The 60479-nt window shown below is 49.8% G+C and overlaps 1 protein-coding gene across 1 annotated transcript; it reads right to left on the minus strand.

The window, feature by feature from the left end:
- Positions 1–11633: 11633 nt before the first annotated feature.
- Positions 11634–56823, minus strand: B4GALT1 (beta-1,4-galactosyltransferase 1). The gene is made up of 6 exons (XM_008141990.3): positions 56231–56823; positions 34121–34356; positions 20225–20412; positions 17191–17313; positions 14721–14825; positions 11634–14544 (listed from the first exon to the last, which is right to left on the minus strand). The coding sequence occupies exons 1-6, from the start codon at positions 56643–56645 to the stop codon at positions 14412–14414; spliced, it is 1200 nt and encodes a 399-aa protein (XP_008140212.2). The 5' UTR covers positions 56646–56823; the 3' UTR covers positions 11634–14411.
- Positions 56824–60479: the final 3656 nt, after the last annotated feature.

The following is a 60479-nucleotide window of genomic DNA, read 5'->3' on the forward strand; positions in this document are numbered from 1 at the left end:
GATGTGGGAGTGAGTAGAGGAGGAAATGGAAGTGACTATGGATGTGATAAGAAAGGCTGGCTATAACTGGACTTCATGAGTGACAGGGCCCATGGGCTTTGACTCATGCTAATTAAAGCACCACTGTGAGGCAAACATAGAAATCCCACTTGATAATTTACCTGTCATATGTGTATGAAATATACTTCTCATGAGGAGGACGTATAGACATCATCATAAGCATTCCCATCAGCATACAAACATGCTCTAATATCTCTCACCCTTAAAATTTGACCCATATCATCCCTCTTTATCTCTCACCTCATTTCTCTGCTTTCCTTCACAGCCAAATTCATACTGAGGATGTTTTCTGCTTACAATGCAGTTGAGCTAGAAAGCTAACAACAACAACAAGACCCTCAATAATGTGAAAATCCACATATAAGGCATTTAAAATATATATTTCTATTGTACTATTGGATGGAAGAAAAAAACCACAATTGAAATTAGAAAAAAATTTAAACTAGATAGTAATAAACATGACATAAAATTGCAAAATGCCATTAAATATGTGCTTAGAGGGAAATGTATAGCTTTAAATGAATATACCGAAATATATATCAAGAGCTAAGTTTTAATCTAAAAGCATTACAAGAAAAGCAAACTAAACCCAAATAAAGTAGAAGAAAATCTTAAAATTAGATAAAAAATTAATGAAGTGAAAATTAAATATAATAGGATCAAAATCAAAAGCAAGTGGGGTGGCCTTGTCCAGTAGCCCCAAAGCCCCTAGTAAGTCCCTCCCCTCTCTTATAAATTGCAGCTGACATCTGAGCACCAGGTATCCTTGAAAAGAATGGCCCTCTGGTTGGCTACCAGCAGGAGGACCACTGTTTGGGGCAGGACGCTAACATTCCAGCGCAGATGCTCAGTGAGAGCCCGATGTCTGATGTTCCCTTGGGGTCTGTGTCCAGCAGTATTTGGGAGAAAGCAGGAGCTAGGCCACCAGAGGCCCCTGGGACAAGTCTTACATTTCATTTTGTGAACTGAACTGTGTGTTTTTGCAGCTTCTGTCCAGATGGCGTGACAGACTGCAGAAGGAAGAGCCATAGGGCATTCCAGGAAGGCTTGCACTCTGGACCTTGCACTTGGGATAACTCAGGACTGCCGTGGCTGTCTTTCCTCCTCTCTTCCTGATTTCCTGGATTCACAAAGAAGACCTTTGTTTCTGGCCTTGAGTCCTGTCTTAAGCACACCAGTAGCAAACTCAAACAGGCGGAGGGGGCTGGAGGAATAAAACACCCCAGAAAGTTTTCCTGGAACCACAATCTGGCGTCCCTGAAGGGCCTTCACACCCTCCCCATCCAGTCTGGTTGCGAACCAGAGATGATGTGGCCTTGGTCACCCCATGAGTCAAGACTGGCCTCCCAGTTCAAGGCTCCCTATACCACCTGCATCCCCCACAGCAGCATGCTAGGATGTGGCCTCCCTGCAGGATTGGTGGAGAGCCAAGAGAAGACCTGGCAGGCCTTGTTTCCCATGAGAAAAGCCCTAGAACAGTCTTTCGGAGGGTGCGGGCAGTGAACCTGCAAGATGGGGCATGCCCCAAATGGAGAGAGTGCCCGGAGGCCCCGGGGAGCCAGGAGGACCATGCTCATCAGCTACCAAGCCCAGGGCCCGTGGGAGACAGAGCACCTGAGTCAGAGGCAGAACACACAGTGTGGCTGACAGGGCCCAGGCCGGCGTCTGGGGTGCATTATTGCCCAACAAACTGGTCATGGTGGAGATTCCTCTGCCCTCAGCAGCAGCGCTTCTCCCCTCATTCCGCGGGCTCATTGTGGCTAGGTCAGCTTCCCTCTAGAGCAAACCACATGAAACATAAGTCACTAAGGTCTGGAGTCTGACGAAGTTAAACCCAACTATGTGCTTTTTAGACCTTTTGGTTCAGCCTGTTTAGAATCATGAATCATCACACCAAGTCCCTGGCTTCCTGTAGAAAAATGCCATTGGCTAAGGAGGATTTGGAGTGGTGTGTCAGCTGCCCTCCTCTGGGGAGAGGGTGTACAGTGGGAGAGAAGCGGTGCCAAGAAGGAGAAGGGAGAGCTGAGAAGTTCAGGCCTCGGCAGAACTGCCTGTCTGTCCGCCCTCCCCCTTGGGTCCCCGCAGCCTTGAGACAAGACTGTGCTGAGCCTCCCTGGACACCAGGTGTCAGGCCAGGCCTAAGCAGGGGCTGGCTGTTGCCCAGAGCCAGGCTCCCAGAGGCAGAAAGCAGCTCCAGTTCGGCTTCAGGTCCACATCTGTCCTCGGCACCCAGGGGTCTCCCTTCCTCCCTGGATCCCACGCCCCAGGCCTCTTGCATCCTGGTGGATGAATTCAGTGTGAATCACTCCTAGGTGTTCCCCAGATGGGAGCTGCACTGATGGCCCATGAAGTATGCCAGGTTCCCAATCCTCTAAAACCAAAAGGGGGAAACAATACAAAATGAAAAACACACACACAAAAAAACAAAAACCACGCTCTTGGGTCCAGCCCTCAGTCTACACCGCACTTCTCTTGGCAGTTCTGCTGAGGTCAGGCTCAAAGGGAGGGCCATGTCTTCCCAGCTGGGGCAGAGCACCGCTCAGCGTCCAGCCTCCAGCTCCCGCGCTGTTTTGTGCAGGGATTGCTGCTGAGGCTGGATGAGAGAGTGGCTGGACTGGCACTCAGGAGACCTGGGTCAGACGCTAACTCTGTGTGTCCTCCCTAAGCCTGTTTCCACGATGGGAAAGTGCCGGTGTGTTCATCAGGGGAGAACCCGTGTGAGGGCAGCAGTTCACCAAGTCCGTCTGCACCCTCCCTCGCTTCCTCTCTCACTACAGACTGTGCCTTCGGCGAAATTGGCAACTACAGAGCGGGGGCCTTGGAGCTGGCCTACCTCCTGTGCTGCTGTCATCAGGGCAGACCAGAGTCACTGCAGCCACAGCACCAGGACACTTCCACAGAAAGGAAGTACTCTGAAGCCCCCACCGATGACCCAAGTTCCCGGCTGGATAACCGCCAGGGGCTCACCATGTCCCAGGCTCTCTGTGCAGGAAGCGCCAGCTGGCCAGGCCCCAGGGAGCTGAGCAGGATGGGGCAGGGCCGGGCACACACCTCTTGGCACCTCATCAGATAGAGATTCAAAGAAAGATAGAGGCGTGCACTCTTGCCGGTCATGGTACCCACACTGCCCCGGCACATGCCTCCCAGGCAGGGACACGGTCCAGAAGCTCAGGCCGATTGTCCGGCATTCACATCTGGCCCAGTAATGAGTCCATAATAGCTCCAGGCTCAGGTCTGTGTCAAAATCCAGATGTCAGGGCCTTCCTCAGCAACAGAGCTTCTGGATTCTAAAGCCCAAGATCCATGGGCAGCCAAAACTGGTTTGGCTCAGTGGATAGAGCGTCAGCCTGCGGACTGAAAGGTCCCAGGTTCGATTCCGGTCAAGGGCATGTACCTTGGTTGCGGGCACATCCCCAGTCGGGGGTGTGCAGGAGGCAGCTGATCGATGTTTCTCTCTCATCGATGTTTCTAGCTCTCTATCCCTCTACCTTCCTCTCTGTAAAAAATCAATAAAATATATTAAAGAAAAAAAAAAAGATCCATGGGCAGTGGGGATGCCCCTCACTTCCCTCTGGGCTCATGTTCAATTGCACTTAGGAAAGAGTGGCAAAATATCCTAACTGGATTTTTCTAAATCTGAGAGAATCCCTAGAAGCTCTCTCGCCTGAGCCCCTGTCCAGCCCCCACGGACATTCTCACAGCATGCCACGTCACACCCCGTGTGAACAGGCCACCGTCTTCACCATTTCCCCTGTGGGAGGAAGCCCCATCTCCCTTCCTAGCCTGGGCACTTTCAGAGAGCCCAGTCCCTCTGGGGGACAGCCCAGCTGTTCTCTCTGTGGGGCCAGCCCTGTTAAAGGCCTCAGCCCTCAGGCAAACCCGAAACACCAGATGTTGTTATTTTACCTCGGAGCAGCATGAGCCGTGCTGCACAGTCTGTGCGGAGAAGGGAAATCGTCTCTTCGTGTTTTTGCTGTGCATCTGCTCCCACAAACAATTACAGTCATTTCTGCACTAAATTATTCATACAGCTCCACCGCCAAATATGGAAATAGCATTCTGTAGTTTGCTTTTTTCCCCCTTAGACCTCTTTCCAATCGGAACCACTTCGTCACTCTCAGTGTCACGGCGTACCTAATTGTTTGGATGCACCTCGTTTTCCTTACTGAGCACAGTCCTCCATTGATGGTGGCTTCTAAGTTCTCAGTGTTAGGAGCCGCGGTAGGGCAAACACTGCTACACATCTTGGCGCATGGATGTGATTGTTTTAGGGTAAATGACTAAAAGCTGAACTGTAACGTCAAGGGATAGATCTATTTTTAAGATTTATTTACCTACAGTTCACTCCCACAAAGACTGTACTCTCAGCAGTGCTGGAGATCAGCAAGAGCATGTTCTGATCTCCCAGAAGGAAGATTTCAACATGGGAGAGAGAAAGAGACGGGGAACTGCAGCAAGAGGCAAAGCTTTATTCAAGCGAAAGTACATCCAAGGGACTCTCAAGACAGGCAACTCCAACGAGGTTCCAGTGCCCCAATGGGTCTAGCTTCTGGCTTTTGTCTTATTCTTGCCCCTCCCCACCCTTTGTCCTAATCTCCCTGCACCATTCGTCCTTTGAGCTGGTGGGCTCCCTAGAATTTCCTGGGTGGGTCTGCTTACCTGGTGGGCTTCTTGGAATGTTGTGGATCTGCTGGTATCTTGTAAGATTTTGTCCTTTTGGTGCTGGGAGTCATTTTTACTGCATTTCTTTTTCTCTGTTTTTGTCTAACTTGGATGGCTGTTTGAGTTTTCTAGTCTCCCGTTCCCTTGTTTATTTAAGCATGGGTTTGGGTCAGTTTGTCCTTTCTCTGCCCTGCTCCTATCTACCTACCCCCCGACTCTAACAGTGCCAGTGTAGCAGCATGGGGGTGGGGGTTCTCCCACCGTCACCAACACCGAGTCATGGGGACATCTCTCCCAAGTGTCCCCCCTGCCCTCCAAATCCAGAATGCAGGCTCGCCGTGCTGACACCTGGGCCCTTCCGCCCATCTAGACAGAACCTGTCTGGGTGATTGTTTTCATCTCCAGGTGGAATCTCGCCCCAGCTTGTCATTGCTTCCTTTAAAAAGCCTCCAGCTCAACTCCTATATTCTGCCAACAGTGAATGGCCAAATGGGCACTCTGGGAATCAGCACCTCCTGGCCTCCAGGCTTGAGACCCTGCCTGAGTCCAGGCCTCACTCTCTCCACCCAACTCCGCGCCCCCACCCCCCGCCCCCAGCTAAGGGATAGTTGTAGCTAAGAGATAATTGTCTAGTTTTGCCACATCAAGCTTCCTTAGGGAAGGATGTTTGTCTTGGGAAAAGGTAGCAACTGAAAAGCCAGCCATCTGGGGCCGAGCGCCACGCTGGATTCAGCAACCAAGCTCGGTGCCCACGACTTGTGCCTCCTTAGGTGGCATCCCCCACCGCCGGCTCACCTCATTCTCAAAATCTCCGGGTGGTGTGGACTCACACCACCGTACTCAGCCGCCTCTAGAGTAGGACGAGGTCAAGTGTGGCCACAGGGAGCCTCCTTTTTTAAAAATCATGATTAAATACACTATTTCGTCTTTTCAGGCTGCTGTCATAAAAGTACCCTAGACAGGATGGCTTATGAACAACAGGAATTTATTTCTCACAGTTCCGGAGGCTGGGAAGTCCAAGATCAAGCTGATGGAATGTTCGCTATCAGGTGAAGGGTCACCACTTGCACCTGCTCTCTCTCAGGTTAACGGCAGAAGGGACGAAGGAGCTCTCCGGAGTCACGTTTGTAAGGCTCTGCCTTCAGGACCTAATCACCTCCCGAAGGCCCCACCTCTAAATACCACCACACTGGGAATTGGGTTTCAGCATATGAATTTTGGGGGACCACGTTCAGTCTATATTCTATACGTAACATACAATCGATCATTTTAACCATTTTGAAAGTGTACAGTTCTTTGACACTTAGTACATTCATTTTGTTGTACAGCCGTCCCCACCATCCACCGCCAGAACTTCCGTCGTCTTCCCCAGCTAAAGCTCTGTGCTCACGGAACACCAACTCTCCCTCCTGCCTCGACGCCACTCTCCCCTCCAGCCCCTGGCAATCATCACTCTACTCTGTCTCCACGAGTCTGACTACTCTAGGTACCTCATATTGAGTAGAATTAGACAATATTTGTCTGTTTGTAACTGGCTTATTTCACTTAATGACTTTGAGGTTCAGCCATGTTGCAGTATGTGTCAGAATTTCCTTCCTTTTTAAGGCTGAATGATATTCTAAGTATATACCACATTTTATTTTTTCATTTATTCGTCAACAGACACTTGGGTCACTTCCACCTTTTGGCTATTGTGAATAATGCTGCTGTGATCATGGGTATACGACGATCTGTTCAAGCCCTTGCTTTCATTTCTTTTGGGTACACACCCGGAGGTGGAATTGCTGGATCATATGGTAGTTCTATGTTTAATTTTCTGAGGGATCACCACACCATCGTCCACAGGGGCTCCCACTTTATATTTCCACCAGCAGTGCGCAGGGGTCCCAGTGTTCCCACATCCTCAGCAACACTTTTATGTATTTTTGTTAATAGCCATCCTGATGGGTATGAAGTGGCATCTCAGTGTGGTTTTGAATTGCATTTCCACAGGGAGCCTTCTTAAGGGCAGGATATTCCAAGTCCGTTTGCTACAGGGAAGATGGTCACTGGAAAGGAACCTAGGTATGAAGCTGGCTCCTACACCACCTTCAATCCCACAGCTGAGCAGAGGCTCAGGCATCCTACCCCCCACTCCTGTGCTTCCCCCTCAGGTCCGGTGGGAAGATCAGGAAGCCTGAGTTTTGAAAACCTGAGAGAGAGCAGGAGAGAGCAGTCTGCCCTGCACCTGGAGAGGCCTCAGGCAGAAGAGGGAGATGGCATCAGAAACCACACGCTCCTCCCCTCCCCTCGCCCCAGCTAAAGCTTTTTTTTTTTTTAATATATATTTTATTGATTTTAGAGAGAAAGGGAGAGGGGGAGAGATAGAAACATCAATGATGAGAATCATTGATCAGCTTGCCTCCTGCACGCCCCCTACTGGGGACCGAGCCCGCAACCCAGGCATGTGCCCTTGGCTGGTATCGAACCGGGGACCCTTCAGTCTGCAGGCTGACGTTCTATAACCATTGAGCCAAACCAGCCAGGGCCCCAGCTAAAGCTTTAACAGTTTATCCTATGATGCTCAAGCAGCTCTGGGAGGGGAGAGTGCAGGCAGGGGAGATCTTGCTATTTTTACTAAGACCAGGGCACTTTCTACTAGGCAAAACTATGGGGAGACCAGGTATAGATTCTGAGAGCAAACCATAAAACAGAAGAGCAAACTGAGGCTCAGACTGCGGAATCGACTTGCCCAGCCAGACTCACGTGGCGCGTGGAAAGGCAGAAGAGCCAAAGTTATGATCACTGTATGGCTTTTTCCTGGCTGTCTTCCCGGGCCCCCTGCCTGGTGACCTGGCGCACTTCTTGCTCCAGTGCAGATGTCCTTGGAGTGCCACGTTCCTCTGTTTCTGGTCTATTGATCCTATAACTTCCCATGGCAACCATGCCCTGCAGGGTCCTCTGCCTCACAGCCTGGGTACGGGTCCCAGAGTCTAGACAAAAGCAGCAGCCACATCCCCTGCCTGGGGACTCTGCCAGGAGGAAATGAGGCTTGTCTGGCATGACTAGCTCGGCCAGACAAATTTCATTTCCTTTCTAATGGGGTAAGAAGTTCCAGTTCTAAGAAGAAATTGGTTCCAAGGAAAGTCTGTACTCGCACCTCCTGGAAGACACAAGAGAATGGATGCCTGGGAGCGTGGTGGGGACTTGATCATCTTCTCATTTCCTTGATCTCTCCCTCACCCTCCCCAGCTTCCCTGTCACCTGCCCGGGGTGAGTTTCACTCACATACCTCCATAGGCACACAGCCCTGCCTCCAAAGGACATCTGTGGGTCACTGATTTGGCATCCAGGTCACATGCTCACATGGAAAAGAGCTACTATATTGGGGGGGGGGGGGGGGCGGGCGCGGGACCTGATGCCCACCAAATCCATACTCACAACTCCTGGGCTCTGTCTGGCTCCTACTTGGTCTGGGTCCCGTGTAAAGTGGGAGACTAGCGACAGACCACTTCCCAAGGAAATGGCCAACCCCAGGAACCTGTCCTTGAACCTCCTCCTCCTACCTTCTTTTCCTGGCCCCTTGGAGCCCAGGGGGTGGGTGGGGGTGCAAGACCCCTCCCTCCCCAAGGCAGTCATTCCAAACACCTTTGCTTAGGTGAGGTAGGGAAGGGGTGGGGACACACCACTGGTAAGGTCCTGGGTGTCTCCAGAAGAGGAATGGTCACTTACCCTGAGGTTGACCTGCCCAACCACCACACAGTTAAGCCCTGGACATGTGCCCTAGAAGAGAAAGAGTAAAGAGCTCCACTCTATCTGACATATGTGTATGTTGGTAATGTGTGTTCAGCAGCCTATATGTATGTCAGCAGGTATGTTCACGTGCATTTAAGAAAGTAACCGACATTTGAAACACATAATGATTAGTATGAGTCGGGCATGTTCTAAGTGCTTTATAAGTATTAACTGGCTTGTTGTTTGCAATAACTTTAGGAAAGTAGGTATTGCTATACCCTTTACACAGATGAACAAACGGAGGCACAGAGAGGCGAAGTCATCTGCTCAAGGTCACAGAACTAGCAAGAGGCATTCTGGCCCCTCATAGGCACACCAGGCGTGTTACGCATGTTTGTGCATACGCTTCTGTGTGGACAGTGCATCTTAGGGGAGGGAGGTGTGCTCCACTGAGCCCAGACCGTACAGCTTGCAAAGCCCTGTGAGGCAGCACTTTGTCCAAAGGACCAGAGTCTCCTGCTCTGAGATCTGAGCCCCAGGCCACCTCTGCTCAGGCCTGGGGCCACAAGGATCCTTCCGGCAGGCACAGCCAGATGGCAGGACAGGGGAACCACCAGGGGCTGCCCTTTCTGTCCCCGTTTCCCACTGGTCCCTTTCGCAGCTCTGTCCTCACAGGGCCTGGAGCTACTTCAGCTCGGACAGCAGGGCCCATCGCGCCTGCACACGGCTTCCCTCTGGCCTATTCCTTCCAGATGCCAATTCCATCCAAGCAGCACATCAGAGGCTGCTGCTGGGTACTTACTGTCCCACATCCTTGGGTCACAACTAAGACCCTTTAGTTAAATTTCCTGGGGCTGACAAGAGCCTTATTTGGGGTCTTATTGATCAAATGACACTGCGAACACCTTGTTAAGTGGCTCTGACAACTATCTCAGAACTATTCTGGCATTTGTGGAAAATAGCAGGAATGTGGCCAGAGAAGTGCTATGGAAAATTCTACTTTGAAGTGGCGCTAGCTACTATGTGATGAGTACCTGTAAGGTGTTTGTCATGTGTGTGTTTTTTTAATTTTTAAAATATATATTTTTAGGGATTTAAGAGAGGAAGAGAGAAACATCAATGATGAGAATCATTGATTGGCTGCCTCCTGCACAACCCGCACTGGGATCGAGCCTGCAACTTGGGCATGTGCCAACCAGGAATCGAACTGTGACGTCCTGGTTCATAGGTGGATGCTCAACCACTGAGCCACACTGGCCAGGCTCCATTCACTTACTTGATTCTTTGAAAACGCCTGTACTCCTTCTTTCCTCCCATTAGACTTTAAACTCGAACCTCCTCTGCCATTGTATCCTAGCAGCTAGTAGGTGTTCAACAAAATTTGTAGGTGTCCATCTTTGTTTTAGATACTTCCTATCTTTTAAGCCTCAAAATGTATCTATGTGTTATTATTCCTATTATAAAGAAAATGAGGTTCAGATGAGGAAATGGCTATATTTAACTTCCATGATTGAAGTCTTTTTTAAAAAATAAGGTTTTATTATGAACAACATAAACTGATGAACAAAATCAGACCCGGAGACAGGGAAGCATCGATAAGACTGTCAAACCTCAGAGGGAAGGTAGGGGAGGGTGGGGAAAAGGGGGAGAGATCAACCAAAGGACTTGTATGCATGCATATAAGCCTAACCAGTGGTCACGGACAACAAGGGGTGGGGGCATACGTGGAGAGGGGTTTGGGATGGGAATGGGGGGATGAGGGCAAATATGTGATACCTTAATCAATAAAGAAATTTAAAAAAAAAGGTTTTATTGAGCCAAAAATGCTAACCAAAAGACTGGTCTTGGGGCATGGAGTCTAAACCACCAGCAGCATGGCCAGGTAGGAAAAGTGGTATGTCCGTCATCCCAGAGTTTTGCAACCGGTTTAATACATCGAGTCAGGGGAAAAGGAAGAAAGAAGTAGTCTGAAAGGATTTACATGAGTTACAGGCAAAGGGGTGGGAGAAAGTGAAGCAGGGCCAGCTCTGGGGCAGCAGAGTCGAATAAAGAAATGTCTGCACCAGTGGAGTGGCTGTGGGCAGAGGTCCAGAAAGCCCACACGCAAGCAAATGGGGACTCCTGGAGTTAGGTGTCTGGCTAAAATAATCTGTGGATCTAGCCACCTGGAAATTAATCCACAATTCCAACAGGCAAAACAGGAATGTGAGATGTCTTTTATTTATTTATTTACTAGAGACCTGGTGCAAACATTCGTGCACTGGGGAGGGGGTGGGGGGCCCCTCAGCCCTGCCTGTGCCCTCTCACAATATGGGACACCCCCCAGGGGATGTCCGACTGCCACCTTAGGCCAGCAGTCGGACATCCCCAAGGGGTCCTTAACGCTGCCAAGGAGGCGGGAGAGGCTCCCTCCACCGCCGCTGCACTCGCCAGCCTTGAGCCTGGCTTCTGGCTGAGTAGTGCTCCCCCTGTGGGAGCACACTGACCACCAGGTGGCAGCTCCTGCACTGAGCGTCTGCCCCCTGGTGGTCAGTGCACGTTATAGCGACTGGTCGTTTCGCCTATTTGTATTTTAGGGTTTTATTATATGCGCTTTTAAAAAAAAGATTGTGTTTATTTATTTATTTTTGTTAATCCTCACCCAAGCATATTTTTCCATTGATTTTTAGGGAGAGTGGAAGAGAGAGGGAAAGACCGAGAGAAACGTCAATGTGAGAGAAACACATCGATTGGTTGCCTCCTGCAAGAGCCCTGACCAGGGCCCAGGCTGGGGAGGAGCCTGCAACCAAGGTACATGCACTTGACTAGAATCAAACCCAGGACCCTTTGGTCCACAGGCCCACATTCTATCCACTGAGCCAAACCGGCTAGGGCTGAGATGTCCTTCATGAGCTGGCCTGCAGCCATTAACAGACTAACAGTTCCGTCTCTTTCTCTCCCTCTCAGGCCGCTGTAACTTAATTTAGAACATCTCGGAGTTTTTTTCTTATCAGCTGATTCCAGGGAGGTGTGTGTAACCCAGCTGTGTGCTTCCTGGGTAGTGTGTGGGGATGCTGCTACCCAAGCCCCCAGCCATGACACCCTGAACCAGGGAGGCACAGAAGGCAGACCTCAAATCCTCCCAGCAGGTAGCCCCACCATTGCCACCAGCTCTGGCAGAGTCCAAACCTTTCAATCAGAAGAGAAACCACCAGCAGTTACAAAGATAGGGACATTTATTCGTGTTATATTACTGGATTTTAAAGGCAAAAATACAGTTCTGTTTTGAACATCAAAGTCAGACATTCCCCCCTCCCACTCACAATAGTCAATACATACATTTGCACACATAGGAAATTAAAACACACAGCATAACAGGTCTCCAGGACAGGACAGCTCTGTCCTGGCTGTGTGGGGCACCCCATGGCCAGCCCTGAGGTCAGCGGAGACCCTGCCCAGGCTGAGAGCCAGACCGCATTTCCTTTACCCTCCCGGGCCACCTCTGCCCTCTGATCTTCTCCAAAAGCCACTTCACAGGGTCACCAGCAATGGGAAGGACAGAAACAAAGGCACAGAACATGACTACTTCATGGTGACAACTTCCAGGTAAAGGAAATGCCCCTGAACCCTCTTGCCCTGAACTCCCCAGGGAGGAAACAGGACCTACAGCATCTCATGAACCAGGCAGGCCTCCAGGCCTAACCTTGGGCTCAGGTGGCGCCCGTGAGAGCACCGGCAGGTCAGCGAAGGAGGAACAGATGACGCAGGATTTCCCTTGGTTCTGAGAATGAACCACATACTTGAATATTCCAATGTAACATGGAAGAAAATATTTTTTTAAAAAAAAGGAAAAAAAAAAAGACTTTTTTTTTTTTTAAAAAAGAGTACAGTAAGTAACAAAGAAGTTACTTCCCACGGTATTTGTCTCCTTTCTTTTAAGGCACTTTGGAAAAGTCAGGATCTGGGGTCAGAAAGAGAGGCCTTCATTCTTTGCATTTCCCCAAACTCCTTCTCAGTGCAGTTGTTCTGAATTTTATTAACATCTCTGTTAAGGAGCAGGGGGTTGGCAGAAGGAATACTCTTCGCATAGCCCCAAAGCTTGTGCAGTGGAACATAAATTTTAATCAAAGGCTTCTGGAAAAAGAACCAAGTTAGCATCTGAGATGCTCAAAGCAATAAAGGCACAGGTAAGGCTGGCGCCGGACACCAACTCAGCCTCCACACGGAGGGCTGGTTCCCAGGAGGTCTGAGCGGCCACCAGCTGAAAGGTCAAGCCTGGGATTAAACAGCCGAGTCTCAGGCCCTGAGCCCAGAGTTGAAACTGCCTCGTGCATCTCACCCCAGGCATCGAAGCCTCTCCCAGCAGAGGCGGGTTTGGAGAAGACAGCCCTGTGGGTCAGCCTCCCAGGAGTGGGGAGCACCTGCTAGAGACCCGAGGGGGGAAAGGGAGGCTTTAGGCACCAGAGTGGTCGTGGGGGAGTGTGAGTGGGTTCAGCTGAATTTCTATGTTTCTAATTAAAAGGCACATTCATGCTGGAGAATGAATAGTGAATTTGACCCTGAGTGCCACAGGCAAGTTATAGAGAACAGGCAAAAAGCAAAGGAACAGGCAAAAAGCAAAGGAACAAAAAAGGGGAGGGAGGCAGGGGGGAGGGAGAAGGAGAACCGGTCCTGCAAGGTGGGACAGGCAGTGTGGGGCCAAACCTGAGGGAGGCAGCCTCTGGGTCCAAGGGGGCCAGAACCGAGGTTCCCTCCACCTCCCCAGGCTAAGGGCCAGTAAACAGTTCTGACTGCTGTCATTTACAACCCCACAGCCGAGGGCCCTGGTGGGAGGTGCTGGGTGTCAGTCCAAGGAGGTGGTAGAGATTCCCTCTGCCCTGCCCACCTGGGGAGGGTAAAGAGATGGGGAGCACTGCCTGGCAGGCCAAGGATTCTGCCTTCCTGCAGAGGTCCAGGGGGGGCCTTGCCTCCTCAAAGGACCCAAAGGTGATTTTGCTCTTCACGACACCTGGCCAGCCAGCTAAATCAGAGGCCTGCTCATGGCCACTACAGCATATAGCATCGCCCCCTGCCCCGCCCCTAAAAAAATGCTCAGTCCCTTCCTCACATGTAAAACACCACATTAAAATACATAGGAAATTCAAGTTTACATAGCATACTCAGAAAAATCAATCGCCATGTTTGGACACTCAACAGCCATGAAAACCTGGATCAACACAAAATCAAGCTAGATCAGTAATCAGAATTTGATTTGGTCTTTAAAATGCTACAAACTGCAATCTGCTCTTTTTAAAAAGTTTTACATTCAGAAATCAGGCAATGTGGAGAAAGGCCACTGAATGTGAGAACACCCAAGGATTTTGCTCTGGTGGCTAAAGTTGCCTTGGAATTCACACGTTAGCAGGGCAAAAGGTCTGAGGCTCACGTTTAAAAACTCTTTTGCTAAGAAGAGATACACACAGTGATTGGAACAGTTGTATAGCACTAAAAGGGGGGCGGGGGGCATAAAATGAGAATATGGCTGTTAACAGTTTTTCTGCTTAAAATATGACAACCAAAAAATATCACACCAATCCAATTTCAGCAGCACTCTCCAATTTTGCATAAAGTAATAAGAATACACGATTTAAAACAAAATTCTTACCTATTTCACAACAAATTTGCAGTTTACCACTGGGAACGAGTCCCACAGTCACCAAACTTGGGGCTGTATACACTCTGATTCTTTGGGGTGACACTGTGAACATGCTGAGAACCCCCCGAGGCTGCCAGTTTCTATACATACAAACACCTCGTAGAGCTAAGAAGTCACATGCCGCGTCAAGCTGGGGGCCAAATATCCCACTTGTTCTGGTCAGCCGGAATGGCATGTAAATGATGAGCGGAGGGGGCTATCACGCGGATTGGTAAGAAGGAGGGACCAGCCCAGCACGCTGGCAGGGACACAGCAGAGGTCCCCGGCCATTTTCAGGTCTCTTTATCAGGGTAGCGAAATGCTAGCTCGGTGTCCCGACGTCCACTGTGATTTTGGTATATAGCGGGTTTCTCTCTATGTCCAACACCTTATAAGTCAGTGTGTTCAAACCATCAGACAGCATTGTCTCCTTCGTGTGTGCAATTCGGTCAAACCTACAAGGACAAAAAAAGAGCAAGAGGTTGGTGTCAAAACAAAAATCTTAAGAAAAAAAAAGCATTAAACGTTTGCATTTTGTTGCTTTCCCCCTTTGGACTGAGCCCTCCCCAGAGCCTCATTTCTGCCCCATCCTAGAGAGGGAGGAAGGAATATAAACAAACATAGAACACACCTCTGAGGATTGGGTTCATTTTTCTTGTCTCGCGAGTGGCGAATCATCCGACACTTGCCAACCACAGCGTTCGGACGAGATATAGACATACCTTTAAAAACTAATCTGCAAAGAGCAAAGGGACAAATCATCATCATCGAGCAACAGCGGGCAGAGCCAAGTCGTGAAGATGAATGGCATCGGCCAGAGCCGTTTGGGCGGCCAGGAAAGCACAGGCAAAGGCAGGCAGGGAGAGCAAACACGGGCCCCTCAGGAGCAACACAAGCCTCGGGGACTGTGAAAGGATCTGGGGTTGGAAGTGGCTGGGGATGAGGCTGGAAAGATGGGCAAAGGCTAAATCATGGCGGCCTTCTCAAAGCTTCAAGCAACCCAGTGAACCGGGCCAGTGTCAGAAAAGGATGTAATACGCAGTGTTTCCCAAAGGTTTTTAGCCAAGGAGACATCTCTCTGATAAGCAGCATAAAAACGGGGAGTCGGGAATAAGACTATGGGGCAGCCAGAACCGAGTGGAAGGTTCTGTGTGTAGGTCTAGGGCCGTGGTCGGCAAACTGCGGCTCGCGAGCCACATGCGGCTCTTTGGCCCCTTGAGTGTGGCTCTTCCACAAAATACCACGGCCTGGGCGAGTCTATTTTGAAGAAGTGGAGTTAGGAGAAGTTTAAAAAATTTGGCTCTCAAAAGAAATTTCAATCGTTGTACTGTTGATATTTGGCTCTGTTGAACTAATGAGTTTGCCGACCACGGGTCTAGGGGAAAGGAATGAGGACCAAAACCAAAGCAGGAATAGAGAAGTTAAGAGGCAGTGCTCCTGGATGACTTGAAAGGTTGCTGGCCTTTGCCCCCAGGACCTGGCACACAGTGAGTAGGTGTATAGGAAGAGTTAGGTCCTTTACTTCCCAAGAAAGCTGCTCCACAAACCACTCACCCTTCTAGTCCCTCCAGCCTAGGATGCTGGTACTGTGTGCTCCGGGCCCCACGTCCCCCAACCGTTTTGACCACTCAGGTCTCTGTTGTCACATCAGCCCAGTGTCTGCTCAGCTGTGGTACTGTGGGAGCAAGTTTGTTTCTGTCTGGACTCCATGTCCATGAATTCAGTGTCTTCCCGATTGGGCCCACCTGGCGCAGTGCTCGCATGCAGCGGACATTTCTAGCTGCATACTTGAAAACTCAAGTGTTCTTCAAGGCCTGTATTAAAGACTCGGGCCTACGCCAAGTTCTCACAGAAAGTTAACCTTGAATGACTTGGGTGGTGCTCTGAGAGACACCTTCGGTTAACTGATCAAATTAGTGTTCTGCAATCCAGGAAGGCACCAGGGTGTATTCTGACATCAAACTCAGAGACAAGTTCAGACTGGCTCCCAGGGGGAGTAGGTGCTTTTAATCCACAGCTGGCAGGGTTGAAGCCTCCACCGCCGGGGAGAACTGGGCAGAATGTGGTTTCAAATGCTACTGGCAGGTGATTTTATACCATCTGCAATGACAAGCTACATGATAAAGGTTTACCAACTCCCAGGGAGCCCAAGGTGTGGGTGCTGGGGGTTGGCTGTGAAATGATGGTTGCTGGGGCCAGCGGGTACACAGCAGCCATCACACCACTCTGTCCTCTTTTGTGTATGTTAAAAATAGCCCAAAAAGTTAAATAAATAAAACGGTACCAAGATTCTGTGAAGAACGTGGGATCCTGTCCAAAGAAACTTGTTTCATACTCAAACATGACCACAATGAGATGCTGAATTTTTACAAAGGACACTTGTTTTTGTTTGTTTTTTAATACATTTTTATTGATTTCAGAGAGGAAGGGGAAGGGAGAGAGAGAAACATCAGTGATGAGAGAATCATTGATCAATTGCCTCCTGCATGCCCCCTAATGGGGATTGAGCTTGCAACCTGGGCATGTGCCCTTGACGGGAACCGAACCTGGGACCCTTCAGTCCACAGTCCATGCTCTATCCACTGAGCCAAACCAGCTAGGGCTGAAGGACCCATGTTTACTCCTTCAGGACAAAATGGCACGTGGTATGCATCAAAGTACACTCCTTCACTTGGTTCTCATTTTACATTTTCCAAGGCTAATGCAAAAATCACAGAAGCTGCCCTGGCTGGGTAACCCAGCTGGTTAGAGTATCATCCCTATGCGCCAAGGTTGTGGGCTTGATCCCCAGTCAGGGCACATACAAGAAACAACCAATGAATGTATAAATAAGTGGAACAATAAATCAATGTTTCTCTCTTCCCCTCTCTCTCTAAAAATCAATAAACTTAAAAATTTTTGCTTTAAATAGCAGTAGCTAATTTTCCTAAAGACATCTTCAGCATGTACAGTGTCTATAGCTGGGCACACGTAAGACCCTGGGCTGAGTGGGGACTGCATTCTGCCTGAGGGTCAAAGCCTTGTAGAATAATCAAGCATTGATTGAAAAACTAGAAGTGAAGGGAGACAGAGAAGAAGGAGATCTAAGTTGTGACCATTACCTGTTGAAAATGTCGTCATCTTCACCTCCCCAGCCCCAGTAATTATTAGGAAATCCATTGATGGTAAGAAACTGTTGTTTACTTAGGGCAGACACACCTCCAAAAAACTGAACATAAGGTAAGCTGGGGGGAAAAAAAAGAAAACACAACACACACACACACACAGAGGACCAGTGGTTAGTAAGTTTTGACTTTCTCGAAATAAAACTTGCTCAAAACAAACACTCCTAAAGTTATTGCTATTCTCTGGAACTTTATAACTGGAGACTTACGAGGGCTTTCTTTGTTTTGTTTTTATAGTAGACTCAGATTATCTTAGAGAAGACACAGGTGTCAAAAAATAGAATCTTCTTTCTAAAAATATTGTGTGGCTTCTGTGGTGATGTAGAAAATCAGTCGGTTACATAAGCATAAGCCCAGTTCTGCACCGACAGGAATCTGCTCCTGCACGGGAAGTCCTCATCCAGGAAGTCCTGGAATCTGAGGTTGTTCTAGGGTCTCCCTGTGCCCACGCTGTAACGTGCCCATCCCATCTACCAGACCAGCTTTCATTCTTCCAAAGGTTTACTGGCTTGGAAACTGACTGATTCCAATAGTCAAGATAGCATTTGTGGTCCTGGCCGGCGTGCTCAGTGGGTTGAGCATCATCCCACGCACCAAAGTGTCGCGGGTTCAATTCTGGTCAGGGTACATATCTGGGTTGTGGGTTCGATCCCCAGTAAGGGGCATGAAGGAGGCAGCTCATCGATGTTTCTCGCTCTCTCCCTCTAAAAAAATCTTAAAAAAAAAAAAAAAATAGCATTTCTGCCATCCACCATCCCCCAGGATAGGAGCTAAGTTTGACTGCCCTCAGTCAGGCAAGTGCAGTGATGTGTGTTTTAGTCATCATTATTATGCAAACACCCACTGGTCAGGATGGTTTGTTTTCAGTTAGGAAATAAAAATTGCTTCTCACTGACAGGAATGGCTCAAGCCTGCTTCCTATTTTGATTTTGTTTTTAACTGATGAATGGTGCAGCATTCATCATCAGAATAGTTGCTAAACTTATTTAATGTGTGGTTTTGATTCGGCTTGAAGAAATAATCTCACTACATGTAGCAGTACATTATATGTACAGTATATATAATGTTAGTATTTCCAGTTTGATTCCTTGATATTGCAATGAAATTCCAACTTTATTAAATGTACTTTATATGCTAGTTATTGTGTGTGGTTTAAACTTTTTCTGCTTTCTCCCTTTTCTGGTTGTGCACTTCCTTTTACAACAAGCCTCTAGAAACAGTTTCTGAGAATGCCTGTTTATAATGCAGATGTACTTAGGGAGTATGTAAAATAATCATTTTCACAAAATAAATAGATATTTAAAATTTACCAATAACGTCGGGTGGGGGGGCGGGGGAGGGTTCATTGTGTAAAACATAGTTTATCTTTGGACTCTATGCTTGTCTTTGGTTTTACAAAGTAGCTTGTATTTTCAGTATTTTCTACATAACAGGGTAAAATATAGAGCGATTGTGACGCATCAATAAAACGGGTAAATTTTCTGATAAAAAAAAAAAAAAAAAGATAGCATTCCTGAAAATTTTCTTGGAAATTTCTACCATATCCTGACTGAGCAGTATGTATAATGGTGAATCTATTTTGACACATTTTCAAGCAGCAGGGCATCTGGGCTCTCATCCCTCCAAACCTTTTTGTACTTCAATGTTTCAATGGTTATGAATTGTGGCCTCCTGAGGAATACAGAGGAAGCACGGATGAGAAATGTTAAGAATCAGAATGAGGACATGTCCAGAGGCCATGCAAAGGCCTTCTGGGGGTCCTTTAAAGGCTGTGAGGTTTTTTTCTCAGCCCTGTGTGCAGTTCCAAACCACACTCAGGCTCTTACTGGAATCTAGAGAAACCAAAACTTATCACACAAATTAAGAAAAAACGCTAACTCAGATTTCAAGAGAAAAGTCAGCCAAACCATATAGAACCCAAGAAAAACAAAACCTAAAAAAAAAAAAAAAAAGGCAATTATCATTTTCAAATCCATTTAGGAATTCTGAATTCTGACCACAAGTATCCACAAGCAAGCTCCCTGGGGACCTGCTTCAATGAATCGAAGGTCATCTGTGTGTAATAAGCTACCATCACTGAGGTGCCAAGTCAGCCAGACACCTTTTGCTTTCCTCAGTACAGTCTGCACTTGCAATGTAAGGGTTTGAACCCGAGGTGGCCACGCCAATAATGTTTTTTGATAATGAGTGTTTTTATAGAGATGGATTCTTAGCCACTTCTAGGGGAAGTACCAGCTGAGCTGACAAGATCTAGTTTTGCTGTCTCTGCTGCTTTCTCTTACCTTCTGTCCCATCCCCCAAGCCTAAGAGGTTCTGGGAAAATAGACATGGTGCTATGGAAAAGAACTAGGTGATCCCCACCATGCTTCAAGGGCGGAATTAAAGAGGGGTCAGGGTATAAGCCCGTGTATATAAAAAAGACGACACACGCTGAAACCGGTTTGGCTCAGTGGATAGAGCGTCGGCCTGCGGACTGAAAGGTCCCGGGTTCGATTCCGGTCAAGGGCATGTACCTTGGTTGCGGGTACATCCCCAGTGGGGGGTGTGCAGGAGGCAGCTGATTGATGTTTCTCTCTCATCGATGTTTCTAACTCTCTATTCCTCTCCCTTCCTCTCTGTAAAAAATCAATAAAATATATATTAAAAAAAAAAAAAAAAAAGACGACACACAAACAGGGAGGGTGGGAGGGAAGGTGGGGGGCAGAGAGTGACTTTTACAGCTAAATCCCTCCCCCCAAGACAGCAAGTTCAGGGCCTGAATACCTTTGATCTGGGGGAAGGACTTTACAACAACCCTATATTTATCTCACAGACCTCATGCCCTCAGCAAGGGAGGATGGAAAGAATTATTACACAGCGGAGGCACTCTTCCCCAGAGCATAGAGGCTCTCCTGGCTGCAGAAACTGCATCTCCTAGTTGTCATATCAGAGAGGAACATGTTTCCTATAGACTCTGGTGAACAGCTCTTACCTAAATCCAAACTTATCCATTGCCACAGAAATGTGCCGTGGCTGGGAAAAACACCTGTAGGTGTTCCGGTCATCCATTGGGATGAGGTCCACGTCGCTGAACACGAAGCAGTTGTAGTCATAGTCCTTCAAGGCCTCTTGAAAGCCAACGTTGAGGAGCTTAGCACGATTGAACGTGGATTCTCCAGCCTAGGGCAGAAACAAAAGGAGTGATATTAGATGCCGTAAGGACTTTGACAAATGTGCAAATGACATATGAACATTATTCCCCATGGAGTGTTCATCACAGCAAAAGATTGCAAACAGCCCTAGCTGGATTGGCTCAGTGGATAGAGTGTTAGCCTGCAGACTGAAGGGTCCTTGGGTTGGATTCTGGTCAAGGGCACATGCCCAGGTTTCGGGCTCAATCCCTAGTAGGGGGTGTGCAGGAGGCAGCTGATCAATGATTCTCTCTCATCATTGATGTTTCTATCTCTCTCTCTCCCCTCTCCCTTCCTCTCTGAAATCAATAAAAATATTTTTTTTTTAAAAAAGATTGCAAACAATAACATAAGCATCACTAGGGAACTGGTCAAATAAATGATGGTACATCCATTTAATGGGATAGAGTTATTTTTAAAAATATGAACTCTCTAAAAGGAAATGATCTTCAAAACAGTATTGTTAAGTGAAGAGGCATTTAAACATACGTCACTTATTTATATACTATATGTAGATTAATTCCAGCAAAGACATTCAGGAAATGGGTACCTGTGGGACTTTTTACTTCTACCCTCTTTATATGGTTGACTGTGATTGATAACCACATTGCGTGCCTACCAGGTGTCTGTCCCTAAACTAGGCACAGAGAAATATGGCAAACCCAACCCAATCTCTGCCCTCATGGTGCTCAGAATGTCTGCTGGGAAGCAGTGTGGTACACACAACAGAAACAGGGCATATGAGAGAGAAGACAACACCTGCTTCAGACAACACCTGCCAACCACTGGGTCTCAAAGCACCAAGTCTGTTCGTGAAAAGGTACTTCGTATTTTATTTATTTATCTTGTTTATTTCACCCCCCCCCCCCCCACCACACACACACACACTCGAAAGCATGCTCAGTGAAGGCTGGAACTGTTTACTATTTATTCACCCAGTGCCTTGAACACTGCTTGGCATATATAATAAGAGCTCAATAAATAACTGCTGGCTGGCTGGATGGATGATAGGTGGGTGGGTGGATGAATGGATGAATGGGTGAGTAGACCGATGGGTGGGTTTCAACATACAATGTCAGGGCATTCCTTGCTGGGAAGCTCCAACCAAAGGGCCCCCTTAGAGTCACCAGCATGAGTCTCTGCTCTTACCAACGCCCATGGCCCAGGGTTAGTAAGGACAGTAACAAGCATCGACACTGCCACCCTTACATTTAGCAGTTCACAAGCCCTCCAGGCACACGTGCTCATCCTGACCGGAACCCTCCCCATCACACCTTGAAGAAACTAAGGCCACACAAATGACACCCCTGGGGCTAGAGCCGAAAACCCTGGAACCCTCACTTTATGCTCTTTCCCTATCTCTCGGGATAAACAAGATCAGGGCCTCTGCTTTGGGGAAAAATGTACCCCAGAAGGGCCTGCAGAGGGTACCCAGTCTCAGAAGTAGGATGCTCACACCTCTCTCCAGGCTCCCAAGAGGACTTGGAAATGTGTGCCAGGAGGCGACCTGTGAGCGCAGAGCGGGCAGACCTCACCACAGCCGCCCAGCCTCAGGGAAACCAACCACTTACGAAAAGTAAGTACCAGGAAGTCAGACAAAGCACCCACGAGAACACTATCTCCATTAAGGAAACATCTTCCACAAGAGCTCCTTTCTTCAGCCCATGACAAAGCTTTCTAACCACACTCGGTGAAAAGAGAAAGCTGTGACCCATGAAAGGCACACACTGTTTCTCCGACTGTCCCACCACCTGAGTCATGCCTTCCGTTAATTCTGTGTACGCCATGAGGCAGAAAGAAGTTCGGAGTTGAGAACTTGCATGGGAAAACTACGAAGCTGTTGTAATAATTACTACTAGAACAATACATTGCTAACATTCATGGAGGGGGGAGGGCGGGGCGGATATGGTATACCAGGCAAAGGGTAAGTGTTTTACCTGCATGCCCTGTCACTTAATCATCTCGACAATCTTGTAACCACTTTCATTCTGACCCAGATCTACCGCATTCCTCCCACACCTTCTACCTTCTGGTGATGGGGAGAGAGGCCCATACCTGGTGCTTTCCATCTTGCTCCTCTGGCTCCATGAAGACCCTAAAAGAGTTCACTCAATATTTTCAAACACAATTCATCCCCATTGAGCACTTTTCCCAACCAGGGAAAGGGCAGTGTTTCAACAAAGCCTTTTCACACCTGTGCAGCTGACCCACAGGGGGGCTGCATTACTCCTGGTGGTCATGTCTGAACCACAGGATCTGGCCTCCTGGTCACTACTGTCTGATCTAAGCAGATGCTTCAATGAGACGACACTAAGGATTTTTCCTCTCCCAGAAACTGGTAATTTGGAGCAACAAACAGGCCCCCCTGGAGCCAAGTTCCCAGCATAATGGAGAAGAACCCTAACGAGAAGACCCGGTTCTGCCCCTGGCCAACGCGTGATGCAATAGTTCCTTCCCCTGAGTAAGGCGCTCCAGTGTGTGGTCCACACTGAAAACTACTCAGGCAGTTTTCCAAAATAACCTGAACTACACGTCGCTTCTCCCGTCCTTCTTCCCAGCCGGGCCTCACCTGCGTGATCCTGGGGGAGGGGGAATAGCAGGGTATTTTTTGCAAGTGTGAGCCCTGGGAACACCAGAGCAGCAGAGGGACAGAGGAGGCAAGCATGTGTCTTCCTCCTCCGCCCCGGGGATTACAGCAATGTCCGTTCCAGGCCTCTTCGGGTGGAATGCTGTAATAACATGGGTAACTTTCTTGTTAAGAAAGACAGGCCCTGGCAAGTCTACCAACCCCCACCACTAACTGCAGGTGCCCATTCCGCTGCAGGAGGTAGGAAGGCACCCTGCCTTCATTCCTGCCCCTCCTCACAGGGCACATTTACTCAGTGCACCGGCTACGTCACTCACTCAAGTAAACATTTATCGGTTTGGCCAAGTCAAGATGTTGTGACAGACAATGCATTTTTACCCCAGGAATGCCATCTTCTTCGCTTATTAGCTATGGGCATCTGGGCCTCGATTTCCTCACTTGGTCATGGAGATGACAACAGGTGGGATGTATTCAATGAGACAATACATTAAAGGCCTTTGCACAGTGCCTGGCAACAAATGTCGGATACTATCATTATTACAGCAGAGGTTTTCCCATTCACCTTGAATAGTCAGACCTTTCAAAATGTTGCCCTAGCTGGTTTGGCTCAGCGAACAGAGCTTCGGCCTGGGGACTAAAGGGTTCCGGGTTAGATTCCAGTCAAGGGCACACCCTGGGGTTTCGGGCTCAATCCCCAGTAGGGGGCGTGGAGGAGGCAGACAATCAATGATTCTCTCTCATCACTGATGTTTCTATCTCTCCCTCCCTTCCTCTCTGAAATCAATAAAAAATATATGTATATCTAAAAATGTCTCCCAGCCTAAACCAGTTTGGCTCAGTGGATAGAGCGTCGGCCTTCGAACTGAAAGGTCCCAGGTTCAATTCTGGTCAAGGGCATGTACCTTGGTTGCGGGCACATCCCCAGTGAGGGGGTGTGCAGGAGGCAGCTGATCGATATTTCTCTCTCATCGATGTTTCTAACTATCTCTCCCTCTGCCTCTCTGTAAAAAATCAATAAATAAATAAATTGATTAAAAATGTCTCCCAGAGACTGGAGACAACTCCTCTCATGTTTGTGTGTGTCCTTCCCAATCAACTTTCAGTTCCTCCCAAATCCTGCTTCTCTGGAGGGGTAATTTCTTCAAAGGAGTAAGCCTCAAGTGAGTTGACCTGTGACTCACAGGATTCGAGTGTTTGTAGCAGCAGAGGAAAGAGAGGCCTTTAGAGACTGAAGTGCCCGGAAGCCCCCTCGGTGAAGAGGAGCGGGTGCACTGGGTGCAGGTGTCCTTCTGAAAGACGGGGCTTTTAGAAGTGCAGGCTGCTTCTTCTTCTTCAAAAATACTTTTTTATTCTTTTTTTTTTTTTAGAGGGAGGGATAGGGAGACAGAAACATCAATGATGACAGAGAATCATAATTGACTGGGGATCAAACCCACAACCCAGGCATGTGCCCTGACTGGACATCAAACCAAGTGACCTCTTGGTTCATGGGTCAACGCTCAACCACTGAGCAACACCAGCCGGGCTAATGTGCAGGCTTCTTTACATTGGTAGATAAGAGTTATAGTTATCGCCCTAACTGGTTTGGCTCAGTGGATAGAGTGTCGGCCTGTGAACTGAAGGGTCCCAGGTTCGATTCTGGTCAAGGGCATGTACCTTGGTGCGGGCACATCCCCAGTTGGGGGTGTGCAGGAGGCAGCTGATCGATGTTTCTGGCTCTCTGTCCCTCTCCCTTCCTCTCTGTAGAAATTAATAAAATATATTTAAAAAAAAGAGTTATAGTTATCCTTAATACTATCAACAGTAACATTTTTTTTAAAAAAGAGCTATACTTATCCCTTCCTTCTAGGGCAACCAGCTCCTCTTAACAGAGGGAGAGGACAAGAGGAAAGAAGAAAGGTCAAAAACTATATGGCATTTCCACAGCTGGACAGGACGGCAGTCCCCCCGTCCTAAGTTCACAGAGAAGCCTTTTATCACTGGGCATACAATCCTGATAGTGGGTGGAAGAGTTGGTCAAGCAGAACCAACAACGGCCAGAACAGAGAGAACAGGAGCCTGAGCTTGGTCAGGCATGCTGGCCTGGGCGAGAGTGAGGAGACCTGAGGTGGGAGGCCTGGCACAGGCCTAAAGGCCAGGCTCCTGAGAGGAGAGGAAAGAAGAAAGAAGCCACCTTCAGACACATCATGTGGAAACCCAGTGCCCCTTCTGGCAGATCTGGGTGGCAGGGAGGAATGTCTTAAGAAGTATCAGATAGCTCTCCAGGGCTATTAAAACCTTTTTCTAGAGCCTTCATTTACACTAAAGATAAGAAAGAGCAAATAGTGTGTCCACTGAAAATGGAATCCTCCTACACTGCTGGTAGGAATGTAAAATGGTGCAGCCGCTGTGGAAAGCAGTCTGGCAGTTCCTCAATTAGATAAACTAAGAAATACCATGTGATCTAGCAATCCCACTCCTAGGCACAGACCCAGAGAAATGAAAACATATGTCCACAGTGTTCATAGCAGCATTACTCACAATCGCTAAAAAGTGCGATACAAATGCCCATCACCAGATGAATGGATAAACAGAAGTGGTACATCCATACAATGGAATGTTATTCAGCCATAAAAAGGAATGAACTACAGATACATGCTACAACATGGATGAACCTTAAAAACATACCAGGTGAAAGAAGTCAGTCACAAAGGATCACATGTTTATTATGATTCCATTTATACGAAACATCCAGAACAGGCAAATCCACAGACACAGAAAGATGAGTGGTTGCCTAGGGCGGTGGGGAATGGAGGGATTTGTAGCTAAGAGGTGTTTCTTTTTGGCTCAATAAAAATACTCTAAACTTGATTTTATGGTTTAGATAAATATGCTAAAAGCTACTGAGTTATCGACTTTAAATAAGTGAATGTTATGGTATGTGATTACATCTCAATAAAGCAGTTACCAAGAAAAGGAAAGAGCAAGCGAGGGCCAGAGGGTCCTGTGTTTCGTGTTTGATATATTCATTCCTGCCATTCATTGAGTTTCTACCTCATGTTTAACAGCAGGGACACAAAAAAAGGAAAATAAACAGGCCCCGCTTTTGAGGTGTTGCAAGTTAAACAGGCAATTGCCATGGGTGCTGAGCGATGAGCGCTTTGTGGTGCACAGCTACCGGGGAAGGGGAGAGGCGGGAGGGAAGGCGAGTCACAGAGCCAAGCACAGATGGGATGGAGGTGACAACACTAACCTAGTCCTAGGGGACTGGAGAAGGCTTCAAAGAAGGTAGCCACGTTTAGTAGTCCTAGGAGAGAGAGCAGCATTTGTAAAGGCTGTGGGGAAAAGAGAGCATTTAAGGAACTGCAAGAAGTACACAATGTGGAAGCCAGAATAAGATATGAAGGTGGAGGTGGACAAATGATGAGATGGAGGGGGAAGCTGGGTACTCTGCTAAAATACTCAGGCGTTATCTTTGATTTAGGCCACAGGAAGCCTTTGAATGGTTTTAAACAAGGGCCACGTTTTGCAAGTCAAGGAAGGATTTGTGCCCCAACCCCCCAGTTGAAAGTGGCGATTCTTGGTGAGGTGGACCCAGAGAATTTTTAAACCCCAGCTCCGCAGGAGCCACTGCAGGATGCCCGTCTCTCTCCCTGGGCCTGCGGCACGGACTTTCTGCAGAAAAACACTTTAGAAAATAAAGGCTTCTCTCAGAAAACAATTTGGCCATTTATCGTAAGAACTATAAAAAGTGTAAGCTGCTTTTGAACCCATAATTCTGTATCTGAAAACGTAGCCTAGAGAAACCGAAATGTAGACACAAACTCAGAGTAAGCTTTCGACCCAAAGATGTCCATTACAGCATTACTCACACTAGTGAGAAGGTGGGGATGGTCTAAATGCTGCTAACAGAGAAGAGTGGCTAAGGGAATGATGGCAGGACTGCACGCTTCCACTACTGCGAAGGCACGGGAAGTGATGATTATGCAGACTATGAAATAACATGGGAAGATGTGATGACATGGAATTAAGAGAAAGCAGGATACAGAAGTATATACATACAGAGTAGGAGCCCAACGGTGGCTTAATTTCAGGAAGGCAAAGTCTCCTAGACCTCTGCACAACAGGCTGGCATTTCCAAGCAAGGCGCCAGAGCCCCCGGCCTTGCCCGGGAGCCCACAGGGCCCGGGGCCGGCACACGGCGGGTCACACAGCTTCCCCCTGACTGTAGGGCCTGGGCTCTGGGCTTGACTTGGGGCGTGTGCACGTTACCAGGGTGGGGTGGCGGCGGCGGTGGCGGCGGCAGCGGCAGCAGTCACAGCAGTGGTTGGGTCGGCGCTCCTCTCTCTGGGAGGTGGAGGGAGCAGAAGAGGAGGCAGGTGGAGAGTAAGCAGCAGACCCCAGAAGAAGCTCCTCCATCAGCGGGCGTGGCTACAAACAGGGTTAACAAGGAAAGGGAAAAGGCCCCCACTAGAAGGAAAGAAAGAGAAAAGGTGGAAGCAAGGGAGAGAAGGAAGGAAGAAAGGCAAATGGCACGGCTGCAAAGGGAAAGGAGCCCATTCTGACCACCCTTGTACCAGGGCAAAGGCAAGTCACTAACGAGTGGCCACTCCTGGCCCTGAAGTTAAGGGTCAGCAGAGAAAATGGCATTTCCCAGGGTAATGTCCCAGGAGACAATTCACCAGCCGTGTGAGTACCTGTGAGTGCTGTGACACATTCCCCAGGAGGAACGGAGTGAACTGTGGACAGAGAGGGGGAAACACACAGCAGAGGAGACGCCTGCACACGGGGCAGAGCACAGGGAGTGGTGAGACACAGACACCCCCAGTCCTCCCACAGCCCTCCCGCCCCGTCAGGAAGCTCAAAGCAGGGGTGCTGCAGGACGGGATCAGCCCCGCCCCTCCTGAGCCCCGTCCCCACCCACACCAATCTGGAGGCTGACCACTTGGGCAGGGAATGGAAGGCCGGGATGGTGGATGGTAAAAGATGGTCAAGATAGAAAACCAAACCAGTGGGGCCACAGGCCCAGGCAGCCATCCTCAGTAATGGGGCAGGCTCATGCGTTTGCTTCACCCCAATTCACCTGGGTCTCATTTAGGAACCCACTGCCTGGCCCAGGGACAGAGATAAGCTGCTGAGGAATGGTGACAGATACTTTCACTCATTGAGGGTACAACGGGCTCTCTCCAAACCTGCCCACACTGGGTCCCAGACCAGCAGCCTGGAACCGTCTCACAACAATGCACCGATGGAAAAACTTCAAAGCCTGAAAAAGCTGGGCCACCTCTCCCACCTTCCCCACCGCCCCCCACGCCCCAGCCTTTCCGGCCAGGATTTACCTGTGAGCAGGATCATGGGCAAGCCTCACAGAGGGTTCTGAGGCTGTTGCTCCCAAGGCAAGGCCCACCCCCCATGACCTGCGGGATTCACAGCATCACCAAGTGGGAGTGGAGCTGTTCCCCAGGGAGGGCAAGAGAGACATTCCTTAGGCTTCATGCGATCTCTGTCCAACCCCAGCTCCACCACCCAGCCATCAGGGACCCAAGCAAGCTACTTACCTTCCCAGCCTTCCCTCAGCAGAAACAATGAGGGTCGTTAGAGTAAAAATCCAAAGTGAGACCGTGAAAGATGGTCAGTCCAAAGGACCATAAAGTTTTATGACCATCAACAACCACAGGGTTAAAATGGATTCTCTCCATTTTCCCCAAGGGCTGTGTCCTAGGCCTGCTCTGGTCAGCAAGGAGCAGAGAACTCTGGGGAAAGGCCTGGGAGGGGCTGTGCAGGCTCCCAAGGATCATGCCCTGGCCTGACTGAGAAAGGAGGCTTCCCTTCCAGGCACAGTCCTCACAGGAGAACAGGGAGCAAGGGGTCCTGAGCGTGGGTGGAAGTGCAGGGCTGGAGTCACAGGGAGGAACGGCTCCGTGCTCCCAACCCTGACCGAGCACACGGAGCCGGGTGGTCAGGGAGCAGAGGCGGTCAGAACTGGGGGCTGGGCGTCCAGGAGCCGCCAGCTGGGTGAGCGTGCACACAGCAATCACCCCTCATCCCTCGCTAGGATGTGCTAAGTGGCCTGGGAGCAGCAGGGAGGGAGAGGTCAGCCCCACCTGGGGCTTCACAGAGCTAATAAGTTGGGGGGGAGGGGGGAGGGCAGGAGGGACCTCAAATGGTGGCCAGAAAGAGAGCAGGTAGGGGAGGGAAGGCAGGTGAGCAGAGCAGGCGGGAAAGCATAAGCAAAGGCACCCGTGGGAGCAGTGTCTAGGTCAGTGATGGCGAACCTATGACACGCGTGTCAGCACTGACACACGTAGCCATTTCTGAGGACACGCGGCCGCATGCCGAGGATGAAACATTTGCTGCTCCTGAGGACGAAACATTTGCGAAATAATGTTTTTTCTCAAAGTGACACACTACCCGAGTTATGCTCAGTTTTTTGGCGAAGTTTGACACACCAAGCTCAAAAGGTTGCCCATCACTGGTCTAGGTGAAGATGGAGAATCCAGGATGGCTGTGACACAAAGGTGTGAATGGAGCCTGAGGAGGAGGTGGCTGAGGCAGGTTAAGGCTGGACTGCAGAGGGTCCTGGATGCTGACCTCAGGGCTTCAGACCCTGCAGACCCTTGCCTGTGGGCAGTAGGGACACACTGAAGGGCTTAAAGAAAGGGCGGGGCATGGTAGAACCAGAAAGATCTTGGGCAGCTGAGCGAGATCTGAGGTGCCAGGGGATATACAAACGGAAGTGGAGAGACCAGTCCTGGGTGCTGGCTCCAGGGCAGAGGGCTGCCACGGTGATTACAAATCCACCTGGCCAGGTGGGCCTGCATTCCTCACCTGTGGTAACTTACTCCTGTGCCGGGTAATCCCACACACATCCTGTATTTATTCAGGGCTGGGGTTGCCAGGTGGCAACCTGTCTTCCCTTTACCTTGGGTGGTTTTAGTTTCCTTAAAGTATGAGGAAGTGCAGTATGCACCCCGCCCCCCACCCACTATGACACCTGATGTCCCCTCTGCACCACGGTTCCAGTGCTGGACCTCGGGGAGGACTTCTGTGCCTCCGAGCAGCACCCTTAGTTCCAACAGGCTGGCCGTGCCAGAACCCTAAGGCGAGTCTCAGACACTGGTGTGCTCGGGCAGAAGACCCGAGAGCAAACAGCAATGCTTGTTCTCCGTGTCGACTGGTAAGCCCCCCACCCCTTATTGTGAGATGTACGGTAAGTTCCCATGGTGCCTGGAAGGGCCCAAACCAAAACAGGGTGCTTAATAGCTTAATGTGGACAGGGGTAGGAGCCACAAAAGCCTGTGAAAGCTCGCTCACCCCTGTGTGTGGAACTTGAGACACAACCCTGTTCTGAAGGAGCTGGTAGGCTGACGTGGTCCCTACATCCCCAGAGGTTCTCTTATCTGATGGTTCTCGGCTTTATGTCCTTATCTGCTCTCCTCTGACTCCTTGGAAGCCACACAAATGAGAGGGAGAGTCCCAAGGCTGGTCCTGAGTGACTGAGGGGGGTGAAGCAGGAAGAGGGAGAGCAGTGAAGCGTTTATCACCTCGGCACTGATTAGAGACAACAGGCAGGAAGAAGGGGGGTGAGGAGGAGAAACTCCAGTCATTGCAGTAATGACCAGTGTTACTGAGGGTTCACCAGGTGTCAGGTGCTTCACAGCCCTGTGTGGGAAGTACTAAAACCCTGCCCTCCCACCGACGAGGAAACAAGAGGAACTCAGCTGAGCTCAAATGGAAGAACTCACCCTAGCCGGGTTGGCTCAGTGGATAGAGCATTGGCCTGCGGACTGAAGTGTCCAGGGTTTGATTCCTTCCGGTCAAGGGCGTATGCCCGGGTTGTGGGCTCGAACCCCAGTAGGGGCATGCAGGAGGCAGCCAGTCAGTGATTCTCTCTCATCATTGATGTTTCTATCTCTCCCTCCCTCTCCCTTCCTCTCTGAAATCTATAAAAATGTTTAAAAAAAATTTCTGAAGAACTCACGCCGAAGGGCACTAGCTGATTAGTGGCAGCAGAGCCAGAACCCAGGCAATCTGAGCTCACCCCAGCCCTGGAGACCAGCTTTGAGAAGAAACTCTTTAGGGAGGGACTGAATGGCCCTGAGGAGAGAGTTGCTGCCCGTGCAGTGAGAGGGCATCAGGAATCGGGGACAGGGCCTTGAGCTGCAGCTTATGTGACTTATGTGACTTTCTCCTTCCCTTCTCTGAGCCTCAGTTGCTTCACCTGTGAAACAGAGCAGACATTGTCACACTATCTGGCCTCAGAGGTTCAGGCAAATCCCAGCAAAGACTGAAGGGGAAGTTAGGGGGTGAAGGTTCTAGTCTTTTTATTTTTTCATTTTTTGAGGTTCTATTCTTAAAAACTTAAGAACCACTGGACTAGATGTCTCAGAGCCCCCTCCTATGTTAAGCCTTCTTTCTCTCTAATCTTTTGGGTATTTTTTTTTCTTTATCTTTTTTCTAAAATTTTTTCTTTTTTTCTTTCTCTCTAATCTTAATTGGGGTTGGGGATAAATGGTCAAAATGACAGTGGGGCGTCTGAGACAGGAAGACACTGAGAGGCTCAAACGATGCCTATTTGCTCAACAGTACATGAAGGTCGAGGCCTGATGCTACAAATGCCCTTCTGAACTCCCTTTCTTCCTCTGAAACAACTATCAAACAGAGAACACAAGAAGTTGCTAAGTTAAATTGGGGGGAGAGGGGGCATGATGCAGTGTTTCTCCTTGGCCTCTTTCTTTCAAAAGGCTTAGGTTTCTCCCGACTGGTGTGGTTCAGTTCTTTGTAGTGTCATCCAGTACACCAAAAGGTTGCAGGTTAGATTCCCAGTTAAGGTGCGTATGGGAGGCAACCGAAGATTCTATTCTATGTCTGTCTGTCTGTCTGTCTGTCTGTCTGTCTCTACTAGGAAGATAGGGCAAAACTAAGTTTCTCCTTAGACTTGGTTATCTCAAAATCAGATTGTATTTTTCCAAAGAAATAACCAGGGTGGAGTTGGAGCAGAAGAAAACAATTAGGGAGAGGGAGAGGGAGAGGGAGACAGAGAGGAAAATTAACCCTTGAAAGAGAAGGAAAAGATGTAGAGGCTTCTCTGGTCAGTGTGGCTCAGTTGGTTGAGCATCTTCCTGTGCACCGAAAGGTTGCTGGTTCGATTCCCGGTCAGCGCATATGCCCAGGTTGAGGGTTCAATCCCCGGTAGGGAGGGGTGCAGGAGGCAGCTGATTGACGTTTCTCTCACATTTGTTTCTTAAACAAATACTTGTTGGATTGAAGTGGCCTGGCATTTACTTCCTTTTTTTTTTTGGCCTGGCATTTACTTGCTCTCTCTTATATTCTCCAACATTCTTCTAAGTAAGTGACCCACAGCTATCTCACTGACACATTTTCTCAGGGCCCTGGTCCATGCCTCACTTGGCCAAAGGACTCAAAGAGCCCCAAGGGATTTGCCCACAATCTGCTCTCCCAACCTTGAGCTTCAGTTCCCTTGAAAAGCAGGTATCTGCTATTTCCTGTCTGACAGACTCAGCTCCAACATCGGGGCCCTGGAGCCTCTGCTGCCTTCCTACACAGTGGTCATCTCGCTCTCCAGGAACATGCAAGGCTGCTTTCTCCCTTAAAGTCCCCATTCCCTGGCCCCAGCTAAGATGACCATGTCTCCCTCCAGCCTTTAGAACCCAGTTTTTATCCTGGTTCTTCCCGGCCACTGCTCTCCTTCCTGAGCTTCCAGAGCATTTGGGGGCCACCATCCAATCACGTGCTATTTGGGATTGTTAACAGATTGTTTTCTGGAAGGGTCCACTTGCCAGAAGGGGGAATAAGAGCTTTGGGACAGGTAGAACTGGGGCCTTACACTTCTTTAGAATCTCTCTGCAGCAACTGGTGCAGGACTATGCACAGTGGGCCTCAGAAAGGCTTGATGGACACACTGCTGTTTTCAGCTTCCCTTTTGGTCCAAGGGGAGCCACACAAAGTCCCTCCACTTTGATAGAAGCTGTCAACTACCAACAACCTTACTACCTCAAGCAGATTCAGAATTTATCTGGAAATGGACATTCGGCCTTTTAGAAATGGGCATACTCTGTCTCTTCAGATGAATGTCAATGAAATTTGGTATACAGATAAGTTAGATGTATTATTGCACCTAGAAGGTTATAGTCTAAAGAGGTGAATATAAGTATTCAAAATAAACTTGGTATACCAAAGTTATACTTCTATACTTCCTTCTTCCTTTAACATGTCAATGTTCTTGCTCAGCCGGTGTGGCTCAGTGGTTGAGCGTTGACCTATGAACCAGGAGGTCACGGTTCGATTCCCAGTAAGGCAAATGCCCAGATGACGGGCTCACTCCCCAGTGTGGGGTGTGCAGGAGGCAGCCGGTCCATGATTCGTTCTCATCATTGATGTTTCTCTCTCTCTCCCTTTCTGAAATCAATAAAAATAATTTTAAAAAGAAAAGAAAAAAAAATAATGCCTCGCAGATCAATCTGATTTCTCCAGGTCATGGTGCTGAAGGCTGACATGCCGCCAACAGCTTCTTTAACCCAAATTACACACATGGATCAGAGACGCAGAGAGAAGATCTCTTTTCTCAGACTCAGTTCAGGCCACATGATCTTCAGGGGCCCACAAATAAAACTTCCCCAAACTTTTGCTGGGGCCTGGCATTCAGGCCTGAACTAAGAGCACTGTCTCCTGTGAGTACCTCAGAAACAGCAGTTAAACCGGGTAAATGTGACGTTAACTAAAAGTCTGACTCCAAATGGGTATTTCTATTTTTTTTAAAAGGAAAACACCCAGCTACCCAGAGACAGAAAATAGTCATTGCTTTATTTGGAGAGAATAAGAGTTGTTATTTTTCTCTCCATTTTGTTGGAAGGGTACTTCCAAAAAAAACAAAACACACAAACAAAGCATTCCAGAAATTTTCCTTGCCTAAAGAGTTACAGCAACAAGCAAGCACACTGTATGGCGTTTCGCCTATTTACACTAATTAAAATAAAGAGGGTGATAGTGATCAAGTTGTAAAATTCAGATATCAAGGAAATTACTTCCTTTCCTTGCCCATCTCTTTACTCTCATATTTACAGTGCACACACACATACTTCCTCCCTGGCTCCACCTTCCCAGACCTCACCTGATTGATAACATAGATGCCGTAGTCCAACTGCTGACGCTGCAGGATTGGGTGCAAGTAATACAGCCAGTACTTGAGGTGTTCCTGCCGGTTGCGGAATGGAATGATGATGGCCACCTTGTGAGGAGAGATGCAGTCCTTGGGGGCGTAGCGACCACCCACCTTCACCTCGGGGTTCTGTTTCGCCAGAAGCGTCAGGTCCACAGGTACGTTGAACTCGATCAGCATGGGGCCGACTAAAGGGGTGGAGGAAGGAGAAGTCAGCAGGCTGTGGGACTCGCTGCTTCACAGGGGGTGCCCGGTGGCCAGGCCGCAGGAGACAGCTCTTCCAGAGAGGCAGTGCGGCCATGGAAAAGGCCTTCGTGCCCAGCACTAGGTACCATGTCCAGCACAAGAGTGACCAACCATCCCAGGAAACTCGTTGTACCGGGCAAACCTGGATGGCGGGTCACCCTGAGAAGCACTCGCCTATGCAGGCCACACTCCCTTCAGACACCATGTTTCTCAACTGTAAAGTGGAAATGGGGCAATTTCTGCTCTGACTTCCTGGCAGGCTGCTGCAAGGATCAGAGGGCACGGAGGAGAAGGCACTTTCTCAGAAATCCTGAGGTTCAGACATAGCTCTGCCACCTCCCAGTTAGTGTGGCTTTGGACAGGTTCTCTCCGAACTTAGCCTAGTTGAGGAAACGTGTGTGTGTGTGTGTGTGTGTGTGTGTGTGTGTGTGTGTGTGTGTGTTGGAGAGGTCAGTGTTGAGGAAAGCAGAAGGTAGCAAGGAGTGGCATGAGTAACCCATGTCTCATGGGTTGATGCACAGATGAAACAAACTTGACGGGAAGAACTGGAGGAAATGAGACCCCAGAGGAGACTGAGGGGGCAAGGAGAAGAAAACAGTTGGAAAGAACCTCAAAGAAGAACGCTTAGTAGAGGTAAGAGATGGATGAAGAAGGGAGGGAATCCAGTCAGGGATGACCACAAAGGTTCTGGCTTAGAAGAACGTGGCTCCAGATGAGAGAAGTTAGTTAGTAGGAGAGCTCTTAGGCTTAGATGAAAAAACTGATGAGATATGGATGGATGGTGGGTTTTTAGTTAGTGGCAAGTTAGGAGCAGAGGGAAAGGCCAAGGCCAAGACCCAGATGCAGACATGGAAGTTCTTGTCTCCTAAACAGAAACAGGTGGCGCTACGAGAGGGCTCCTGGGGACTGTCCCTCATGCAGCACAGATGGTGAGGGCAGGAGAAAGGTGACTGGCCCAGGGGCACACAGGGAATTGGGGACTGAGTCCTGACTTGAACCCAGGCCCCCAGTATTCTCTGTAGGACAAACTTTCTCAAAGAGGGTTCCAAGAAACACTAATCCTAGCAGGATGCTTAAGAGAACATGTCCCCTGGTCAAATGAGGGCAGGAACCCTGCCTACTAAATCCTGCTTCTGGAAAGCCAGGACGCACACCAAAGGCTCTGAGAAGTTGTGCAATCAAAAAACCTTCTTCACTTTAACTCACCATCTCCCAAATTTACTGGGCCACAGAATCATTTTATCAGGGGACGCGGTTTGAGAACAGATAGTGGAACCAGCTTCCCCTGTGAAGCAAACTAGTCATAAGCACAAAGGAACAGAGGTGAGAACGCTGACCGCAAACTCAGAGCAAGTTCACCTGAAACATGCCAGTGAGAAGCAGTGTGCACACTCTGTCACCTTGTTTATCAATAGTACGTGGCTCTCGGAGCACCCTGTCTCCAGAGATCACTCACCCTCCTGAAATGAGACAGCCGGAGAGAAGGAAGCTGTGACTCTTGCTCCTCCTCCCTGTCCACAGGTGCGAACTCGCCATCTCCTCTCCTTCTCCCCTCCCCTGCACCTCCAGTACACCACTCCCGTTCCCTCCCTCCAGGGCTGACCCAGCTCCATCACCACCGGACCCGGGACCTGTTCCCATTCATTTTCCTGAGACACAGCTCTGATCATTACCTTCCCACTAAAAACTTCCCTTGGCTCCAAGGCTGTGTCGCCTTGGACAAGGCAAGGCCAAACCTCTTAGCTTGGCAACAAGGCCCTTCAGTCTCAGTTCTACCTCCCTCCCTCCCCATTCTTATAAACCAGGCCTATGACTGCACTTTTCTCTTTGCCAGAAATGCCCTTCCCTCTTTCCTCTAATGGAAAACGTTGCATGGAGAGACAGGCCAGAATCTTAAGAGCAGAGTCCCAATCTTGCCTTGTCCTTTCCCTTTCTTCATTACCACAGATCCCCTAGGGTAAGGAAGGGGACACTCAGGATTCCAAAGCCCTGTTGACCCCTGGGCCATGCACCTCCCTCTCTGGAGGGGCAGGGGCCTCACAGATCAGTCCCTCACTGGGCTGCTGGCTGACCAGCTTCCATAACCTATGGGGCCCTCAGGTGAGTATTGGCTTTATACTCTAGGGCTAAGTTTTTTCCAAACCTATCATCAGAATCACCTGAGGCAATCTGTAAACAATATGGACTCTCAGGCCCTTCCCTTGGAGAGCCTGAACTGGGCAGATCTTGGGAAGGACTTAGGTGGGTAATTAACAAGGAGCCTAGGTGATTCCGGTCCTGTTTTTGTTGTTGTTAATCCTCACCCAAGGATACTTTTCCATTGCTTTTTAGAGAGAATGGAAGGAGGGGAAGAGACCTAGAGAGAGAGAGACACTGATGTGACAGAGACACATCGACTGGTTGCCTCCCACACCCCAGGTTCATGTCCCTAACCGGAAACGAACCTGGGACTCTTCAGTCTGCAGGCCAATGGTCTATCCACTGAGCCAAACCAGCTAGGGCAGAGCCTAGGTGACTCTGTCTGGTCAAGTTGGGCAATGGGGAGAGGAACCTCCCATCTTCACAAGTCTTGGGGCTTGCAGGTAAGGAGGGTCCTCAGAGTCTCCTACAATTCACGGGTCATAGAGGCAGCCCTTCCCAACGGGGTCCAGCAGGCCTCAACTGCTTGACTGCCCGGCGCTGGGCAAAGTCTTCTGGGAGGCCCTGCTGCCCAGTGCACTTGTGAAAAACACGAGAAAGATCTGTCACTGGGCTCTTCTCACTTCAGAGGGCCCCACAACATCTGCAAAGCCCCAGCCCTGCTGTACCTTTGCTTCTCAAGATGCTTCTAAACATAACCCCATTTTCAGGAACCCAAGAGGCATCTGGACGGTCACCGTACCAACTTACTCATACTTTCGGAAACCAGCCCAGAAAACAGGAATCCGCACTTGGTCTGCCCAGCCTCCTGAAGCAGACACCTGCAGGCGGGTCTTAGTTTTGCCCCTTCAGGAGTTCCAGAAAGGGGGTCCTGAGGTTTCCTGGAGAGGAGCGAGGATGCCTGGGCCCTGGTTTAGCTCCATCAGTGACTTTGCTGGATGATCTATCTTTGGGCAAGTAGCGTCTGCACTCAGGATACTGGTTTCCCCTTCGTAAATTGCAGGGACCAGAACTCCACCTGCTCCAGAAGAACTCCACCCCCACTGGCTCCTCCAAGGGCTCATGCAGAGCTTTATCACTGAACAGCCTCTTCTCACTCTCCCACTCCTCTTTGCACCCTTCTCACAACCCCCATCTTGTCTCCAACACATTGAAGGCACAGTGACCCCCAGACCCTGCCTTCCCTGCCCAATCTGGCAATTCTTTCCCCACCTTCTCTCTGTGAAGCCTGCACCGCTCTGAGAATCCTGCAGATCTCACCTGGGAGTGGACAGCACTTGGCAGTCAGTGGCAGCCCCAGACCTTGGGTCCAGCACCAGCCAGGAGGCCTCCGGGAGTGTCCGGCACATCTCCTGCCACCCACAGGAGCTGTCCTCTCCTGCACCCCCGGCTCTGTCCCAGTGAGAAAATCACAGAGCGCAGACTCCAGGAGGGCAGTGACCAGCTCTGCCCAGAGCCTTGCAGACCTGGGGCCAGGTTTCAGAGCCTCGGCTGGAGGCCTCAGGGAGAGGCGAGGGGAAGAAACCAAGGGCTGAAAGCTTCGTGACAGTCCTCATGCTAAGCCAAGGCTCCCTTGCTGTGAGGCGCATGGCGTGTGCTACCACAGGCCCTCGGCCCCGCTGGGCTGGCTTGTGTGTTTTCTTGGCTCTGGGAGCTGGGAAGCAGGGTTATGTAAGCAGATGAGCAGATGTGAGCCTGTCCTCGGCTCCCCCAGCTAAAGCCCTGCCACGTGGGCTTCTCAGTTGGGAGTCCAGGTCACGGCCTTGCGTGTAAGTCACTCAATAACTTCAATGTGTGAGCTCAACTCAGACAAATTCCACTGCTCCCTTGCTCGGCACAGCAAGCCCTGCTAATCTAGAGCCAACCCAGCGTCGACTCCTTGTCTCCCTTTCACATTTGCTAAACCACTAGAGTTCCTCAAGCTCCTCAGGCCAATCAGTCCCTGCTCCAGATGCCCAAAATACCCTTGACACAACATTGAGCCCTGCAGGATGAGAGCACCCTGCTTGCTCCCTCATCTCTGTGAGGGCAGGGGTTATATGCCATGCCGTTCCTTTTTACCAGTATACTTGGGACAGTTACTGGCAGCGCAGCATGCACAAACTTGTGTTTATCCACACAGCACAAGTTCAACTACAAGTTAAGAAGCAGGGCTAACAGAGCAGGGAACCATCTTGCCTTTAATGTCTGAGAATCTAGACTGTCTTAATACACATGTACAACCAAGGCAACCAAGGGCAAAAACACTCCCCGTTCTGTGTTCTTAAGATGCCTTTGGTTCCAGGCACAGCACCTGATCTGTGATTGATGGGCCCACTCCCCACCCTCAATCCTATATAATAAAAGCCTAATATGCAAATCAACGGAACGGCAGAACGACCGGTTGCTATGATGCACACTGATCACCAGGGGCAGACGCTCAATGCAGGAACTTCTGCCTGGTGGTCAGCGCACTCCCACAGGGGGAGCACCGCTCAGCCTGGCGAGCACAGCAGCAGTGGCGGGAGAGTCTCCCGCCTCCGAGGCAGCGCTAAGGAGCAGTAGGCCAAACTGGTAAGGAGCAGCGAGCAGGCGGGTGGTAAGGAGTGAGGGGTCCGGGACTGCGAGAAGGTGCAGGCTGGGATGAGGGACCCCCCCCCTCACCCCAGTGCACGAATTTCGTGCACCAGGCCTCTAGTGTTAAAGTAAGTTTCCTGCAGGTTCTAGGCCTATAATTCAAAACTTTGTGGCAGTGGACAGCCTAATGAAAACGTTGCATTTCCTTAGCTAAACCTCACACTGCCACATCAAACGGGCACTTCACTAAATACCACTTGTTCCTTAAGAAAATAATCCCAAAATTCAAAGTCTGGTGTGGATTGTGAGATCATCAGAAAAACCTTTTGTGGTCACTCAGTCCAGGATCCTGCCACCAATGGTATCAAGGCCTAACCTAAGGGAGCAAAGCCATGGTCAGGTTCCATCACTTTCAAGGGTCTGGACCAGGGGTCCTCAAACTTTTTAAACAGGGGGCCAGTTCACTGTCCCTCAGACTGTTGGAGGGCCGGACTATATTTAAAAAAAAAAAACTATGAACAAATTCCTATGCACACTGCACATATCTTATTTTGAAGTAAAAAAACAAAATGGCAAAAACACCCGCATGTGGCCCGTGGGCCGTAGTTTGAGGACGCCTGGTCTGGACCCTCTTTGAACTAAACATGGAAGAATCCTGGCAGACCAGGGCTGGAAGGACTTTGAGAATTATGTTTCAGCCCCATGTTACACATGAGAGTTTGAAACTGAAGGCCAGAGATTGACAGATTTCCTCAAGAACATTCTTGGATTCCCCCCACCCCCACCCCAACAACAACAAAAGCCACCCTTATCTTCCTTCTCCTTATTAATCCTTTAGAGTTCTCGTATTTGTGGATGCATCTACAGAGTGGACAGCAAATCGAGGTACACATGCCCCTCTACTCTCCCTACACTGTGCCCATGGGATTCTGTCTCACAATCCTTCTCAACCTAGGGCTCCAGGAGCTACCAACTGATCCCAGGTGGCATATAAGTGAATCTTATTTGGCATCACTGACCTAACCATCCTCAAGCACATTTCTGTACACACAAGGTCACGAATTCCTGACTTCTAAAGCAGAAGAATCAAGGAGAGAATGCTGAGAAGCCTCTGGAGATCCCAGAACTAGGGGCATGACAGTACACTTCTGTCCTGGGGTGACCCAAAAAGGCTTTCTTTTTAAAAATTGTTATTGAATTTATTGGAGTGACATTGGTTAATATTATTATACTAGAGGCCCAGTACACGAATTCATGCACGGGTGGGGTCCCTCAGCCTGGCCGGTGATCGGGGCCATCTTGCCCAGTTTCAATCAGGGCCAACTGGGGTCGGCAGACAGGTTTCAAGTGTACAATTCTATAATACATCATTTTTATACTGTATTATGTGTTCACCATCCAAAGTCAAGTCTCTTTCCATCGTCATTTATCCCTTTACCCTCTTCTACCTCCCCCCAAAAAGGTTTTCACCTGAAGTGCAACCACAGAGATAGCTAGAAGGCCCCGAGGTCAAGAAACAGTGTTGAGGATCATGGGCTTTCAAAGCCCAGTAAACAGGCCTCCCAGTGTTTGTCCACTGGGGAAAATTGTCCCAGGAGGAATTTCTGCTTTGCTTGGTCCTGGCCCAAAAATAGATTTCCTCCTCACCCAGCCCTTCTCCCTCCCTCCACCTCCCTGCTGGAATGTGTGGAAACTGCGTGCCTGCCCTCTTATCACTACCAGGAAAGGCTCAGGAGGCCACTGCCTGGAAATTCTGTGAGCCCAGGAAGACCTTGCTGCACCCCTCTCCTCTTAGAACTAGAGCACTTCTGGGAGGAATGATTTGAACTTCTCAGAAAGGATTAGAATAACAGTCTGGTATTTTTAAAAATATATTTTTATTGATTTCAGAGAGGAAGGGAGAAGGAGTGAGAGAGATAGAAACACCAATGATGAGAGAGAACCATTGATCGGCTGCTTCCTACACACTCCACACTGGGGATCGAGCTCACAACCCAGGTATGTGCCCTGACCAGGAATCGAACCATGACCTCCTGGTTCATAGGTCAACACTCAACCACTGAGCCATGCCGACTGGGCAACAATCTGGTATTTTTTATTTTAAGAATTCCCCCTCCATACTGCGGCAGTCCCCCCATCCCGCCTCCTCTGAGGCCTCCACGCTCGGCCTGGAGACAGTCACCAACAGGTAGCCCAGGGCCTGCCACTTGAGAACTCCAGGCAGAGGATGGCAGAAGCCACGTTTACCTCCGTTCCTCTTCTGATTACTTTCCCCTCCTCAGGATGCTGGGGGAGAACACTTCGATCTGCACTTTCTTAGCTTATTTGTTAGAAAAGATGTAGAAATTCAACACACAGTTCTACAGGAAGCAAATGCCATTTGCATGGGCAGCAGCATGGTAGGAAAAGGTCACAGGCCAGGGTTCAAATCCCTGTGCCACTGCTTGCCCTGGCTGTTCCTTACAGAGGTATTTGTGAATTGGTGGGGGAGTCTGTCATGAAGGAAGGGAGAAAGAAACCTGGGATGAACACCATGGACACTGGGGCCACACACAGCGATGTGAATGGACCTCAAAAACAAGGGTGTGCATCTGGAGCCCAGTTCTTGGTTTCTAAAGACCGTTCTCTACCAAAAACTAGGAACTGAGCGAGAGGAACCTGGCCAGTGTGACTCAGTTGGTTGGAACATCGTTCTGTGCACCAGAAGGTCGCGGGTTCGATCGCTTGGGGTGTGTAAGGGAGGCAACTGAGCATGCTCTTTCACAACGATGGTTCCCTCTTCCTCCCTTCCTCCCTCTCTTAAAAAAAAAAATTAATTAAAAATCTTTTTAAACAGCTGAGTGAAATAAATTAGAATCAGAATGAGCTACAAAAGAATACTCTTTACATAAGTTAAAAATACATGTACGTATACTGTATGACCTGTTTATATGACATTCTCAAAAAGACAAGATAGTACTGGAGAACAGATCAGGAGTCGCCAGGGGTGAAGGGCTGGAGAAGAATGGGACTAGATGGGGGATTTTTGCAGTGACAGCGAAGTTCTGTATCCTGATTGTGGTGGTGGCCATACAAATATATACTTGTGTTATATAGACCTATACACCAAAAAATAATTTTACTATATGCTCATCTAAAAAATAAAATTATAAAATGAATATAGCCTGGCCGGCGTGGATCAGTGGTTGAGCTTCAACCTATGAACCAGGAGGTCACGGTTCGATTCCCGGTCAGGGCATATGCCCGGGTGGCAGGCTCGATCCCCAGTAGGGGACAATGCAGGAGGCAGCTGATCAATGATTCTCTCTCATCGTTGATGTTTCTATCTCTCTCCCTCTCCCTTCCTCTCTGAAATCAATAAAAATGTGTTAAAAAATGAATACAGTATATGTAAAACAGCAGCTCCCATTTGGCAAGAACAAAAACAGTCACACATTAAACGCATTAGAATGGTTGCCGGAGGTGGGGTGGAGAAATGGAAGTGGGAATGAGGATAAAAGGAAGTCCATGATAATAACGGGCATGAAACAGTTTGATGGCTGCACGGAGAGAAAGGAAAGCAGGAAGAAAGCAGCGAAGGAAATAAACAGGGGAGCGGTGGAGGATGGGGCTGGATGCATCCTTCCGCACTGTACAGGGAGACAGGAGCCCTGGCCTCTAGACAAACCAAGGTCCCTGAGCAGGTTTGCAATCCTGTGGGGTCAGATCCATCAGCCTGACACCACCCCCCATTAAAGGACTCACTTCCCTGCTCTGACTTCTGACTCCCTGGCTGTGGACTAACTGCCTTCCCTCCCAGAGAACTCTAAGGCACTTGACAACAGTTCTAATCTTCCCAGTAAATCAGAAGTTTAGCGTCCCAGCAGGTAAATAAGCCTCCTGGGAGTTTTATTACTAAGTTGCTCCTCCGATATCCTGGAGGCCAGACTGGATTTCTGGACCAGAAATGCTGGTGACAAGTACATCCTCTTCTCTCTACATCTAGAACCAGGCTTTGGGCTGCGGAGAGCCTGCTGCTCGATGGGCCATCTGGGCAGTTTGCCAACCGTGCACTCCCGGCAATACCTCTGGAGTATCAGGACCACGTTAAATGTAGCCAGCTCCCTCCAAGTTCCTTCTCTAAGGAGTAGGTATAAAACAACATGTCCTTTTCAGGTGGTAAATGAGATAACACATAACATATTTATCACAGTACTTGACACTATTAGATATCAATAAATATTACTTTGCCTTCTCACTGACTCCCTAGAACCGTGGTCGGCAAACTGCGGCTCGCAAGCCACATGCGGCTCTTTGGCCCCTTGAGTGTGGCTCTTCCACAAAATACCACGGCCTGGGCGAGTCTATTTTGAAGAAGTGGCGTTAAGTGAAGTTTAAGTTTAAAAAATTTGGCTCTCAAAAGAAATTTCAATCGTTGTACTGTTGATATTTGGCTCTGTTGACTAATGAGTTTGCCGACCACTGGCATAGACTGACCAGAAAGAGGATTAAAAAATAAAAAAAGACTGAAATTACCAAAATCAGGAATGAAAGAGGGAACATCCCTACCAACCTTATAGAAAAAAAAAAAGGAATTTAAGGGAATACTATCAACAAATGTATGCCAACAAATTAAATGACTTAGGCTAAGTGGACAAATTTTTAGAAAGACACAAACTACCAAACTGATTCAAGAATAAATAGAAAATCTGCATAGACCTGTAACAAGTAAAAAAATTGAATTGGTAATCAAAAAGCTTCCAACAAAGAAAAAACCCAGGCCCAGATGACCTCACTGGTGAATTCTACTAGACAGTTAAATAATACAAATCCTTCACAAACTCTCCCTAAATGTGAAGGGGGAACACTTCCCTCCTCATTTAGGAGTCAGTATTACCTTGGTACCAAAATCAGTTAAGAGACATCATGAGGAAAAAGACTACAGATCATTTTTCTATCAATTATACCCCAATAAAGCTGAAAAAAAAAAAAAAAGCCACACAGATCAATATCTCATAAATAATTCTTAACAACAACAACAACAAAAAACTAGTTAACTGAATCCAACATATAAAAAGGATTATAGACCATGACCAAGTAGGACTTATCCCAGGAATTCAAGATTAACTTACATCTTTTTAAAAAAAAAATCAATCGGCCCTGCTGGTGTGGTTCAGTGGTGGGCCCACAGAAAAGCATTTGACAAAACACATCACCTATTCATGATAAAAAACACTCAACTAGAATCTTTCTTCGCCTGATAAAGAGGAACATCGGGTATGCACACTGCTATAAAAATCCCACTGCTATCATTATACTTAATAGCGAAAGACAGAATATTTTCCCCCTAAGATCAAGAACAAGAAAAGGATGTCCTCTCTTATCTTCATTGTGCTAAAAGTTCTAACCAAGACAATTAGGCAAGAAAAAGAGCTGCTGTGAGAGTGAATGAAAGGAATACATATGAAGAACTTGCCCCCTGCCTGGCCAGTGCTGCATTAGCACCATCTGTTGTGAGCGTGGCTGACTGGTGGATGCTGGAGCCTAGGGCCCTAGACTCACAGTGGCTCCCACTGACTGGGTTTTCAAACCGACCAACTTACTCATTCATCCCAAGTTTTGGTTTTGTGCCTAGACACTGAAATTGCTAGAGGATCAGGTGGGTGTGGATTTGTCCAGTAAGACTCACTCCTGGCTCCCAGGACCCATTGAGAATCACCCCAGTTCTACATGACCGGCCCTCAAGGGGACATCACTCTACCGTCCTGCAGCAAAGCCATGTAGAGTGCATGGCTACATCAGAATTCCCAGGCAGGCAGGGACTCCAGAGAGCATCCAAGCCAACCCCTCATCTCATTTTATGGATGGGTAAACCGAGGCCTTAGTGAGAAGATTTCTCTCAGGTTACTCTGTAGGTTGGCCCCAGAGCTGGACTGAAAGGCTTGCCATCCTGACTTCCAACAGCAGCTCCTAAGCAAAGACAGGCTGTCTACTTAGCCTAGGCCTAAGTTTTTCTAACAGCACACAGCCCACTGGGCACCCCAGCTTAAGCCCATTTACATCCAGTCTCCATTTTTTAACATCCCTTCTCACTTCCTGAGATTCCACCAAATATCCAATGCTCCTTCCAGCTCCTCCCCCTTACCGCTCAGCTATGATGGTATCTCCCCAAGACACACACACAAGGTCCACCTGGAGAAGGGAAGACTACGGGTCACCACAGAATCCTGGCCCGACTGACACATGGCAACACATACTCCAAGTTCCCAGCATTGTGGGTTCAACAAAATGGGAGGCCTTCTCCCTGTGGCCTGGGGCAGGTATGCATGTTCATGTATAAGCCAGGCCACAGTCTCCACTAACCCTGGTTTCATGCTAAATCCTGTCCCTAACCTATGGCTACAGCCTCACCTTTCCTTCTCCGTTAACTCTGCCCTAGGGCAGATGACAACACACACACACACACACACACACACACACACACACACACACACACACACACATTCTCTGCTTTGGGAGGAAATTATACTCTGCAGCCCACTGTGTTGAATGGATGTCTTCTGGATGGATGGGTTCGGCACTGATCAAAATACAGAGTACTGGTATTGCCACAAACCTCATCTCATTCAATCCTTTATCAACCCTCTGAGGTAAGAAGTATCTCCCCATTTTACACAGGAAGGAAGTCTTGCCCTGGGTCCCCCAGGAACAATGTGCTGGACAACAGCTCTGGCCTGATTCCAAATGGACCCCGAGAGCACCCTGTCCGTAAGTCACAGCTGACTGCTGTGGAATGCCGTAGAAGAGGGGACATATGGAGTGGCTACAAGACGAAGGACGCAGCTGTCCCAGGTTGAATCCACCCGGCCTGCTGGATTTGTAAACCTCTGGTCACTGAAATTGATACCCGTGTAATTCGCTAGTTATTAATAAAAGGAAAGGAGCAAAAAGGGAAGCCAGACATTATAGGCATGTCATTTGGGCAGCTCCACCAGGAATACCAGGCCAGTCCCTGCAGATCACGGGAGGGGGTGTCCAACAAAGGGAAGATAGACGCACAAGAACATTTGGGAACACATAATCCCCTAAACAAAGAATTTCACTCTCTTTGGGACTCTGGTTGCTTAGGGCGTGCTTGCTTGTTTCTCTTGCATTCACCCACATGCAATGGACCACAGCAGGGAAACACAGCTAGCCTGATGCTGGACTGGACCTGGCTCCACCATGGAAAGGAAACTCTGGACACTGGCTCTGATTTTTGCTCTACTGAAACCCCTGCTACACTCCTATGGCTGGACTAAAGTAAATGGGACTTTGGAAACCCAGGGGTGTAATTCCATGGAAATAAAGCTCTCTGCCATATCACATCCTCCACTGGGAGCCTCTGGAAATGCTTATCCCAGCAGTACCCCCAAGAACCCCACTCCCACATACAACCAGGGAAGACAAGCTCCTCTCCTCTCCTGTAACAAAATCACTAGTTCTCAAGCCATTCTACCGTTTATGCAAGTCAGCAGGTTCCTGTTTCTCTATAAAAAGGGCATGTGCATGGGGGGTGGCTGTAGGGACAGAACTGGCAATTCATATTTGCAGACCTTGGACTATTGATCAATTTAACCCCCCCTCCCCCGCTCCTCCTCCCCCCCCCCCTTTACAAAATCTTTCTTTGCTTGAGCCCCTTTCTGGATTCCATAAACCAAGGCCGTCAAGTCAGAGTTCATTCACTTGGGTTAAATGGTTAGCCATCCTGGCTAGCCCATCAGAACCTAACATAGTTTCTATGGATGCCTGAATGTAGTATTTCTAGCCACCAATCTGCAAAGTTTTAGATCAACACCATTTTAAAGTCAGACTTTTAAATGGGTCTGCCCTCATTCTATAGGTTTGGCTCCATAAATAAAGGGAAAATGAAAAGTTCTTGTCTTGTGTAAATGAACTAGTTGGCAAAGGCATTGAAAGAGCCACCAGTAAGGCTTTTTGCATGCTGAGAAACCTCAGCAGGAACCAGAGGCAAAGGCTTAAAGAAAAAGCTTCAAATCCAGAGTGTCTGCAGGCCCTACCCAGGGACCTTAACACACACACAAGGCCCAAGGGCTGGGAGTGTAAGTGTGAGACTCCAGACAGACCTGACTCCCGGAATCCACACTCCTTAAAAGCCAATATCCCTGGCCCAGGAATTTAAAATTTAGGGCCTGGGAAACAAAGTAGCAATATCCTCTGGCCTAGAAATTCCTCTCTAGCTATTTATCCCAAGGAAATAATTCAACTTGAAGCAATGAGCGGCACACAGCAAAAATGTTCAAGATTATCTATGATGGTGAAAACTGGAATGTTGGATGCTGAGAGAACATCTAAAAGAATATTAGAGAGCTGCTATATAAGGTAATTAGGATAATTATAAACAACGTAACAGCCGAATGAAAACAGAAGGCAAAATAGTTTCACGCTATAATTGCAACAGAGTATAGTCGGTATACATTTGGAAGGAAAATTGAGTTTTGCTACAGTGTGAGGCACATGTTTTGTTACAATGGTAGATAGAAGAATTATGCTTTTAAACATTTAATATAATGACAGTTTCAATTAAAAAAAAAGAGAGAGAAAGGAAGAAATCCTACAAAGCAAACGCCAAAATCTTCACAAATAAGAACTATCAGTACTACCAATAATAGGTAACATAGATTGGCACTGTGTCAGGCCCTTCTATGCCTATTACCTAAACTTCACATCTACAGGTGAGCGCAGAGAGGACAATATCTTTCCCATATCACATGGCTAGCCAGAGAGACGGGAAGAAACATTCCCCATGACATTTCAGAGGTCATCCGTCAACTAAAATCGGTATGCCTGTTCGTCAGGGGCGACAAAATCCTCCCCAGAAGCCTCACTACAAGAGCTCTTGAAATGGGTAGTGGCTGCCAGAAGCCTTTCATGCTGCAGATATAACCAGGGTTTCTCCCCTCACCAACCTAGACCCGAGGAGGAAGAGAAACTGGGACTTGCCCAAAATGACCTAGCAAGTTAGAAGAACCAGAACTCAGAATCCTCACGCCAGTGGCTTTCAAGGCTTGCTCCTACCCTCTGCAGACCACGAAACCCCTCCTTCTGTACCTCCCCTTCCCGTCACCTTCCTCCCTTCCGTCCCTCAGTCTAAGCTATCCTCAGCCTTCCCTTGCCCAGCATGGTCCCAACTACACCAGCTCCCTCTTTTACCATCTTTTGTTCACTCTGCCTCTACTTCCTGTCTTCTCCTACCCTGCTGGTGGCTGAACGCAACAGCCGAGCTTCAGCTATGACTAGTTCTCACGTGCAGCAACTACAGGAAATTACAGGCTGTGCCCAGCAGTAGAACCCTGCCCCTCCCAACCAGGGAGACTGTTCAAACAGCCTGAGGCAGGGAGAGGGGCCCAGCATTCTGACTCTGGCCCTGGGATCACCATGCTCCCTCTCTCCTCTCTCTAACCACGGTCTTGCCAGAGTCTGTCCACTGCTGAGGGGATTCCAGAGAATGGGGGTCAGCTCCTGTTTACATCTAACTCCCATGCTTCATATAGTATAGTTACCGATACAAGTTTGCTGAATGAACAAATGAGTCCCCACTCATCCTCTTCCTTGGGGTCCCTCTTAATTTTGGGATGAGGGACTCAAATCTACCTACTGGACAAGGCAGAGACCCTGCCCAAGCAGCCTGAAAAGCTCATGTGAATGCCAGGAACTACCTAATACCTCCTACAATGCAAATACCAGTTTCCTTAGTGCACCTTGGCCTCCGGGTCCTTTCCTGTTTTTTTAAGTTGGTGGCTCCTAGAACGCCCCGACGACTCTGCAGTTACAGGATGTCAATGGCAAAAGGACGTTATGCAAAACAGGAAGAAACGTTTAAAGAAAAATTTTTAAGGCATTTTTAGAATGTACCCTGTCACAGAGCCAGGCAATGATTGAACCCCCCTGCCAGGGCCCCTCCCTATGACCCAAGTGGTGGGGCAGGAAGCAGCCAGATCTCATACAGTACTGGTCATGCTGGTATGACATAATCCTGCCCCTTCCCTCACTGCAGCCTCCCCCTGATCCCCAGGCTCTGTGCCAAATGACCCCTGGCAGATTCCCAAACCCAAAGTGTCCCTCAGAAGAGGAGATGTGAGCTCCAGTGAAGACACTCAAAGTAGAATAACCTCAAAACAGACACCTGGGGAAGAGCCTGGTACATCGACCTGAATTGCTCTAACCCACCCGAACAAGCACCTACTTCATGCCAGACTCTCCTGGCCTCTGAGGCTTTTCCCCCACAAAAAGGAATTCCTGGAAACCTACAGGTTTCTCACTTCATGACCCCTCCCCAGATCTCAGGACCTCCTGGAGGTGGGAGAGCTGGCTGTGTATTTCAGAGTCTGATTTGCTAGCTTGTTCCCACACCTTCTGTGGAAATAGTCAAGTCGGTCATGCCAACAGCACTGGGTTAGCTAGCTGGTTGTTCACCCAGCACTACAGCCCCAGTGCCCCAGTCCACATCAGCCTAGCCTAGCCAAGGAGACAAATGGAAAAGTTACTTAGAAAGCTGACTCATGGGGCATCAACCCCCGCGTCTCCCCCTCCCCCACCCCCCCACCCCCACTTCTATTGACAGCAGACTTCTGCTCAGCTTTATCCCAAGAGCCTGGCCTGCAACCTGGCCCTTTCCCCTGCCCCAAGCACTTCCTGCACCTAGTTTCCTTTTTTATCAAAATTCTAGACACAGCCTTCATTCTGCAATAGACAATACTCATCTGCCTGCAATAAGCAAACATGTAATTTTCGTTGGGCCTATCCTTTAGTAAAACTGGCTTAAAAACCTAGCCCTACTCAAAAAGCACCCACTCCTTCATTTCCTTCTTTTAGAAAACTCTACTATGGAAACAATCGAAAAAGTACATAAAGTTTTATGCACAAGCCTCACAAGACCACAAAAAAAAGAACCTCAAAACTGTGTGTGTGTGTGTGTGTGTGTGTGTGTGTTCAACAGCTGTTGAATGATGAAAGTTATACATATTCAGCTGACAGAATAATATGGCCTTTGTGACTTTTAAAGGTGTACAACCAAGCTTGTGATAGGATCTTAAATGAAAAATACTAGGCACCAAGCTATCTCTACCTATACTAATCTATCTGTCCTTCAAATAAAGATAGCATCTATATTCTTAAACATGTACAAGGAAAAAAGACTAGCAGAAAACATGCCAATGTATTTTGTCTGGGTGACAGGAATACAGGTATGCTTTTTTACCTCCTAACTTTTCCAATTATTTTCAATGAGCCTGCATTACTTTTTACAAAAAAAGTAATGAGCTTTTTGTGTAAAATCTCACACAAAGAGATTATCGGCTCCTAAAGAAGAACAAAAACAAAAACAAAACAAAACCAAAAAACAGGAACAAGCCAAGAACTACAGCCCTAGCCTCCCAGTGAGGCAAATCCTCCTCCCTCCTCTCTCTGGGCTTGGCGAGGGGCTTTGGAGAGGCGGCTGGGGATAGAGAAGCAGCTACCTCACACACCCAGACCCGAGATTAAAATCACTGCCAAACAACTCAGCAAGAGCCAATTATATAGCCACTGGCCTTCATTGGTGCAGGAAGGGAGCCGGCTGGGGCCAGGCTGGAAAGCAGAACCTGAAACACTGAGGGTGTGAGTCAGCCCTTCTGCCTTCTAAGGACAAATCCCTTTAGGCCACGTTCACCCATAACCAGCTCCCTGCCAGACCCTGTCCCCGACCCCCAAGCCACCACAACCTGCCAGCCCGAAGAGCTCTGACCTTTAGAACAGGATTTGAGATCTCTCCCCAAGCTGGTGACCTGCGTGGGCCCCGGTAAACACAGAGGCCCCCACAACCGAGGCCTTGACAAGCACAGCCGCAGTCTGGTTCCCAGGACCCCTCAGCAAGTTCAGGGGCAGGAGGGGCCCTGTGGTGGTCACAGAATCCCATCCCATGCCTTGTTCACTCCCGAGGGAGCCAGGGTCTGGCCGGCGAGGCTTCACAGTGACCTCACTGTCCCGAGACAACAGTGGGCAGCGCCAGAGGCGAATGGAAAACAGCCATAGTGCCAGGCCTCAAGGGATTTAGGCAGAGAGGGTGGACCATTTGTCCGAGGACAGCTGTATTGGTGCTTAACAGGATAAGAAAAACTAGAATTTCCAGGTGGATGTGGATTCAAGCAGAATTCCAGTCTCTGCTTCTTGCGGAACAGGCAGGGAACAACGGGGAGGAGGCCCTGGGTAAGCGGCTGGAGAAATCACCAGGTTTGACTTGACCACAGGATGACTGGGCTCATCCCACACACCCCCAGAACCCAGCTGAGCCCCCAAAGTCTGGCAGGCCCCTAGGGCAGAACCCAATGGAAGGGTTGGGGCTGCCTTGGCATTAACTGTCTGGCCATTCACAACCCATAAATTAGCGAATTCCCAGGCTGGGAATCCCTACCCTGCTTGTTACCCAAAGACCGTAACACCCAGCCCTTTGTAAGATTGCCTGCTCATGTCTCATCACAGTCATTATAAAGCAGCAAGTTAAAGATTACCCAGCAGAGCTAATATGAGGCTTCAGAGGGACATTTTTTTTCACACAATCAAATAAAACCAGGACTGAAGAACCTTGATTGCAACTCTGGATGTCTGAATAAGAGAAAGAAATAAGGAAGAAAAGAAGGAAAGGAGGGTAGCTAAGGCAAGGGAGAGACTAAACACACACACACACACACACACACACACACACACACACACGTGTCCTTCAATGTCGTCAGCACAGTTTAATTGTGCCTCCTCTGCCTAAACTGTGAGTTCCTAAAGACTGTCATCTTCCTCTTTCTAGCTTTGGTGCCCAGCACAGGGCAGGCATACTGTTGGAATTTAATGAATAAAGTTACCAGATGCTTCAGCCAGCAAGGACATCCAGGCAAGTTGCCATCCTGTAAAATCTTACAAAGGGACCCAAAAACACACCTCACAAGCTCTTCCCAGGGTCTCTATGCCACATCAGGCTGCCCAGAGCCTCTGCACTGGGTACCTACTGAGCAATAACCTCAAGGAAGATCAGGGGCAGGCTCTCTCGGGAGCATGCCCACGCCTTCCTTCCCTCTCAGGCGTGTATGTTTACTTTTCTCTCCGAAACTCTTAAGGGTCCACACGAGAGCACTGGGGAGCGGCAGCTCATCCCAGGCTTACCCCGCGAATCTGTCGCCAAGACCCCCTTTTCTCTCTGACTTTTCGGTGAGCGAAAGCAGCCCCGCATGGCACATTTCTTTAGCGTGTTTCTGGAGAGGCAAGGCAGAGGACCACCTAGGCTCTCTCCCCTCTTGCTTCTTCTATACCCTAAGCCTTCCACCCTTCTTTTGTTTCGCTGTCCCCAGCTTTCAATAAACACACTCTCAAAATAAAAAATAAACTAAGAAAGAGAAAAGCGCACTGGGTGGGGGAAGCAGGAGACTGGGTTCCAGCCTGGGCAGGCCACTCCCCTCTAGCACAATGAGGGCTGGGGGCCAGGGGACCAGAGAGCCCCGTCCTGGGATGCTGTGTTTCCAAGGCACTGCGGTTCGAGTCCCATCCTACATCGGGCTCTTGATCCCTGTGCCCCAGGGAGTCTCCACCTGGTTCATCGGGCGAAGGCTCCCACACTTGCTCAGAGCCTGGGAGGAATCGCAGCAGGCGGGAATCACTCCTGCCCCCATCAGGAAGCCGGACAGCCAGGGAGGGTATTTCTCAATCGCAGCTTGTTGGACTAGAAGGCATGTCTGTGTGTATGTCAATAAATGTTTTTCCTCAGAAAAGCAACAGGACAATACTGGCTTACAAAACTAGTTACATAACCTCCCAAAACGTAAAGATCTGGACACAAGGGAGGCTCCTTGTGCCTCCCCGAACCCTTAGGATGAGGCTCCACCCCAAACTGGAAGGTGATGAGGTCCCAAGACTCAACCCCCAAAGTGGGGAGAGAGCCCTTGCCCCAGCAGAGGCCAAGACAGATGTCCTCAAAGTACACACTGTCCTGGGCTTGTGTCCACATGTGTGCATATGAGGGAGAGGCGGGGGGCGAGGATGGCACACTGGCAGAGAAACACCTGAGAGCTGAGAGCTCTGCAGAAGACAAATGCTTTGTCTTCCCGTGGGCGCAAACTGAGGCAGAGGCCCGGCTGACAGCCCCCACAAAAGCCAGGGAAACTGGTTTAGGAACAAAGGGCTCCCAGAGCCCTGGCTACCTGCGGCTGCTATTTGCCGGCCCAGGTGCCCACCTGTAGGTCAGAGACTTCCTCATGGCACAGCTGGGCAAGAGGGGCCTGCCGCTGTGTTTAAGCAGTCTCATACTCACCACCACCCACTGCCCCCACGTACCCTTGAGGGGTCTGTGCCAAAAGTCCCAGGCCCCAGTGCAGTCCTCAGGTCAGCCCTACCTCCCCTAACCAGTCCAACCTGAGGGTACTGCCCCCTCCCTACCCAGCCCCTCTCTGGGATGGCAGTGCCAGCGCCACATTGAGCTGCCGCCAAACCTGAGCAGAGATAACAACGCAAGGTCTCTGCCCCTCCCAGGCTGACTATATTGAAGGCAAACACCCAGGCAGCCAGGAAAGGGGCCTTACCACCACAGTTCAGCGGAGTGTATGCTGCTCCGCCCTCAGGTGGGCGGGAGGCCACGACCCACAGGCCAGATCACCCTGTGAGAACTCAGGAGCCTCACACTACTAGCTCCTGGGGGTGCCAGAGGCAGGGCCTACTATGGCTCCAAATACTATACTCCTACCCTATGTTACACAGATAGTGTAGACAGAGACGGGACGCAAACCAAGTCTATCTGAAGTCAAGCTCAAAGCTCTGGCAACCCACAACGGACCTAACAGTGACGCATCGACAGCCCAGCATGGCTCCCCCATGGAAGGGCACGGCAGTTACCCACCACCTACCAGCCGGGAGGGATCGAAGCATCTGCTCCAGACCCCTGGACACCAGAAAGCAGAGCCACGTTGTAGAAAGGAAATGCAAGTAGTGAAAAGGCCACAGCTCTAAACCCCAGGGATGCTTTCTCCCACCAACCTCAAAACCACCCCACAAGGGCTTTGGTAGACACCTGCCCAGCTGAACAGATGGGCCATCCCACCCCGCAACACACACACACACACACACACACACACACACACACACACTCCCTCCCAGGAAATCTTTCAGCTCTCTTAAGGCTCCCTCCCTGCCAGGAACTTCCCCTCAGAGAGCTGCACCCAACCACTCAAACCTAAGGGCTCAATTAAAATGGAGAAAAACCCTCCGCCTCCACTTTCCGGGGCTGCCTCAACAAGCCGCCTAAATACCAGGGTCCCATGGCCGTCACATAGACAGCCAAGCTGGAGAAGACCCAGGGCCTCTCTCCTCGCCCTCCAAAAGCTTCTCTCTCAGAAAGTCCCTTCCAGCCACCAATTCGGAGTTAACTCAGAGAGGCCAATAACTCCTCACCAATTACTAGGAATGCTATTATAAAACAATGCAGAGTGAGTTACCACAGCCTCTCCTGATTCATCTGGAAGGCCCTACACTTCAAACATCAATCGAATGAACTCTGGGGTACTTCCATTTGCTAATTCATTTCTCTTTCTTTCTGCTTTAAAGTCCAGGCAACTATTACAAAAACGAAAGGACCGAGCGACAGTGCTGTGACGGGGGACACTGGCCTCTCTGGAGTAAGGGGACTCACTCTTTCTTCCTTCTTTTCTCCAACTCTCCATGGGAGCCTGAGAAATAAAACCTCAAGTCCCAAGTCCTAGTTGTCACATACTTAACATACACAACCTCGTTTCGTTCTAAAAATAACCTAGTGCGTTAAACATAGACAACCCCATCTTATACACGAGAGACTCGGAGGGACTGTATCTCATGCACTTAGCAGCGGGCGAAGACTCGACTTCATGCTATGGGACCAGTTCTGCTTCCCAGAGACCATCATCAAGTCCAAAAGAACTCCGTTTTCTGCTTTAAGAAAAGTCCCCCTTATTACCACAGTTCATGCCTGACCGATTGCTAGAGCTGCCTCCCCAAGTGGATATAAAAATGTTGAAGTAATTATTGGAGAAATTGAGCAAGAGCCTGTAAGAGGCCTGCTCTGCCAGGATTCTGCGGAAAAGTGTGAGTTCCTACTGGCAAGGACGCCTGCCGGCCTGCCAGGGCCCCTCACCGGGAACAGCATTCCCTCAGCCCTGGCATTAGAAATGAGCAGCCACCTGTCGGGTCATCTTGGAAGCAAACCTGTGGCCGCTCCCAGTCCAGTTGAAAAGAGAGGCGCTGGTGATTAAGGTTCACGCGACTCCAGGCTGCTCCAGGCTGCTCCGGGAAAGGGACAGCTGGTTAGGGATCAGCCCTCCAGCCTCCGGGGCTCACCTGTCCACTCCCACAAACGACCACCCGCCCCTGGAAGGACCTACCTCATGGAGGTTTGGGGAACCTACAAAGGGCAAGAAGCAGGGGAGAAGGATCCTGAACACAATGGTGACAATTTACTGAGGGTTCACCCTCATTAATACAAACCTTTGTTTACACTGCTTTAGCTAATCCTCCAAAACGACTTCCGGAAACAGGTACCATTTATTATCCCCATTAAACAGGCGAGGAACCAGAAGTTTAGGGGAAAGTCACTTGGCGTGAATGCTCAGGAAAAGAGGTTAACCCCACTCAAGTTGAGAGTGGTTCTGAGGCAGACAAGGGAACTGGAAGATCAGCTCACTGTCCCCCCAAACCGGAGTGGGTTACCCTGAGCTGCCGTGTGGTCCCAACCAGAGTTAGCAGGGCGAAGGCTGTTCCAAGCCCTAAGCAGTCAAAATTTAAAACTTCTTGAGGCTTGGGCCAGAGCAGGGAGGTCTCCAAGGCCTTCTCTCTGGTTCTGGGGCCAGAGGGCCCTGCGGCTCCCCCATCCAGCCCCCCGCCCCGGCTTCCACCCTGAATGCAAAGGGACTCCCCTCCCCACCTCTCACCCCCCTCCAGCCCGGAACCTCTTTGGAGATGAGGGACTGATCCGGAATAGGTAGGCTGGCTGTCCAGGAGGAGGGCGTGGGCACGCGTCCGGGACAGGGGGGGAGGGGGCCGGTCGGGGAAATCCGGGGGAGTCCCGGTCCTCGGACTGGCGCCCACCCGGGTCCTTACCGAGCCGCGGGGACTCCTCGGGGCAGGCGGGCAGCGGCCGTGCTGTGACGGGGGACCCGGGGGCCGAAGTCAAGTTGCTCGCGAGGCCGGGGAGAGAACCCACGTCGGGGCTGGAATCGCTACCCCGACGCGGCTGGGCAGTGGCGTCCACGGGCGAAGGCGGCGGCGCTGCCCCTCGCGGCCGCAGCTCCCCGGAGGGCTGCCCGAGGGCGGCGGCGCCGTTCGAGCCGGCTTGCAGCGGCGGGGGCACCCCGACCAGATAGGGCAGGCGGCTCAGGTCGCGGCCGCTTAGGTAATAGACGAGAGTGACGCCGAGGTGCAGCGCGCAGACGGCCACGAGCAGGCGGCAGGCCCGCTGCAGGGACGCGCCCGGCATCGCGGCGCTGCCGCCCAGGAGCGGCTCCCGGAACCTCATCTTCCCGCCGCCGCCTTAAGAGGCGGGTGGGCTCCAACGGGTAGGGCGGCCCGCCCGCGGGCCGCCGGCCAGGCGCTGCCAGACCACGGGAGTTGGGGGAGGGGCGGAGGGAGGCGGGAGCGAGCGCCGGCGAGCACACAGCGGACGCCGAGACTCGCGCCCGCCCGGCCGCCGAGCGCGGAGCAGGGCGCCCGAGGCGCGGGCGGGGGCGGGGCGGGGCCGCCGGGGGGGGGGCCGGGGCCGGAGTTTTCAGGGTGAGCGCGAGGCGGGGTCTCCGGGGCGCGGGGTGGAGGGCGGGGCCGAGCCGGGGGCGGGGACTGGGGAAGTTGGGCGGCGGGGGGCGGAGCCGGTTGCAGGGGAGGCTGGCAGCCCCGAGGCGCCCCCGGCGGGGTGCTGCCCTGGTTCGGCTCGGGGCTCCGGTGACAGCCCCAGGCGCCGGCCTCCCGAGCTCGGTGGCGGGACCTCGTCGCTCGCCGGGCAGCCGCGCCTCCTCCTCCGACCCGCCCTCGGGGGGCGCCGCCACTTCCTGGGGTGCTCCGGGGCTGGGACGTGGGCCTGGCCTGCGGCGTGGTGGCAAAGAAGAGGGCGGAGGAGAGAGCCAGCCGGTTACTGTTTTGGGGAGCTTGGGGGCCGCGGCGGCGTTCCAGCCGGGGGGCCTGCGGGGTCGGGGTGCAGAGAGGCCGTCCAAGCAGCGGGCTGCGGCCGGGCGGGAGGCGGCACAGCTGCGGAGGGATTCCCCTGGGAGTCCTGAACCCTCCTCCTTAGGCTACGGCTGTGGGCCCAGCGTGCAGACGTGGCTCACCCGAGCCCTGCGGAAGGAAAGTGGGTGCGTGCGCTTCTCTTGACTAGCCCAGGCCACGGGATCTGAGGCCTGCCCGCCTCGGTTGTGTGTGTGTGTGTGGGGGGGGGGGGGGGAGGGGTGCCTCTTCTAGTGCATCCCACCCCACGAGGATACGCGCTTTGGGAGCGAAGCGAGGAGCCTCAGTAACTCCCAACGCAGGCAAGCAGGAGCAGAGCAGCCGGCTTTATTTACAATCTACTCAGGTCTGGACCCAATCCCGTGAAGGAGGAATTGTCCCCATTTTACAGATAAAAGAGTTCAAGGCTCAGGAAGGTTAAGCTTGCATAAGATCCCACAGCTGTTGGGAGGCAGGGACAGAATTCTGGCTCCAAAACTTTAAAAAAAACACACAAAACCACATGTTTAGTCCTTGTTCATTTGCAAGTAAGGGCTGGAGGTTTTGTGGGGTTCACATTTGACCCAGAGGCCACTCCTCAGGCCCACCTAGTGCCTACGTGAGCAGGGAAACCTCAGCCCTGAGGAGGACTCATGGAGGCGCTATCACTTACATGCGGGTGGAGAAGCTGAGGGCTCTCACAGCCACTCTGCAGTGCGGGGAATAACAGAGATTGAGAGTTTATTATATGCCAGTCAGACACAAGCCTAACTCCTTCACACATTTTATCTCATTCAATTCCAGCTACCCTGCAAAGGAGCTGTTACTGTCTCCACCTCACAGGTGGAAAAAACCCACGCTCAGGAGTTGGCCCTTGGTTGTGATCCTACAGAATCCACTTTCTGCACGCGGCTCCCGGAACACCTGACTTTCCTGGTCTTCCTCACTCCACTGGCACGCCTGTCTCTCTGATGGGCTTCTCCTCCTCGTCCCCTGGTGGAAGGCCCCAGGCCATGTCCACGATGCTCTTTTCTGTCTGTACTCCTTAGGGTTGATTTGTAATGTCTGGATGCTGATGACTACAAAGTTTCTGTCTCTAGCCAAGATCCCCCAGACTAATATTCAACTGCCTATCATACTGGCATCTCAAACTCAGCACGTCTTGCCCCCAACAACTTACTACCTACACTCCACTCCCACTCTTACCTACCTCAGAGAATGGTACCGTTGTTCACCCCGTTCCCCGAGCCCCAAACCTAAAAGGTGTCATCAGTGTGCCTCTCTTACTCTTAAGTGCCATTTCCAAGCCCTCAGCAAGTCTTGTCAGTGCTACCTCCAAGTCGTAAGACTTCTAACTTCACTTACTAACTCTGTTTTAACCATCTCCAAACCAAGCCACCACCATCATCTTGGCCTGGGTTACATAGTAGCCTCCTAACAGGTCACCCTGCTTCTACCTCCTCCATGCCCCTCCCCAGTCTGTTCTCCAAACAGCATCCAGGAAGGTCTTTGTCAGCGTAAATCACATCCTGCCATTTTATTCAGAAGAAAGTTCTGGTTCTTATTTCTCCTCCCTGCCTTTATCACTCCGCCTGCTTTAGCCACACTAGCCTAATTGCCGGTCCTTGAACTTGCCCCATTTCTTCTTGCCTCAGGGCCTTTGGCTGTTCCCTTAGCCTGAAATACTCTTCCCCCATGTGTCACTCCCGATCACTCAAGAGGTCCTCTTAGACCACCTTGTAGAAAGTCCCCCACCCAAATCTGCTTAAGCAGCTTGATTTTCTTTTAGAGCAGATATCACTACCCAACATTAGACGTTTATTTATTGTTGCCTCTCCCCCTCAGCAGAGCAGCTCCGTGAGTGCAGGAACTTCCATGTTCACGCTGTATCCTCAGTTCCTAGAACTGAACCGGGACATAGTTGGCATAGAATGAATATTTGTAAAAATACCTGTTAAGTGAATGTTTATGATTGTCTTGCTAATGTGGGAAGGGGAGAAGGGAAGAGCTATTGTTATTTTAGAACACAACAGTCAGGAGTTGTTCACCAGGAAGTTGGTGCGGATGAAGCTGACTCGATAACAGCCTATGTATGCCTAAGAGGAAAATGCCTGGCCAATGAGTGAGGACGGGTCAGATTGGCCCCCACCAGAAAAATGAGGGGAGGGGAAATGGAGATGTTTCCTCCATGCGTCTAGGTAATGGCCAGGAGATAGGATTGAGAGGAGGCTAGTGTCACAGACCTGTCCCTTTCTGCGGCCAGGAAGTGAGGAAAGGGACAGACCCTTGCTCTATCCCTCAGCAACATGCAGAGTCCACTGAGGCATGAACACCAGCCTCACCATCTCTTGTCCAGAGGTACCTAGAATCAGGACATTTCTTGCATCAGAAAGCTCCAGAAGGTCAGAAACCATCAGGACAACATTGTCCAACGTGAACTAGATTTAGAGAGCCAGACAGACCCCCGGCAACCTTCTCCAGCTCTTCCCACTCTCACCTTTGTCAGGTGAAACAATCCATTCGGGGAGATGCTTGGAGGAGGAAGTTGCTGTGCTGACTGGCCATAAGTTGGGATCTGGATTTGGTAGTTTGCCCATCCCATGCCGATCTGCCCAGACTCACACAGCCCTCTGCTTCTCTCTGCAGACTGCCTTCAGCTGGGTAGTGGCATTTCCTCTGTCCTTACACAGAACTCTCGTCTGCACCTGTCCGTTTACATTCCTGTTTTACCCTAGTAGGTCAGAAGGGCATAGAATAGTGCCTGGCACTTGGTAGACAATCATTTCAGTTGTCTATGGCTGAATAACACACAACCCCAAAACTTAATGTCTTAAAACTAACACTTTATCACAATTGTTTCCTGGGCTGTGCTGCTCCACATGGTGTCAGCTGGGGCACTGGCACAGCTGGAAATTCCAAAGTGGCCTCACATGGTTGGCAGTTGGTGCTGGCTGGGGGCTGGGTCAGAATGGGTCGTGGGTCAGGGTCCTTGGTTCTTCTTCACATGGACCTCTCCACATGGTTGCTTGGGTTTTCTGACAAACTGGAGGGTGTATTCCAAGAAGGGGCATTTCAACAACAATGTAAATTCCTTAAGACCCAGCCCTACCCATCACTTAGTTATGGGCATTTTAGTTATAGGGGAATCCAGATTCAA

This window comes from Eptesicus fuscus, chromosome 15 (genome assembly GCF_027574615.1).
Source record: "Eptesicus fuscus isolate TK198812 chromosome 15, DD_ASM_mEF_20220401, whole genome shotgun sequence".
Classification (NCBI taxonomy): Eukaryota; Metazoa; Chordata; class Mammalia; order Chiroptera; family Vespertilionidae; genus Eptesicus; species Eptesicus fuscus.

Coding starts and splice junctions, on each gene's coding strand:
- B4GALT1 (XM_008141990.3), bottom strand. CDS start 56,645: ATGAGGTTCCGGGAGCCGCTCCTGGGCGGCAGCGCCGCGATGCCGGGC. Junction 34,357..56,230: donor CGAGGAGTCCCCGCGGCTCG/GTAAGGACCCGG, acceptor CCACCCCTTTAG/TCGGCCCCATGCTGATCGAG. Junction 20,413..34,120: donor GCATCTATGTTATCAATCAG/GTGAGGTCTGGG, acceptor TTTCTGCCCTAG/GCTGGAGAATCCACGTTCAA.